The following is a 72,089-nucleotide window of genomic DNA, read 5'->3' on the forward strand; positions in this document are numbered from 1 at the left end:
CTTTCCTACTTTAAGCAGAAACACTTGGTGTTTCATAAGCACAGTATGTTCAGTAAACATATGTTACCACTGCCATCAGCTATTGCCTCTGTGTTCTAAATGCTACCCTACCTGTGCTTCAGAGAGGGTACCAGTATTATGCAGAAACACACAACCATTCACCAGTACAGAAGGCATTTTTGAAGCACAATATGAATAATGTTGACACAGAGGCAACATCCCTTTTGTCAAAAGAACACCTGTGCAGGCTGCTCTGTACATTGATTGCACTAAAGCACAGTCATCAGCCACAAGTTACATCACCACCCAACTCCTACACTCCTCACCGGCAGGAAACAGGATCTGCTTTCATTGACTGCATTAACATATACATCACAGTCAGTATCAATCCCTGCAGTTTTCTTCAGTATGTGCTTCATACCTCCCACTCCAAGTTGCTGCTATAGATGAAAGCGTCATCTTAATGACTTGCTTTACAGGATAGCAAATTTTCTCATCAACATGCACCTCCACTCCCATTGAGTCTGCACCGGTTGTAAAATAACTGGGCCCTTGGAAGCACCTCAGAACTAATTGTTAATCTCTGCTCTACCTGCACATATAAATACAGGTCAATTGTGTATTCTGCACCATGGGTTGTGGGGAAAACAGAGAGGGGAAAAAGGAAGGAAAACAGGGTGAAAGAATAACAGTCTTTATAATTAACAGGGAGTCGAATGCTATCACCCTCTTTGCAGTCTCTCAGTGGTGAGAAATAAACATCCCTCAACCAAGTATGAGTTTAGATGCTCTCTGGCTGCATTTCATGTCAAGATAGCAACATATTCTTGAGCACAGCTCGCTGTGATAAATAGTATGGCTGCAGCAAAGCCATTCTCTGCACAATAACTAATTTGAGAGACTCCACTTTCATCCAGATAAGAAGCTTTGCTGTGCAGCATATGAATGATTTATATAACTTGCTTGCTCTTAGTTTGACTACCAAAAAAAGAGGCTCGAAAATCAGACTAGAAATTAAATGTCTGTTGAACATTACACATGCACTTTGAGTAGGTATTCCAATGACTATATAGGTTGAGTGATAAATAAGGTATTTAGATGGATGCTCTATAGCATTAGAAATAAAAGAAATCAAAATAACTCATATGTCCCAGCAAGCTGCTCCAATGTTCTCCAAATGAATTAATGACAACATTTCTTTCCCACACTATTCCCATAAACCCTTAATTTTCCCAGAGACAACATTCTTTCATCGTCTTGATCCACAGCTCTCTTAGACAAAGAATTCCGAAGATCCACTTGTTTTTGTATGAAGCAGTTGTACCTCACTTTTGTCCCCGCTCCCTCATCCTGAGACAATGATCCCCATTTCTAAACTCCAGTTCAGGGAAAATCCTTTTTTCTTAAGATCTTTATTAGTCACATGTACATCGAAACACACATCTTTCACGATCTACAAGTTCAAATTTCAATCTAATCATCCCTTGCTCTTCAAAACACCAGATGACAAATTCCCATTCATTCAATCCCTCCCGATTGGGATCTATCCCAGGAATTGATTTGAAGAATATTTGTTACATAGAACATAGAACAGTACAGCACAGAAACAGGCCCTTCAGCCCACAATGTTTTGCCAAGCTAATTAAGCTAGTAATTAAATGCCTAACTAAACTAATCCCTTCTGCCTACACAATAAAGATAAGTTATTTATTTATTAGTCACATGTACATCAAAACACAGAGTGAAATACATCTTTTTGCGCAAATGAGAATGTTCTGGGTGCAGCCTGCAAGTGTCACCAGGCCTCCGGCTCCAACGTAGCATGCCCACAGCTCCTAACCTGTATATCTTTGGAATGTGGGAGGAAACCGGAGCACCCGGAGGAAACCCACGCAGACACAGGGAGAACATACAAACTCCTTACAGACAACGATGAAAATTGAACCCAGGTCGCTGGCACTGTAATAGCGTTACACTGACCACGACACTATCGTGCCGCCAATGTCCATATTCCTCCATTCTCTGCACAGACATGCTTATCTAAATTTTTAAATTTTTTTTTAAATTTTAAATTTTATTTGCAGCGTGGTAACAGTCCCTTCTGGCCCGACAAGTCCGTGTCGCCCATTTTAAACCCAAATTAACCTATTCATATGTCTTTGGAATGTGGGAGGAAACCGGAGCACCCGGAGGAAACTCACGCAGACATGGGAGAACGTACAAACTCCTTACAGACAGCAACGGGAATCGAACCCCGATCGCTGGCGCTGTAATAGCGTTGCGCTAACCGCTATGCTACCGTGCCGCCAAAATTCTGCATAAAAGGAAAGATTAAGAGCCTCTTAAATGCCTCGACCATATCTGCCTCCGCCACCACCCCTGGTGGCCCATTCCAGGCACCCACACACTCTCTGTGTAAAAAAACTTGCCCTGCATATCTCCTTCGAACTTACCCCTCTCACCTTAAACGACTCCCCTCTGGTATTAGGTATTTAGATCCTTGGAAAAAGATACTAGCTGCTTACACTATCTATGCCTCTCATAATTTTATAAACCTCCATCAGGTTTGTTGTATATATTATTGTATATATTTGGAATAGTTATTTTGTTTGGTAAGGGGAACTAAACTGTGCAATGCACTTCAGAAATAATCTTACCAAAGGCCAACTATAATAATAAATTATGCACTCTTGCCTTGCATGTGATCGATGGTTGTTCTAGGGTGAAGTGATACGCAAAAGTCAAAATTGGGAGTTCAGGCAATGACTACTGTAAATAGGATCACAAGAGGTGCAACTGGTAAAGTATCTGCCTCACGGCTCAAATCCTGATCTTGGGTGCCGTCTGTATGGAGTTTGCACGTTCTCCCTGTGACAAGGTGGGTTTCCCACAAGTGCTCTGGTTTCTTCTCACATCCTTAAGATGTGCAGGTGTATATGTTCATTAGAGTCATAGTCATAACGTCATATAGCATGGTAACAGGCCCTTCAGCCCAACTCGTCCATGCCAACCTAGATGTCTACCTGAGCTAGTCCCATTTGCCTGCATTTGGCTGATATCCCTATTCACATAGCTCCAAGAGACTGTAGATGCTGGAATCCGGAGCAACACACAAAGCGATGGAGGAACTCAGCAGGTCAGGCAGCATCTGTGGAGGGAAATGGACAGTTGGTACTTTGGGCCGGAACCCTTCACCTGACCTGCGTCTATCCATGTACCTGTCCGTATATCTCTTAAACGTTGTAATTGTTTCCACCAATTGTACAATGTAATTGGCTAGAGTAAATTGTCCCTAGTGTAAGTGATTGTTAGAATCTGGAGAAGTTCATAGGAATTTGGTAAGAATAAAATGGGATCACTGTAAATGGGTGTTTGATGAAAGTCCTGTTCCCATGCCTCCGTAACTCAATGACTCTATAAGCTATAAGCTAAAGTTGCTGGAACTTTACAGCACTGTTTTGAAAATGAAGAGGATTTTGCTGACTCACAGTGCTGACCATTTTATTCTAATGTCACGATTTGGTTATTTACCTCATTTACGACAAGACAACAGCCAGCAAATTTTAAAATTACTGCATCAGCTGTAAATTCTTTTGGTTATTAAAAATCCTGCATTATACAAGTTCTTTTACAGAAGAACAGAATCACAAAATGAAGGTGAACTGATGGAGGAAATTCTGGTCGATTGTCTGGCATTTTAAAAAGATCAGCACCTCTTCTATTATGTTCTTATAAAGCTGCAAATATTCCTCATTCATGAATACATCCAATTCTTCGCATCAGGGTCAGAAACCTTGTCTCTGATTCTGTGTACATAATTGTAACTCTGTATTGTATTCCAAAGCTTCAGCCTGTCTTTCATTCAGTTATTAATTAATTCACAGGATATGGACAACACTTGCAAGACCAGAATTTAATTTCCATCGCTATTTGACAACAGGGCTATTTCAGGGAGCAATTTGGAATCGACCGTGAAGAGGACATAAGGGGGTGGGCTACAGAGGGATATAGGTAGGTTAAGCAAATGGGTAAAGACCTAATAAATGGAAAAAAAAATGACAGAACTGTAGGGGGGCTGATATCCTTGTGGGAAGGTTTGCTAGTGCTGTTCGAGGGGGTTTAAACCAGAGATGCGGGGGGGTGGGAACCAGAGTGACAGGGCAGGAAGTGGAGTGGCTGCGCAGTAAGTAGATATACGGCATACGAGTAAAGACAGAATTCGACAGGTTGATGAGCATGGTGGGACTAATGTTCTGAGCTGCATCTGTTTCAATGCGAGGAGTATTGTAGGAAAGGCAGATGAACTTAAGCATGGATCGGCACGTAGAATTGTGATGTTGTAGCCATTAGTGAGACTTGGTTGCAGCAGGGCCAGGACTGGCAGCTCAATGTTCCAGGGTTCCGATGTTTTAGACATAATAGAGGGGGAGGTATTAAAGGGGGAGGGGTGGCATTACTCATCAGGAAAAATGGCACAGCAGTGCTCAGAGAGGACATACTGGAGGGCTCGACTACTGAGGCAATATGTGTGGAACTGAGGAATAAAAAAGGGACGACCACGTTAATTATTAGAGATCTCCCAATAGTCAGCGGGATTTAAAGGAACAAGTTTGTAGAGAGATGCAAGAAAAATAAGGTTGTGATAGCAGGTGATTTTAATTTTCCTCATATTGGCTGGGACTCCCATACTGTAAAGGGATTGGATGAGATAAAGTTTGTCAAATTGTTCAGGAAAGTTTCCTTCATCAATATGTAGAGGTCCCAACTAGAGAGAGCACGATACTGGATCTCTTCTTAGGGAACAAGACAGGGCAGGTGACAAATGTGCGTAGGGGAACACTTTGGATCTAGTGATCATAATTCCATTAGTTTTAAGATAATTATGGAGAAGGATAGGACTGGTCCTCGGGTTGAGATTTTAAACCGGAGTAAGGCCAATTTTGATGACAATTTTGATGGCGTGGATTGGCATAGGCTGTTTTCCGATAAAGAGATGCTTGGTAAGTGGGAGGCTTTCAAAAGTGAAATATTGAGAGTACAGAATCTGTAAGTTCCTGTTAGAATAAAAGGCAAGGCTAACAGGTTTAGGGAACTTTGGTTATCGAGGGATATTGAGGCCCTGGTAAAGAAAAAGAAAGTGGCACATATCAGATATAGGCAGTTCGGATCAAATGAAGGGCTTGAGGAGTATAAGAGATGCAAGAGAACACTTAAGAGAGAAATCAAGGGGGCAAAAAGAGGACATGAGGTTGTTCTGCCAGACAAGGTGAAAGAGAATCCAAAGGGCTTCTGTCGCAATATTCAGAACCAAAGGGTAGCAAGGGACAAAATTTGAATATTAGCATGGTCATTAGAAGAGGTGTTGACTGTCTTGAGGGGAATTAAAGTGGAAAAATCCTCAGGGCCTGACAAGGTGTCCCCTCCGACCTTGTGGGAGGCAAGTGCAGAAATTGCAAGGGAGCTGGCAGAGATATTTCAAACGTCCTTAGCCATGTGTGAGGTCCTTTGCCAGAGGACAGGAGGATAGCTAATGTCATTCCGTTGTTCAAGAGAGACTCTTAGAACAAGCTTGGAAATTACAGGGCCTGATTAAGGATAGTCAATGTGGCTTTGTGCATGTTAGGTCATGTCTAACCAATCTTATAGAGTTCTTCAAGGTTATCATGAAGGTTGATGCGGGAAAGGCAGTGGACGTTGTCTGCATGGACGTTAGCAAGGCATTTGACAAAGTACCACGTGGGAGGCTGGTCTAGAAGGTTAGGTCGCTTGGCATTCAGATGATGTAGTCAATTGGATTCAACACTGGCTAAGCAAGAGAAGCCAGAGAGTGGTAGTAGATAGTTGTCTCTCTGACTGGAGGCCTGTGACTAGTGGTGTGCTGCAGTGATCAGTGCTGGGTTCATTGTTGTTTATCATCTATATTAATGATTGAGATGATAATGTGGTAAACTGGATCAGCAAATTTGCAGATGACACCAAGACTGGGGGCGTAGTGGACAGCGAGGAAGGCTATCAAAGCTTGCAAAGTGATCTGGACCAGCTGGGAAAATGGGCTGAACAATGGCAGATGGAATTTAATGCAGACAAGCTTGAGGTGTTGCACTTCAGGAGGACAAACCAGGGTAGGACATACACGGTGAATGGTAGGGCTCTATTTGTGCATGAGAACATAGGAACCTGGGAATACAGATCCATAATTCCTTGAAGGTGCCGTCACAGGTAGATAGCGTTGAAAAGTGAGCTTTTGGCACATTGGCCTTCATAAATCAGAACATTCAGTACAGGAGTTGGGACGTTATGTTGAAGATGTACAAGACATTGGTGAGGCCAAATTTAGAGAATTATATGCAATTCTGGTAGCCTACCTGCAGGAAAGATATTAATAAGCTGGAAAGAGTGCAGAGAAAATTTACAAGGATGTTGCCAGAACTTGAGGGCCTGAGTTATGGAAAAGTTGAACAGGTTAGGAATAGGAAGTAATGGCATGCAAACCCTGCCACAGCTGTTGTGTTTCTGATTGTGTCTCTAACTTCACACGGGGTTGCCTTGTTGTTCTCATGATGGCCTTCTGTAGGTAGTACCCGGTCTTCTTGCAGGATCCTGGATCGCCAGTCTTGAATGCCACAGATCTAGCCTTCAGCAGACTGTGAATCTCTTGGTTCATACAGGCCTTCTGGTTTGGAAAAACTCAGTTATATCAGTTATATAGGTTTCAGGGAAAATTAGTAGGGGAATGGGATTGCTCTGTGAGCCAGCGTAGACTTCTTGGGCCAAATGGCCTCCATCAAAGTCTGTGACTATCTACCCTTTCTATGCCCCCCATAATTTTATAAACCTCTCGAAGTTCACCCCTCAGCCTCCTTCACCCCAGGGAAAGCAGTTCCAGCCCATTCAATCTGGTGAATCGATGAACAAGAGGATTTTGACATAGGCACCAAAAATGTAGTTGCTGAAAGGAAAGGGGGAGTTCTGGAAATGTCTAACAGGTCAGCCAGCACCTGTGGAGAGAGAAAAACTGAACTGTTTTGTTACAGATGGACGATACATCAGAACCTTCCACTTCAAACACAAACAGAGAAAATGAACCATCTGAAATTGCTGAATTTGATACTCAGTCTGCAACATGCCCAGGCAGGTGAGGTGGCTTTCCTCAAGATTAAATGCTGGAGCAGTGCAAGAGGCCAGAGACAGGAAAATCAGGATGGGATTGGAATGGAGAATTAAAGTGACAGGTAACTGAAAGCTTAGGTTCATCCTTGTGAACAAAACGGAGGTGGTCGACAAAGCAGCCACCGAATCTGTGTTTGTTTTCCAGTGTAGAGGAGATGACGTTGCAAGCACTGATTAAATACATTGGGAGACGTACCAATGTATTTCTGCTTCATTTCAAAAGACTACTTGATGGTGGAAAGGAACAAGGTAAAAGAACCTACCAATGGGAACAGGAGTTGGAGGAGCAGCCCGGGAGAGTTGCAAAGGGAACAGTCCTGTCACCTGGTTGTTGTGTTGCTTGCCAAATGATCTGATGATTAGGAGCTCAAAGACCACCAGGACTGCTGTTGAATTTAGGGATGCGGTCACGTAGGAAATCCAGCTCATTCATGACGTCCGAGGTACAACGCCCAGGCACTGGCGTTTGGAATAAGCTGACCCATGCAGTACAACTGTCAGGCAATCTTCTTCGGAGGCACTGACTAGTGAGAAGACAATCTGGGCCAATATATTCAAAATATTTCACTCTGCTCCAAAGAAGGGATAGGTGACAACATTTAGTCATGAAGTCATGTAGTATAAAATACGCCCTTAGCCCATCATGTCCATGCCAACCATTTAGTAGCTACCCATACTGATCCAGTTAACCAACGCTTAGTCATAGAGTCATACAGCACAGAAACAGGCCCTTCGTTCCAAATGGTCCATATCGACCAAGTGCCCATCCAAGCTAGTCCCGTTTGCCTGTGTTTGACCCATATCCCTCTAAACCTTTCCTATCCAAGTACCTGTCCAACTGTCTTTTAAAAGTTGTTATTATACCAGCCTCAACCACTTCCACTGGCACCTCATTCCACATATATACCACCTTCTCTGTACAGAAGTTGCCCCTCAAGTTCCTATTAAATCTTTCCTCTCTCGCCTTAAACCTATGCCCTCTCGTTCTTGATTCCCCAACCCTGGGAAAAAGACTGAGTGCATTCACCCTATCTATGGCCTTCATGATTTTATACACCTCTAGAAGATCAGCTCTGTCTCTCACACTCCAAGGATCTTTCTACCACCTTGATGTACTTCTGTATGGCATGATCTGCCTGGATGGCATGCAGACTAAAGTTTTTCATTGTATCTCAGTACACGTGACAATAATAAACCAATACTCCAAAGCCTCATCTATAATCCCACTCAGAGCTCAACACCTTCCTGAAATATGTGGTGCCCAGCATTGGACAGAATACACCAGCTGGAGCACAAACAGTGATATATCAATGTTAACCATAACTCCATGCCTCTCTTCATAAAGTCAAGTATCCTATACATATTGTAAATTGCATTCACAGCTTGACTCACCAACTTCAAAGAGTTATGCACATCCCACTTAAAATTGTATCATTTTTCTTCCTCCTGCAGTGTAGTTCCTGGCAATGTTGTTGTATGGTTTCTCATACTTACTAAATGAAGTCATCTCATCACTTACGCATTGTAAACCTCACTGCATTGAGTCAAAACAGCCCATCAGTTTTCTGTCATTGCTGCCTATTAATTTTGAGCTCTCTAAACTAATCTAATTTCCCTAACCTTTTCCAGCATTCTTTTGAATTTCATCCTTTTCCTATATTTATCCTTTTACCTTCTGAGTGAAGTCATTGGTGCAAGACATACTCAGTGCCACTCCCATGCTGAAGCAATAATTTAGCCATAGGTGCAGGGAGATCCTGGGTGCATGTGCAAACAGGTCTCCTGGTGTTCGAGTGCATAATCCAGCGTACGCACCACATTTGCAGTGGTGAACTCTGGTTAGGCTGCATTTAGAGTATTGCGTGCAATTCTGGTCACCTCATTGTAGGAAGGATGTCGAGGCTTTAGAGAGGGTGCAGAGGAGGTTTACTAGGATGCTGCCTGGATTAGAGGGCATGTGCGATCAGGAGAGGCTGGACAAACTTGGGCTCTTTTCTCTGGAGCGGTGGAGGCTGAGGGGGGATCTGTTGGAAGTGTATAAAATTATGAGGGGCATAGATAGGGTGGACAAGCAATTTTTTTTTTCCATTATTGAGCGATCCAATACCAGAGGGCATGCATTTAAGGTGAGAAGGGGTAGGTTCAGAAGAGACGTGAGGGGTAAGTTTTTTACTCAGAGAGTGGTGGATGCCTAGAATGTGTTGCCTGATAGGGTGGTGGAGGCAAATTCATTGGGGGCTTTTAAGTGGGACTTGGATGGGCACATGAAAGAGAGGAAAATGGAGGGATATGGGCATTCTGTAGGTGGGAGGGAATAGTTATGTTGGCGCAACATTGTGGGCCGAAGGGCCTGTTCTGTGCTGTACTGTTCTATGTTCTATGTTCTATGTTCTATGTTCTATGTTCTATGTTCTATGTTCTATGTTCTATGGTGGATTGGGGACAGGTCTACAGGATCTTCAGGCCGTTATCTCATACAGTCATATGGCACTGAAACAGGCCCTTCGGCCCACCACATTCATGCCAACCCTTTCTGCCCATCTATACGAATCCCATTTACCTGCAGCATGGGTGTGTCATCAATAGGTTCAGTTGAAAGCATTCTTGCCTTTAAATTGGAGTTCACGGGCGCAAATTGCATTGCAGAGGTAAATATAAAGTTCAGATTGGTCGCCACAGTAATGAGATGGTCTTGTACCACTATAATTTGCCTGCCACATTGTCAATATTACACCAGTGACTACAATCCTACCGCCAAAACAAGTTTAAGGCAGACGTCATCTCCCTGGGCATACACTCATCTCTGGAGCATCTGGACAGTAAGGACACCTGTGTTAGACTGCTGTTTATTGACTACAGCTCCCCTTCAAAACTATAATTTCAAACAAAGCTCATCACCAAACTCCGAGACCTGGGACTCAACACCTCCCCCTGCAACTGGATGCTTGACATCCTGAACAACAGACCGCAATCAGGAAGGATAGGCAGCAATACCTCCAGCACGATTATTCTCAACGTTGGTGCCCCACAAGGCTGCATCCACAGTCCCCTACTCTACTCCCTATATACTCATGACTGAGTGGCCAAATTCTGCTCCAACTCCATCTACAAGTTTGCAGATGATACCACCGTAGTAGGCCATACCTCAAATAATGAGGACTCAGAGTACAGGAAGGAGATAGAGAGCTTAAAGTGACATGGTATCATGACAACAACCGCAATGTCAGCAAAACAAAAGAGCTGGTCATTGACTTCAGGAAGTGGGGCAGTGTGCATACTCCTGTTTACATCAACAGTTCTCAGGTCAAGAGGGTTAAGAGCTTTTAGTTCCTGGGGGTGAACATCACCAATAGCCTGTTCTGGTCCAACCACGTAGACACCATGGTAAAGAAAGCACACCAACATCTCTACTTCCTCAGGAGGCTAAAGAAATTTGGCATGTGTCCTTTGACCAGCACCAATTTTTATTGATGGACCATATAAAGTATCCTATCCAGATGCATCATGGCTTGGTATGGCAACTGCTCTGCCTGAGATCACAAAAAAAATAAGGAGAGTTGTGGACATAGGTCAGCTCTTCACGGAAACCAGCCTCCCTTCCATTGCCTCAATAAAGCATCCAACATAATCAAAGGACCCACCCACCCCAGGCATTCTCTCTTCTCCCCCCTCCCATCAGGCAGAAGATACAAAAGCCTGAAAGCACGTACCACTAGGCTCAAGGACAGCTTCAATCCTGCTGCTATAAGACTATTGAATGTTCCCCTAGTACGATAAGATCAATTCTTGACCTCACAATCTACCTCATTATGACCTTTCACCTTATTGTCTGCCTGCACTGCACTTTCTCTGTAACTATAACTCTTTATTCTACACTGTGTTATTGTTTTCCCTTGTCCTACCTCAATGTACTGATGTGATGAAATGATCTGTATAGACGGCATGCAAAACAAAGTTTTCCCTGTACCTCGGTACATGTGACAATAATAAACCAATTTACCAATTTGATTGCCTGGCCAGAATTTCGAAACAATCTGCAATCCTCTTAAAAGCTCCTTGCAATTTAGTGGCATCATCCTTATTAAATTCCCACCATCAACACGCTACAGGATACCGTTGATCAGAAAGTTAAACGGACCTGTCTTATAAATTTTTGCCTATGAGAGTAGGTCAAAGGCGAGCTATTCACCAGTGTGTGACTCATCTCCTTACTCCTGAAAGCCTTCTTTGGAGGTTCAGGGCACAAATCAGGAGCAGGATGAATTCTTTCTATTGTCTGGATAATTGCAGATTAGAATCCCATAAACAATCCAGGCCAAGGCAATCAATCTACCTCACCAAACATTAATGCTTTCCACTGCTAATGATGCAGTGTGTATCACCCACAAAATGCAGTGTGGTTACTTACCTAGGCTACTCTAGCAACACCTCCCGCACCCATGACCCCCACCACCAAGGAGGACAGTGACAGGGGTGTTGTGTGAAATCGTTCTTTGCTGTCTTAAGGATCAAGGACTCTGAACACGAGCTTTGTAGACCAAAACTAGTTTAATCACAAAGGCAAACGCGGGACAGAATGGATGGGAACAGACACACGCTCACTCACGCACAGGATACCATGAACACGAGAGCGAAATCGCAACTGGGGTAAAATAAACACACACACACACACACACACACAGAGATACAAACACACAATAACAATGTACAGCTTCAGGATATAACACTTCAATGCCTGTCCCACACTAGCATTGGCCCTTAATGCTCCCTGATTCTGAGTGAAACGCTCCCTGACCATGTGGTGATGCACTCTTACCAATGATCTCTGCAGCATTGTCTCACTACTCCTGGGGTCATCAAAAGAGGGAGAGCTAGGGGATGCAGCCCTTTTTATAGTGCTAGGAGACTGGGTGGAGCCTCACCTTGATGGACAGTGGTATCACTTCGGATCAGAGGAGCAATGCTGTCCTCCGGTCAGCGGGGGTCAGTGTCATTACTGTCACGTGACAGCCATGTGGATTTCTCACAACAAGGCGACACCTGCAAATTCTCTTCGAACCGCACCCCATCGTGACTTGGAATTGCGTCACTATTCCGTTGTCATCGCTGGATCCTGGAAATACTCTCCCTGACAGCTTTATGGAAGCACCTTCACCCGTGAGTCCAAGAAGTCCAAGGTGGTGAGCTGCCTTCTTCAGCAGTCCAAGAAGGCAGTTCACCACCACATTCTCAAGGGTAGTTAGGGATGGGCAGCAAACTCTGTCCTCGCCAATGATTTCAAATTCCCATTAATACCTAAAATTATTCAAAGGTGATATATCTCCAACAATTAACAGAGAGAAAAGATATGTTTTGTTTTGCCAAAGAAAAGTGATAAAATGCTTTACTGCCAATGACCATTTTGCATTTTCATGATTCCCCGGATCATCCTAAACCATTTCCGAGCCAATGAAGTACCTTAGAAACAGAAGCAACAAACAATCTGCTGGAGGAGCTCAGCCCAATCCCTTTCCTCCCGCAGATGCTGCTCGACCCACTGAGTTCCTCCAGCAGATTGTTTGTTGCTCCAGATTTCAGCCTCTGCAGTCTCTTGCATCTCCTATCCTTGAAGCAGGATTGTGATTGTAATGTAGGAAATTCAACAGCGACTGCAGGTACAGCAAGATCCCACACATCAAAAACAAAAACTTTTCATTTAGATGTGGTTTGAAGGTAATGATTACCCTTTTTTATTTTGTCATATAAGTTATCTATAACATATGTTAATTTAAGTTTATGTAAGTCATGTTTGTAATGTACAATGTTGCTGCTATTAAAAGCTAATTTTCATGGTATTTGTACCCCAGGGAAGGATGTGGGAGCTTTAGAGAGGGTGCAGAGGAGATTTACCAGGATGCTGCCTGGATCGGAGAACATGTCTTATGAGGATTGGTTGAGTGAGCTAGGGATTTTCTCTTTGGAGAGAAGGAGGATGAGAGGTGATTTGATAGAGGTGTACAAGATGATAAGAGGCATAGATCGAGTGGACAGTCAGAGACTTTTTCCCAGGGCGACAATGGCTAACACGAGGGGACATAATTTTAAGGCGATTGGAGGAAGGTATAAGGGGGATGTCGGGGTAAATTTTTCACACAAAGACTAGTGGGTGCGTGGAATGCACTGCCAGCAGAGGTTGTGGGGGCAGATACATTAGGGACACTTAAAAGACCCTTTGATAGGCACATGGATGATAGAAAAATGGAGGGCTATGTGGGAGGGAAGGGTTAGATAGATCTTGGAGCAGAATAAAATGTCGGCACAATATTGTGGGCCAAAGGGCCTGTACTGTGGTGTAATGTTCTATGATCTCTGTATGCCCATGATGTTAAGTATAAACTTGGACTACCCCATACACCAGCCACAACCATAGCACTGCACATTACTCCAGTTATAATTGTTCTCTAACTCTAAATTCCGTGACTCCAAAGATCACTGCTAATGTTTTGTTTTAAATCTGCCTGCACTGTACTTTCCCTGTAACTGTAACACTTTATTCTGCATTCTGTTATTGTCTTCCCTTGTACTACCTCAATACACTGATGTGATGAAATGATCTGTATGGATGAGATGCAAAACAAAGTTTTTCCCTGTACCTCGGTACATGTGACAATAATAAACCAATTAATCATTTTTTTGCTAAATGGTCACTCGCTTTCACCGTGGGAGTGTAGCTGGAACTGCAACACAAGTTCCCAATCTGGGATAACAAAAATGAAGAAATACATGGTCAGAAAGATGCTTGACTCCTATCACAAAACAAACTTATGATCCACCAGCTTCATGTTTTGGTGTGAGAAAAATATATTATCTTTTAAATGGGGTCATGTGGAGTAAAATCTTCACAAATGCTTGTTTAACATCACATCTGAATTGGCAGGACCTCTGAGAGTGCAGCACTGCCTCAATCAAAGGCTTATTTCTCAAGGCGTGAACTGACAATCTTGCATCTTGGAGCCAGGAGTGCTATCCATTGACCCAAGCCTGGGTCTTAAGAGTTCTACTCATAAGAAGCCTTGTCAGCCTTAAGCCTGTGGAACTGATTGCATGATATACCACTGATTGAATTCTTAATCGCACTGACTTAAAAAGCACAGTTCACTGCCAATATGACATTGTACTGCAGTGCCTTTCTCTGCTTCTCCATCAATAAAGAACATTTTTCTTCTGTTTTCAATTTACTCTGGTGCTGCGAGTCATTCTCACCTGCCCGTTTATCCCAAGGCTTCTTCCATTGGTCCCACATGACCAGCAGATTATGGTCTGGAGTTAGACTTCCCTTTTGTTTATCAGTCCTGACTTCTTGAGTGGAATTGGCAATAGACAATTGAAGGCCCATGACTAGCCCCCCAAAACATCTTTTAGAATCCTTTACAATGGAAAGCTGCAACATAATTTCCAAGGTGATAGTGTTGTACTGGCATTGCTCTTCCCCCATCTGAAGGTTGCAAATTGGTAAATTGGTTTATTATTGTCACATGTACCGAGGTACAATGAAAAACTTTGTTTTGTATACCAGCCATACAATTCATTTCACCACGTCAGTGCACTGAGGTAGTACAATGAAAAACAATAACAGAATGCAGAATAAAGTGTTACAGTTACAGAGAAAGCGCAGTGCAGGCAGACAATAAGGTGCAAGGCCATAAGGTGGAAGATTGTGAGGTCAAGACTCTGTCTTATTGTACCATCTGATTGTTCAAAAGTCTTATAACTGTGGGAAAAGATAAGATAAAATATCTTTATTAGTCACATGTACATCAAAAGACACAGTGAAATGCACTTTTTTGCGTAGAGTGTTCTGGGGGCAGCCCGCAAGTGACGCCACGTTTCCGGTGCCAACATAGCATGCCCACAATTTCCTGAACTGTATGTCTTTGGAATGTGGGAGGAAACCAGAGCGCCCAGAGGAAACCCACGCAGACATGGGGAGAACGTACAAACTCCTTACAGACAGCGGCCAGAATTGAACCCAGGTCGCTGGCACTGTAAGCTAACTGCCACACTGCCGTGCTTGCCTTGAGCCTGGTGGCACGTACTTTCAGGCTTTTGTATCTTCTGCCCAATGGGAGGAGGGAGAAGAGAGAATTTCCGAGGTGGGAGGGGTCTCTAATTATGTTGACTGCTTTACCAAGGCAGCAAGAAGTGTAGACAGAGTCCATGGAGGGGAGGCTGGTTTCCGTGATATGCTGAGCTGTGTCCACAACTGTCTGCAGTTTCTTGTGGTCCCGGGCAGAGCAGTTGCCACACCAAGCCGTGATGCATCCAGATAGGATGCTTTCTATGATGCATCAATAAAAATTGGTGAGGGTCAAAGGGGACATGCCAAATTTCTTTAGTTGTACATTCTCACTCGAGAAACTTCATTGCAGAAGTCTGTACAAATACTCCAGTGCAGCGTGAAGGGAGCGCTGAACTCTCACAAGTGCCATCTTCTGAACCAATCGTCTCTTTCATATCCACTTCCCGGTGGTACTGCCACGTTCTCCAATCCTTCATCTGATCTCTCTCATTATTGTCACTTCAACATTTCTTTTTGTGCTTCCACAGTTTGCACTACTTTGCAGCATTTCATTGTTTTTGCCCTCACTGTAGTATTTACTGTTGTATTTATCATTACCATGTACACTGTTTACTCTGTGAGCTTCACGTGAGCAAGGAATTTCATTGCACCCTGGTGTATCTGACAATAAACTGAACTAAAACTAACTGTCTTTTGAATGACATGTTAAAACAGGCCAGTTCGATCTCCACAACTGGGCATATTATCCCTCATGCCACTATTTGGAAAGGCAAGGGAATTTTTTTCCATGTTCTGACCATTGTTTATCACTCAGGCACCATCACAAAAATAGAACATAGAACAGTACAGCACAGAACAGGCCCTTCGGCCCACAATGTTGTGACGATATAGCTAATCTCTCTTATCTACAGAATGCCCGTATCCCTCTATTTTCCTCTCATTCATGTGCCCATCCAAGCCTCTCTTAAAAGCCCCCAATGAATTTGCCTCCACCACCCCGTCAGGCAACACAGTCCAGGCATCCACCACTCTCTCAGTAAAAAACGTACCCCTCACATCTGTTCTGAACCTACCCCCTCTCACCTTAAATGCAGGTCCTCTGGTATAGGATCTCTCAATAATAGGAAAAAGATATTGCTTGTCCACCCTATCTATGCTCCTCATCATTTTATACACTTCCAGCAGATGACCCCTCAGCCTCTGCCACTCCAGAGAAAAGAGCCCAAGTTTGTCCAGCCTCTCCTGATAGCACATGCCCTCTAATCCAGGCAGCATCCTGGTAAACCTCCTCTGCACCCTCTCTAAAGCCTCGACATCCTTCCTATAGTGAGGTGACCAGAAATGCACGCAATACTCTAAATGCGGCCTAACCAGAGTTCTATAGAGACCAGAGTTCTGGTCTTTTATCACCAGACTGTTTGCTGGGCCTTTCTTTTCATAAGACTATTAGTTCTTTATTTAAAATGTAGTGGTGAATGCATTTCAACAGAATTCCACTCCCTGATGTATCCAAAAGCCATTTTATAAATCCAAGTTATTTCCTTATACTTGTCAGGTTCAGAAAAAATCTAGAAATAGACTAACTGTTGAATGAAAGGAGAGTATTAGGAGTAGGATTAGGGTTAGGGCTAGTTGCAAGGAAGAGGTTGGGAACAAGTCCTGAAAAGTGTGAAATGTAGATCCAATCCACAATGACCTACTGGCCCCTGCCTCACCCCTCCGCTTTGTCTCCTTATACTGGCTATCTTCCCTCTGCACTTTCAGTTCTGTTACAGGATCTCGACCCAAAACGTAACCCCCACACAGATGCTGTTCCACCTGCTTGAGTTCATCCAGCAGATTCTGTTTTTGCCCAGATTCCGGCATGGACATCCAATGAGTCCATGCCTACCATGGTGCCCACCCAGCGAGTCCCAATTTCCTACATTCATCCCAGATCTCTCTAAGCCCTGCCCCTATGTACCTATCCAAGTGCTTCCTAAATGATACTATTGTACCTGCCTCAACCACTTCCTCTGGCAGCTTGTTCCATAGACTCACCACCCTTTACGTAAAAAAGTTGCCCCTCAAGTTCCATTTAAATCTTTTCCCTCTCACCCTAAATCTATGTCTACCTTCTAGTTTTGGACTCTCCTACCCTGGGGAAAAGACTGTTACCATCCACCTTATCTGTGCCTCTCATAATTTTAAACATTTCTATAAGGTCGTCCTTCATTCTCCTACGTTCCAAAGAATATAGACCTAGCCTGGCCAACCTCTCCCTGTAACTCAGGCCTTCTGATCCTGGCAACATCCTGGTAACTTTTCTTCACTTTTTCCAGTTTAACCACATCTTTCCTACAACAGGGTGACTAAAGCTGTACATAGTACTCCAAGTGCGGCCTCACCAACGATTTATACAACTGCAACATAATGTCCTATCTCCTACACTTGGTGCCCTGACTGATGAAGGCCAGTGTGCTAAACACATTTCAAAGTGTCTTTTTTAGAAAGACACATTTCAGAGTGTCTTGAACTTTGAAAGTGTTCAAGACACTTTTTGTGTCTCTGACAGAAGGTCCTATTGTTTTGTAAAACTTTCTTGGCTTTGATAGTTTTCACAAAGCCCAACTTCAAGATCAAGTAGTTCACCAACCAGCCTGTGTTCACCTCAAGCAACAATCATTTGATTTATTTGAATGCTTCAATAACTTCAATAAAAACAATTCCCTTGTTCTACAGATCTCTGGTGTAGCTCCCAGCTCCCACTTGATTGCACATGGCTTGGTAGGGTAGAGCATAGGCAAAGAGGGGGAGGGACTCTGCTGGGGTAGTAGGTGTTGTTAAGAACATAATCACACTAATTTTTCTTGAACCAAAGTTCCTTTTGATTAGCGTCATGATGACATTTTTCACTTGACCACTTGTGTTCAACTCTCAGAGGCAAATTTGGATCAAAAAGACTATTCCTTTTCTATATGTGTACGCTCTGGGGTAGTGTCTGCAGTTGCTCATTTCAGCAAGAAACTGGCTGAGCAATGTGTCAAGCTGAGGTGTGTGGATACCCCTGTAACACTTGCTTCTCAAACAATCCTTTAACTACTCCTGATGGCTCCGTTTGAAGCTGGATAACATGAAAGTATGAGAGTGTGTTTGATTCTATTTCATTACTTGAAGTCTGCAAAAGGGGCAGATCAAAACATTGCCAGAAACAAGCTCGATGAGGAAGCGATTCAGATCTTAGCTCTGGGATGTCAGTAATTGTACATGAACCCTTGGAATGTTTCACTTCAATCCACTCTGAGTAATTATTGATCAGCTGCAGGACACACATTCCCTTTCTCAGAGAAGTCTACATTCATTCCCTGAAAAGGTCCAGTAGTTCATGAACATGACTACAAAGGAGTTTTTGGTGGCTTGTTACTACACTGTTGGCAAATACTCTATTTTATTACAATGATCCACTATCCAAAGAGAGCTCATAATTACCTTCATACTGACCACTTCAGTGTCTTTGGTGTGGAATATGGTAACTTCTGTCAAATAGCAGAGAGAGGGCAGCCACAGTAGTGTAGCGGTTAGTGTGAAATTTACAGCGCCGGCAACCAGGGTTCAATTCCGGCCGTTGTCCGTAAGGAGTTTGTACGTTCTCCCCGTGTCTGCATGAGTTTCCTCCGGGTGCTCTGGTTTCCTCCCACATTCCAAAGACGTACGGGTTAGGAAGCTGTGGGCGTGCTATGTTGGTGCCGGAAGCGTGGCGACACTTGCAGGCTGCCCCCAGAACCCTCAATGCAAAAGATTCATTTCACCGTGTGTTTCGATGAACATGTCACTAATAAAGATATCTCATCTCAAAATCACTCAATGACTTCTCCTGATCACCCCTATCTACAAGACAGCCATCTGCCTTCAGATACCAAGTGCTCCAAAGAAGAAAAATCAAGTTCAAGCTTATTGTCACAGGTGTATATATGCACACAGTATAGGTGCAATGAAAATTAGCTTTTAGTAGCAGCACAGTGCATTACAAGCATGACAAATCTAAGTCAGCAAAAACCTTAAATTAACATAAATTATTTTAAAACATTGTTTGTCACCACAGTTGTGGCTGCAGATTTCAGTTGGAAGAGGTAAGCATGGGAATATTTTAGAATTCCCTTGAGAGCTGGCTGCCCAATATTGCCACTCTTTGGCACCAAACATACTGCACATGCTGGAAATCTGAAATAAAAACACACCCTTCATGAGATCGGGCCTTTGATCTTGAATATTAACTCTGCTCCTCTTTCTACAAATGCCAAGTGTTCACAATATTTTCTGTTTTTATCTGCACTTTTTTTATTTCCATTTACTGTTGAGTTCACTGCCTCTTCTCTTCCAGGAATGCCCCCTTTGCTCTCTGGAAGGAACCTGTTTTTCCTCAGTGTTTTCTGAATGAGGGTCTTTGACCTGAGCCATTAACTCTTGTTTCCCTCTCCACAGGTGCTGCCTGACTTGCCGAGTATTCCCAGCATGTCCTGTTTTTATCCCTATTTTCTAAATTTCCTTCCCAAAGTAATTCATAGAAACATAGAAACATAGAAAACCTACAGCACATACAGGCCCTTCCGCCCACAAAACTTGCCGAACATGTCCCTACCTTAGAAATTACTAGGCTTACCCATAGCCCTCTATTTTTCTCAGCTCCATGTACCTATCCAAAAGTCTCTTAAAAGACCCTATCGTATCCGCCTCCACCACCGTTGCCGGCAGCCCATTCCACGCACTCACCGCTCCCTGAGTAAAAAACTTACCCCTGACATTTCCTCTGTACCTACACCCCAGCACCTTAAACCTCTTGTGGCAACCATTTCAGCCCTAGGAAAAAGCCTCTGACTATCTACCCGATCAATGCATCTCATCATCTTATCCACCTCTATGAGGTCACCTCTTATCCTCCGTTGCTCCAAGGAGAAAAGGCCGAGTTCACTCAACCTGTTTTCATAAGGCATGCTCCCCAATCCAGGCAACATCCTTGTAAATCTCCCCTGCGCCCTCTCTTTGGCTTCCACATCCTTCCTGTAGTGAGGCGACCAGAACTGAGCACAGTACTGCAAGTGGGGTCTGACCAGGTTCCAATATAGCTGCAACATTCAGCTCTCTATCTCTCTTTCCTCCTTTAAGAGGTACTTCAAAACTTAACTCTAGAACCAAGTATTTGCTTACTCAGCCTTATGTCTCCCTGGATGAGTCTGTGTCGATTTTTGTCGAGTGGATGTGCTATAAATCCTTGGAGTGCTTTGCTATGTTCAAAGTGCCTAATCAATAGAAGTTGACATGTGCTGTTTTTGATACCGAAGTGGTGTTGCAAGCCAGATATCGTAGACTTAAGGGATTTAAGAGATAAAAGATTAGTGCTGAGAAGTGATGTCGAGGTAAAAGGTCAGCTATGATCATGTAGAATGGTGGAGGAGCCACGATGGTGTTCAATGAAGAGAGTGTATGTCTCTGGATGCAACTAGGATAGACTCAATATCTTATTACAACCTTTACATAAACAATATATAAACTCAACCTTTTAAAACAGTTCTTAGAGTCATAGAGTCATAGAGTCATACAGCACGGAAACAGGCCCTTCAGCCCAACTGTTCCCATTTGTCCACATTTGACCCACATCCCTCCAAACCTTTCCTGTCCATGTACCTGCGCAAATGTCTTTTAAACTTTGTAATTGGACCTGCCTCAACCACTTCCTCTGGCAGCTCGTTCCAAATAATCAAAGACTTCACCCACCCGGGATGTTCTTTCTTCTCTCCTCTTCCATCGGGTAGAAGATACAGGAGCCTGAGGGCACGTACCACCAGACTTAAGGATAGCTTCTACCCCACTGTGATAAGACTGTTGACTTCAGGAAAAGGGGCATGTTCTCTGTAGCTGTGACACTTTACTCTGTACTGTTATTGTTTTTACCTGTACTACATCAATGCACTCTGTACTAACCCAATGTAACTGCACTGTGTAATGAATTGACCTGTACGATCGGTTTGTCAGACAAACTTTTCACTGTACCTCGGTACAAGTAGCAATAGTAAACCAATACCAATACCAATACCAGATACAGACCATCCTCTGGGTGAAAAAGTTGCCCCTCAAGTTCCCATTATCTCTCCTCTCTCACCTTAAACCTATGCCCTCTAGTTCTTGATTCCCCAACTCTGGGATAAATACTGTATGCATTCACCCTAGCTATGCCCCTCATGATATTATACATCTCTATAAGGTCACCTCTGGAAAGGTCATAGCAATTGATGCATGCCCCTCGTTGTTCTTGAGAAGGTAGAAGTGGCTGCCATCTTCACAGATCCACACTGTCATACTGTATAGAACCAGGCTCTTTGGCCCATCAAGTCTATACTGATCATCAGGTACCCATTTACAATAATACTTCACTGATCCTATTTTATTCTCCCCACATCCTGATTAACTCCCCTCAGGTTCTACCATTCATACTCCAGGGGCAATTTACAGCAGCCAATTGATCTACCAACCTTCAGGTCTTTGCAATGTGGGAGCCCCACATGGTTACTGGGAGAATGTGCAAACTCCACACAGAAAACTCTGGAGTTAAGATAAAGTGGTTGGGTGAAAACCTGGCAAATGGAGTTTAACGTTGTGAAGTGTGAGGTCATGCTCTTTGATAAGAGGAATCAAAAGGTGGATTATTATCTAAATGGAGAGAGACTGCAATTGAGTGAAGATCAGGGGGATCTAGGTATTTTAGTGCATGAATTACTAAAGGTTAGCAGCAGGTCCAACAAGTAGCCTCACTGGTCACCTCACCATAGGAAGGATATCAAGGTATTAGAGGGGGTGCAGAGGAGGTTTACTTGAATGCTTCCTAGATTAGAAGGCATGTGCTATCAGGAGAGGCTGGGCAAACTTAGGCTTTTTTCTCTGGAGTGGAGGAGGCTGAGAGGTGATCTGTTGGAAGTGTATAAAATTATGAGAGGCATAGGTAGGGTGGACAAGCAATATCTTTTTCCCATTATTGAGCGATCAAGTACCAGAGGGCATGCATTTAAGGTGAGAGGGGGTAGGTTCAGAACAGACGTGAGGCGTATGCTTTTTACTGAGAGAGTGGTGGATGCCTGAAATGCCTTACCTGATAGGGTAGTGGAGGTACACTCATTGGGGACTTTTAAGAGGGGCTTGGATAGGCACATGAATGAAAGGAAAATTGAGGGATATGGGCATTCTGTAGGTAGGAGGGAATAGCTATGTCGGCACAACATTGTGGGCCAAAGGGCCTGTTCTGTGCTGTACTGTTCTACGTCCTATGTTCTATGAAAGGAAACAGCATATTGACCTTTATTGTGAAGAAGTTGGCGTTTAAGAATAGGGAGGTTTTGTTGCAGTTGTACAGGGTGTTGGCGAGGCCACACCTAGAATACTGTACACAGTTTAGGTCTCCTCACCTTAAAAAGGATTTAGTAACATTGGAGGTGGTCCGAAGGAGATTCCCCAGGCTAATCCTGGGATGAGAGTGTTATTGTATCAAGAGAGGCTGGACAGCTTGGCTCTGTATTACTTGGTGTTTAGAAGAATGAGGGGTGACTTATTCAAACATATAAGACCCTAAGGGGGCTTGACAGGGCAGATGTTGAGATGTTGTGATGGCAAAGTCACAGACAAGGGGCATAGCTACAAAAATGAGTAGCCAGTCATTTAAAACTGAGGTACGTAGAGATTTTTTATTCTCAGATGGGATTAAATCCCTGGAACAAAAAAGAACAGAACACTCAGCCGGTCAAGCAGGATCTGTGGAGGCAAAAGGTGTGAGTCAACATTTTGGCTCAAGACCCCGCATCAGGACTGAGAGGAAGAAGGATTGCCAGTATATGGCAGTACTGGGTGGGACAGAAGCTGGTGTGTGATAGGTGGAACCTTACGGGGAGCGGATGATGGGTGCAGGGAGAGCTGAACAAGAGGAAAAGAAGATTAAGTGCAGAGGCAAGTCTGTGTGGGGGTGTGGGTTACCTGAAATTGGAAAATTCAACGTTCATACCATTGGGTTGTAAGCTACCCAAGTGGCATATGAGATGTTGTTCTTCCAGTTTGGGTTTGGCCTCTGTGTAGCAATAGAGAAGGTGGAAGACACCCGGGTCGGTGTGGGAATGAGAAGGAGAGTTAAAACGACATGCAGTTGGAAACTCAAGGTGGATGTTGGGGTCAGAGTGCAGGTGCTCTGCAGAACGTTCGCCCAGTCCACATCTGGTTTCACCAGTCTAGAGGAGGTCACGTCCTGAGCACCGAATGCTGTAAACCGGGTTGGAAGAGGAGCATGTGAACCTCTGCCTCATTTGGATGGGCTGCTTAGCTCCCGGGATGGTGGTGAGGGAGGAGGTGAAGGGGCAGGTGTTACACCTCCTCTGGTTGCAGGGGAAAGTACCAGGGTGGACGAGGTTACCTCCAGAATGTGTGAGCTCCGCAGAGAAAGCACCAGAGTTAGGGTCAAGCGACTGTGTGAAAACCCAGCAAACTGAGTTTAATGTAGGGAAGCAGACCAAGCAGTCATGTGACTGGCTGCGGGATCTCGTTGGAGCTGCAGAAATGGCAGAGGATGATGTGTTGGATGCGGAGGCTGGTGGGTGGAGAGGTGAGGACCAAGGGGACTCTGTTGCTGTTCCGTCCGGAGAGACGTGGGATGAGAACAGACGTGGAAAATGGAGGAAATGCATGTGAGGGTTCCGTCATCTGTGGCAGAGGGGAAGCCATGTTTCCAGAAGAAAGAAAGTATTTCAGAACAAGCAGGACATTTCTGGAATTCTCTGCCACCGAGGGTGGAGAAGGCCAGATCATTATATATACTTAGGATGGAGATAGATAAATATTTGGAAGATTGAGGGATTGAGGGTCATGGGGAACTGGCACAGAAGAGGTGGGGGAGGTTTGAGGGGCCGAGTGGCCTACTCCAGCTCCTATTTTCTTGTCATCACAAGAAGATGCTGGAATCTGGAGCAACAAACAGTCTGCTGGAGAAACTCAGTGGGTTGAGCAGTATCTGTGAGGGGAAAGGAATTGTCGATGTTTCAGGTCGAAACCCTGCATCAGGACTGGGGGTGGAGAGGGGAGATGGCCGGTATAAAGAGGAGAAGGGGAGGGGCGAGAAAGGAGTCTGAGGTGATTGGCGGACTGGGAGGGGTGTGAGATAACGGACGGGTTAGTAGATGTGGGAGTTGGTGGGTTTATAGTAAATATCAGTGGATAGTTCGTCTTTTGAGATGGAAACAGGGAGAGAAGTGTCAGAAATAGTCCATGTGAATTTGAGAGTAGCTGTGGGAGCTCACTTCCCCTACCTGTCACTACCTGCCCATCACCTCATGCCCCTCTTCAGTCCACCAATCGCCTTAGGACTCCAGTCTCGCCACTCCCCTTCCCCTCTTTATACCGGTCATCTCCCCTCTCCCATCTCAGTCCTGATGCAGGGTCTCAGCCCGAAACGTTGACAATTCCTTTCCTCCCACAGATGCTGCTCGACCCGCTGAATTCCTCCAGCAGGTTGCTTGTTGCTCCTGTTTTCTTCTGACCTTGTGACGCTATTCTCTGGCATTGTGAGGCAGCTGCTGTACCACTGTGCTGTGTATAACCCTCTGACTCTGAGAGGACTATGCTCATTTGCTGCACTCTAACATCTGGGTCACAGGGGTTTGTGCCCCATTCCAAACACCTGAGCACTAAACTCTAGTCTGATTATTGCAATGCTAAGGTAATGCTTGCATTAACAGATATGCTGCCTTTCAAGCATTGAACAAGGCCCTGGCTACTCTTTCAGATTGATGAAGGAAATCTCTCACGAGATTAAGCCAAAGAATTTATGGAACTTTATTCCTCTCTCAATGGGTCTATATCTGATCATTAACACATCACTGATTGTGAGAGCTTACCGTATGCAAATTGGTTGTCAAAATTTCTACATTATTGGAGGAGTTGTGAATAGTGTAGAAAACTATCGAGGAGACAGTGTGATATAGATCAGTTGAAGATGTGGGCAGAGAAATGGCAGATGGAGTTTAACCGGGATAAATGTGAGGTTTTGCACCTTGGTCGGACTAATGTCGAGAGGCAGTACACTCTTCAGGGCAAGACACTTAACAGTATTGAAGAGTCGAGAGACCTTGGGGTGCAAATTCATGGCTCACTGAAAGTGGTTACACAGGTAGATAGGGTGGTTAAGAAGTCTTATGGAATGTTTGCTTTCATGAATTGAGGTATTGAGTGCAGAAGTTATGATGCGTCTGTATAGCACTCTGGTTTGGCTGCATTTAGAGTATTGTGTGCAGTTCTGGTCACCTCACTATAGGAAGGATGTCGAGGCTTTAGAGAGGGTGCAGAGGAGGTTTACTAGGATGCTGCCTGGATTAGAGGGCATGTGCTATCAGGAGAGGCTGGACAAACTTAGGGTCTTTTGTCTAGAGCGGCGGAGGCTGAGGGGTGATCTGTTGGAAGTGTATAAAATTATGAGGGGCATAGATAGGGTGGGCAAGCAATATCTTTTTCCCATTACTGAGCGATCCAATACAAGATGGCATGCATTTAAGGTGAGAGGGGGTCGGTTCAGAACAGATATGAGGGGTACATTTTTTACTGAGAGAGTGGTGGATGCCTGGATTGTGTTGTCTGATGGGGTGGTGGAGGCAAATTCATTGGGGGATTTTAAGAGGGGCTTGGATGGGCACATGAATGAGAGGAAAATGGAGGCATATGGGCACTGTGTAGGTAAGAGGGAATAGCTATGTCAGCACAACATTGTGGGCTGAAGGGCCTGTTCTGTGCTGTACTGCTCCATGTTCTATGTTCTATTAGGATCGTAGTTACACTTTGAAAAGCAGTTAAGTGGGTGCGTGACACTTTAGGACATTTTGAGGTCTGGATTACTCTTTATAGTGGCAAGTATTTTTTTTGAGCTGTGTGTCAGTGCAGTTGTTCCGCTGGCGCTGTTGAATTGGAGTTTAGACCCAGTGATGATGAAAGAACATCAATATATTTTGTGATCCAGTCCAGATGAAGGGTCTTGACCCGAAATGTCAACAGTCCATTTCCCTCTATAGATGCTGCCTGACCTGCTGAGCTCCTCCAGATGTTTGTGTTCTGCTCCAGATTCCAGCATCTGCAGTCTCTTGTGTCAGCGATGTATTTTGTGCAGTGATAGAGGCATACAGCACAGAAACTGGCCCTTCAGCTCACCAACTCCACACCAGCCACTGGGAGAAACAAAGGACTGCAGATGCTGGAATCTAGATGAAAAACACAATGATGCTGGAAGAACTCAGCAGGCCAGGCAGCATCCATGGAGAAAAGCCTGAAGAAGGGTCCTGACCGAAACGTTGACTGCCTGCTTTTCTCCACGGATGCTGCCTGACCTGCTGAGTTCCTCCAACATCATCGTGTTTTTCACTAACCACTAGGAACCCGTTTACACTAGTCCTGCACTGATGTAACTTTATGTCCTGTCTCGTCCCATTCAACTTTTCCCCGATTCTATCATTCATCCAAGTCAGGAAGTCTTGAAGGGGAACCTGTAGGTCGTGGTGGTCCCATGCAGCCGTTGCCCTTGTCCTGCTCTGGACAATGTTTATTCATTGTTCCAAGGATGACACCCTTCCTCAAGCAAAAAACAAACCGCTTGTGGAACTCAATGGCTCGAGCAGCATCTGTGGAGGCAAAGAGATGTTCAACATTTCAGGTCGAAACCCTACATTCGGACTGAGGAAAGGTCTCGACACCAAACGTTGATTGTCCATTTCCCCACCACACCCCTCCCGCCACCCCCCCCACAGCTGCTCCTCAACCCACTGAGTTCCTCCAGCAGCTTTTCTTTTGCTGCACTATATAGCACCTACAGTCTCCCCAACACACTTCCTTTTCCAGTCCACACACATAGAACATAGAACATTACAGCACAGTACAGGCCCTTCAGCCCACGATGTTGTGCTGACATTGGTTTATTTTTGTCACATGTACCGAGGTACAGGGAAAAACTTTGTTTTGCATGTGATCCGTACAGATCATTTCATCACATCAGTGCGTTGAGGTAGTACAAGGGAAAACAATAACAGAATGCAGAATAAAGTGTTACAGCTACAGGGAAAGTACAGTGCAGGCAGATTTAAGACAAAACGTTAGCAGTAATCTTTGGAGTCACTGAATTTAGATTTAAAGGAGAACAACTATAATTGAAGTAATGTGCAGTGCTATGGTTATGGCTGGTGTATGGGGTAGTCCAAGTTTATACTTATCATCATGGGCATACGGAGAACATAGAACATTACAACACAGTACAGGCCCTTCGGCCCACAATGTTGTGTCAACATTTTATTCTGCTCTAAGATCTGTCTAACCCTTCCCTCCTATATAGCCCTCCATTTTTCTATCATCTATGTGCCTATCAAAGGGTCTGTTAAATGTCCCTAATGTATCTGCCTCCACAACCTCTGCCAGCAGTGCGTTCCATGCACCCACCACTCTCTGTGTAAAAATATTACTTCTGACATCCCCCTTATACCTTCCTCTAATCACCTTAATCATGTAAGCTATTGTTGCCCTGGGGAAAAGTCTCTGACTGTCCACTCGATCTATGTCTCTTATCATCTTGTACACCTCTATCAAGTCCCCTCTCATCCTCCTTCTCTCCAAAGAGAAAAGCCCCAGCTCACTCAACCGATAAAGAGGAATAGTTTGGCAGATTGGGAAGAATGGTCTCTGTGTACACTGAAATGATGTCCAATGACAAATATATCTCCTTCTTAAGCAGTGTCTTTGGACAGAGGGGAGCTTGCTTCCACTTGAGTTCTGTGGGTTCTGAGGTGCCACTGTTAAATTCTTCCACAGAAGGGGCAGAAGATACCTGAGCACCAGTTGGTGAGGTGGTGCACTCCTTCTGCCAATTACACTGGGCTTTGTGTGTGCTTCCAACATGAGGCCTTGATGTTGTCAGTGCCATTGTGAGTGCTCCTTCTCCAGTTTTAACAGCACTGGGCCAGCGAGTCCCAGGAGTCAGAGGGATTGTGGCACTTTTTCAAGAATGCTTTCAGACGACCCTTGAACTTTTTCACCTCCCATATCCTTCCTCTGGGTAGGGCTACTCTACGGGACTGATGGGGAGTAGTTCCTTCTTCATTACCTCCACTCCAGAACTAAGGTCACCCTGTCCTCAGTACAGAGATGATGTATATGTTGCAAACAGCAAACTGCTGGAGGAACTCAGCAGGTCAGGCAGCATCTGTAGAGGGAAATGGACAGTCGACATTTCAATCAAGACCCTTCATCTGGACTGCATTTACAGTCTCTTGTGTATGTTTCTGTGCATTTGGAGGTTGAGTTCCAGGTCAGCACTGAAGCACATAATGGATTGGGCCTTGCACCCAACATCTGCAAAACTATGACCTTCTGCCAACCTGCCTCTGCTACATAGAAATATGTTACAGCCACTTATTCAGGCAGCTCTGGTGATTCTCATGTTATGTGGAAGTTGAAAGTTCTTGGTCAATCTCGAAGTTCAAGTTTATTGTCATGGGCAATACCATGAAAATTAGAGTTTTGCAGCAGCAGCACAGTGCATTACATTTTTACCCTGTACTACCTCAATGCACTGTGTAATGAACTGACCTGTACGATCAGTATGCAAGACAAGTTTTTCACTGTACCTCGGTACAAGTGACAATAATAAACCAATACCAATACCTTACTTATATAGTTCTAAGAGAATGGCTGGATGGTGAGACTGAAGACTTCTAGCTAGCAACTCCCACACATCTCACACTACTAACTGAAATGGCACAAACGTTCAGGGAATAAGACCTGACAAAAAGACTTATGGGAGACTACAGGGCAGGCACGGTAGTGTAGCAGTTAACATAACGCTATTACAGTGCCAGCAACCCGGGTTCAATTCCAGCTGCTGTCTGTAAGGATTTTGTATGTTCTCCCTGTGTCTGCGTGGGTTTCCTCCGGGTGCTCTGGTTTCCTCCCACATTCCAAAGACGTAAGGGTTAGGAAGTTGTGGGCATGCTATGTTGGCGCCAGAAGCGTGGCGACACTTGTGGGCTGCCCCCAGAACATTCTACACAAAACTGCACTTCGCTGTGTGTTTCGACGTACATGTGACTAATAAAGATACCTTATCTTAGTTCTTCATATCCATTCTCTGTCCCATCAGCAGAAATCTCGTGTGATATATTTGAGGATACTGAGGAGATCTCCCCTTCCTTTCATCGAAATACCATCCCCGATCAACACATGGCGGTGTTGGAAGTAGTGCTGAACAGTGTGCAGTGAATCTATACATTCTAGGCAAAATTGTAAGGGTCTTCTAATTTTTATCACCAGGCAGTGATATAAATTGCTTGCGTACTGGTCTGATACAATCCTTGTCAGGAAAAAGCCTGAACTAATGTCTTGGAGGACTGATTTATACTGAATTTCAGTAGCAAAGTTCACCATTAGTGGGTTATAAACATTGCACATTTAACACTGCAGTAAATGATGAATTTGAGTGAGTGTTTAGTACGTGTTTGGCTAAAGACTGGTGTGCAGGTGCTTCAAGGAACTAGGAAGGCAGGAGTGTTATTGTTGATTGTTAGAGAAACTGAATGTGAAAGTAGGGACCACAGCTAGAGTATTGTGTACAGAGTTAGCCTTCTTATTTCAGGAAGGGCGTTGATGTACTGGAAACAGTTGAGAGAAGGTTAAGTAAACTGATTCCTGAAATGGATGGGTTGTCTAGTCAGTAAAGGTTGGACAGGCTCGGCTCGTATCCACTGGCATTTAGAATGAGAGGGGACTTGACTGAAACATATAAGATCCTGAGGGGTCCTGACAAGGCGGATGTGGAGAGCATACTTCCTCTTGTGGGGGAATCTAGAACTTAGGGGGTCAGTATTTAAAAATACAGGGTTGCTCACTTAAGGCATTTTTTTTATTTCAGAGGATTGTGTCATTGGAACTTTCTTGCTTAAATGATGGTGTCTTTAAATATTTTTAAAGCAAACAAATGGATTCTTGATAATCAAGGAGGTGTAAGTTTACTGGTGGGTGATTAGGAAGGGATACCAGAGGTCACAATCAAAGCTCGGCTCAGGGTGCTAAGATTGGACCCAAAAGACTGCTGAAGAACAAGAATAAGAACAAGAACAAGTACATTCTATATTCAAATTCAGACTCAGGTTAGTTTATTGTCATATACACCAGGGTGCAATGAAATTCCTTGCTTGCATGAAGCTCACAGAGTGAACAGTACACATAGTAATAATAAATACAACAAAAAATACAGCAATGAGGACAAAAACAATGGAATGGTGCAAAGTACAGTCGTGGAAACTGAGGTAGTGCAAAAAGAAATGTTAAAGTGGCATTGACGGAAGAGGTAGAATGAATGGTTCGGGAATGTGGCAGAAGGGGATGTGGAAGAGGTGATTGGTTCAGAAGTCTAACAGCAGTGGAGAGAAGCTGTTCTAGAGTCTGGACGTCCAGGTTTTCAAACGCCTTTATCTTCTCCTAGAAGGTAGAAGAGAGAGAAGGGAATGGCCAAGGTGTCAGGCATCCTTGATGAAACTATTAGCTTTCCTGATGCAATGCACCGTGAAGATGGACTGAACGGAAGGAAGGGACCAGCCTGTGATGGACTGGGCTGTGCTTACCTCTCTCTGCAGGTTCTGACAGAATGGTAGCTACACCAGACTGAGATGCAACCTGTCAGGATACTTTCTATAGTGTATCTGTAGAAGTTCGAGAGAATTTTTGTGGACAAGCAGAATCTTCTCAGACGCCTAAGCTCTTTGATTCATTTTTATGGTTCTTTGATATATTGGTACAGCAGCTAAAATTGGGATGAAGTTATGACAGGATATTTCTAAATATAACTTGCCTGGTAATTTTCTAAACTCCTTCCATTACAAAAGTACACTGACACTGCAGCATAACAAGCAGAGAGTTTAGCACCGAGTTCCAACACTGTGTTGACAAGGTAGTTATTAACGCAATGCTTCTTTACCAAATGAATGTGTTAACTCCTTCTAGTATTCACATAATCAATGTCATGGACTTGTGGCTAAGTTAAGTCATTATGTCAAAAATCAATAACAAAAATGCTAATTTATGATAATATGTTCAGACCTAATCAGTCGTGACACCTCAAGTGCCTGATAGCTACGCCCTCCCTGAATCTTGTGATTGAACACCTAGAAATCGTTTTGCAAGTCATTCCTTCCAAGGGGTGATAAATTGCTGTCTTGAGCTTAATTTTGGGAAATCACTCAAAATAAAAATTAACCATTGACGCCCAGTTCATTAACAAAGTAATTTTCTGAAAGCATTTGCATACACACTTTTTTATATCGCCAGCTGTTTCTATGCATTTTGCTGCCTTAAATGCAGTTTTTTTAAATGGAAACTCTAGTTGCTAAGGTTAATTCTTGATCTGTTTAAAGCAGTCAGCGATGTCTTACGGTTCTCCTCTCCACACCTGATATGCGGATTATATCCAGCATTTTCTGCATTTGAACTTTAATTACTTTTACACACATTTCACATGTACCTGAAAAGCAAAAAAAAACTGCAGATGCTGGATATTCTGAAGTAAAAGCAAGTAGTTAGCTGGTCAGGCAGCAGTTGTTGAGAATAGAGTTCATACAGTGGGAAAAATAAGTTGCTGGAGGAACTCAGTGGGTCAGGCAACACCTGTGGAGACAAAGAGATAATCAGCATTTCAGGTCGAGATCCTACATCAGTCTTGACGCAGGGTCTTAACCAGAAATGTCAACTGTCCCTTTCCCTCCACAGGTGCTGCCTGACCTACTAAGTTCCTCCAACAGCTTGTTTTTTGCTCCAGGTTCCAACATCTTCAGCCTCTTGTGTCCTCATATGTTATACAGGAGATCCTTCACCAGAAGCAGAAAAATTAGAAAGCAGACACATTTGAGGTTACAGTGAAGGGAGAGGGGTGGAGGCCTCTTTGACAGTATGGAGACCAAGAGACACTGAATGACCTAAGAGAGAGGTTGGTAAGTGTTTATTACTTGCAACTGATCTGTCAGGAGAATGCGTAAATAGAGAGAGGTGAAGTAAAACAGAGGAATCAAATGAAGAGTGAAATTAATGTCTGAAAATTCGAAATAAAAGAAAATCCTGTAAATAGTCAACAGGCCAAGCAGCTGCCTTGGAAAAATTTAATTCTTCATCCCACTCCCTCTGATCTTTCCATCCTATCATAGACGTTCCCTTTCGCTTTTTGCTCCATCATCCCCTTCTCCGCAAGTTTAGATATTTGATTGTATAGTGGGTATGTGGAACGAGCTGCCAGAGCAGGTGGTAAGGACGAGCAGGTAGATGGATAGGAAAGATGTAGAGGGATATGGGCCAAACGCAGGCAAGTGAGATGAGCAACTTGACCAGCATGGACAAGTTGGGCTGAAGGGTCTGCTTCCATGACTCAATTTTCTGTTTCTGACAAAATTTCTCTGACCTGAAACCTTAAACCCATCTCCCTGTCCACAGATGCTGCCTGACCTGCTGAGTATTTCCAGTACTTTCTGTTTTTATTTCACTTCTATGGACTGTTTGGAACTTTTTTTCTCCTTGTGTAATGAATCGTGTTTGGCACAGACATTGTGGGCTGAAGGGCTTGCTCCTGTGCTGTACCGTTTGATGTTCTACATTCTATGAATGTAGTAGACAGGAACAAAACTCTGGTGTAGCTTTCTGGATTGAAGTCACCAGTTCCTTCAGAAACATCGGCCTTAAGCTGCTGAAACCTCATTGGGTGGTGTCACACATCGGTTGTCCTGGTGTTAGCCCATAGCTGCTCAAACCTTTCACGTCCACATGGTGCCTAAGTTGTTGCTGCCATCACTACAAGGTAAAGCCAATGGTAAGTGGTGACTAGGACATAGAACATAGAACATAGAACACTAGAGCACAATACAGGCTCTTTGGTCCACAATGTTGTGCTGACATTTTATCCTGCTCTAATATCTATCTAACCCTTCCCTCCCACATAGCCCTCCATTTCTCTATCATTCATGTGTCTCTTAAATGTCCCTGCCTCCTCCGCCACCCCTGGCAGCTCATTCCAGGCACCCTCCTCTCTCTGTGGAAAAAACTTACCCTTGACATCCCCCTTATACCTTCCACCAATCACCTTAAAATTATGTCCCCTCATGTTCGCCATTTTCGCCCTGGGAAAAAGTCTCTGACTGTCCACTCGATCCATGCCTCTTATCATCTTGTACACCTCTATCAAGTCACCTCTCATCCTCCTTCTCTCCAAAGAGAAAAGCCCCAGCTCATTCAACCTATCCTCATAGGACATGCTTTCCAATCCAGGCAGCATCCTGGTAAATCTCCTCCGCACCCTCTCTGAAGTTTCCACATCCTTCCTATAATGAGGCGACCACAGAACTGAACACAATAGGACACAGGACGTATGAAGTAAGATCTGACCCACGTTTGGTTCTGGTGGCTTTCTGACAGCTTGTGTTGTCCAAAGGCATTTTCACTGCTTCCAAATGTCTCCAACCATCAAAATAACTTGCAAACAATTGACGCAAATAAGAATATATTAATAACTAATTAATAAAAAAGTCTACTCCCTGTATATCTTATTTCTGTTAATTAACATAAGCCATAAATCTACTTTAAAATGAAGAAAAGTAAACATTGCACTGAACTAAACAGCTTGATAAGGAAGGCTGGTGACCCCATTTAAGGGAATAGACCTGTGTCAAATACACCAGTATAACACTAAGCATATCCATCCACAGTGGCACAGCCTGTGGAGTTGCTGCCTTCAGTTTTTATAGATGCACCATAGAAAGTATCCTTTCCAAATGCATCACGGCTTGATACGGCAACTTCTCGGCCTGAGACCACAAGTAGCTGCAGAGGGTTGTGGACACAGCTCAGCACATCACGGAAACCAACCTGCAGTCCGTGTACTCTGTCTACATTTCTCGTTGCTTCAGTAAAGCAGCTAACACAATCAAAGACCCCATCCACCCTGGACATTTTCTATTCTCCCCCCTCCCATCGGGCAGAAGATACAAAAGAATGAAAGTACGTACCACCAGGGTCAAGGACTGCTTCTATCCCATTGTTATAAGACTATTGAACGGTCTGCTAGTACAATAAGATGGACTCTTAACCTTGTCGTGGCCCTTGCACTTTATTGTCTACCTGGACTGCACTTTCTCAGCAACTGTAACACTATATTCTGCATTCTGTTATTGCTTTTCCCTTGTTCTACCTCGATGTACTGATGTGATGAAATGATCTGTGTGGATGACATGCAAAACAAAGTTTTTCACTGTTCCCCGGTACATGTGACAATAATAAAACAATTTACCAATTTGCCTCACGGATCCAGTGACTCAGCTTCGATCCTGACTGTCTAAGTGGAGTTTGCAATTCTCCCTGTGATCACATGGGTTTCCTGTGGGTGTTTCAGTTTCCTCCCACATTCCAAAAATTGTTGGTAGGTGAATTGACTGGTATAAATTGCCTTTTGTGTGCAGGTGAGAGGGAGAATCTCGTGGGGGAAGTTCATGAGAATGTAGTGAGAATTAAATGGATTTGGTATTGGTATTGGTTTATTATTGTCACTTGTACCAAGGTACAGTGAAAAACTTGTCTTACAAACTGATCTTACAGGTCAATTCATTACACAGTGCGGTTACTTCAAGTTAGTACAGAGAGCATTGATGTAGTACAGGTAAAAAAATAACAGTACAGAGTAAAGTGTCACAGCTACAGAGAAAGTGCAGTTCAATAAGGTGCAAGGTCACAACAAGGTAGGTTGTGAAGTCATGAGGTCATAGGTCATTGTCCATCTCATTGTATAAGGGAACTGTTCAATGGTCTTATCACAGTGGGGTAGAAGCTGTCCTGAAGTCTGGTGGAACGTGCCCTCAGGCTCCTGTATCTTCTACCCGATGGAAGAGTAGAGAAGAGAGATTGTCCCGGGTGGGTGGGGTCTTTGATTATGCTGGCTGCTTCACCAAGACAACGAGAGGTAAAGACAGAGTCCAAGGAGGGGAGACTGGTGTCCCTGATGTGCTGGGCTGTGACCACAACTCTCTGCAGTTTCTTGTGGTCTAGGGCAGAGCAGCTGCCATACCAAGCCATGATACATCCTGATAGAATGCTTTCTGTGGTGCATCGGTAAAAGTTGGTGAGAGTCAAAAGGGACAAACCAAATTTCTTTAGCCTCCTGAGGAAGTAGAGGTGCTGGTGAGCTTTCTTGGCCATGGCATCCACGTGGTTTGTCCAGGACTGGTTGTTGGTGATGTTCACTCCCAGGAACTTGAAGCTGTCAACCCTCTCGACCTCAGCACCATTGATGTAGACAGGTGTATGTACACTGCCTCCTTTCCTGAAGTTCCTGAAATTTGTGTAGGATTAGCGTAAAAGAAAGGGTTCTTGATGGTTGGTATGGACTCAGTAGGCTATAGGTTGCTTCCTTCCTATTTCTCTCTTTGACTTTAAGAGACTTGACTCAGCAAGTCATGGAAAGCCTTGGACTCATTGGTGAAAGATCAGATACACATGGATCTGCAGGGAGTAGATATAGAAGTATGGGAATGTGTTGCTGCATGCAGCACAGTGAGTCAGCGGAGTCTCCTGGCCCAGTAAGTCTCTAGTACCCATGCAAGCACAGCGAAGCGTGGATGTCCAAGGCTCATTGAGTAAGACTTGATGCTGCATCTTAATGGCAGTAAGCATGGATCGTGGAGAGCCACCTTGCAGTATTTCTCCATCAATAAGCTGAGGAATATTCACTCAGATATGTGCTTGTCCCGACTTGTAGTTTTGGAGTCCACATTGGCTTTGCTAGTGGCTGGGTCAAAAGGCAATGGTTTTAAAATTATGTTACTTTTATTTTATTTTTTAACTAATTGTTTTCAAATATTTTAATTAATTTTATTGTTACTATCTATTTTAAATATGTAAGCATTTTTACTATTCATTTTGTTTTAGTTAGTTTCTACATTTGATCAGTAAGTTTGGGGATGACACGAAATTTGGAGGTGTTGATAATGGAGAAGGTTATTGTAGATTACAGGGGGGTCTTGATCAGTTAGGGAAGTGGGACGAGGACTGACAAATGGAGTTCACTACCGATAAGTGTGAGGTGATGAATTTCGGAAAGTCAAACCAGCATTGGACTTATACTAGGAATGGTAAGGGACTAGAAAGTGTAATGGAACAGCGGGACCCTGGAGCTCAGAGTTTGTTAAAAGTGGCATCACAGGTAGACAGGGAGGTGGAAAAAGGCCTTTAGCACACTAGCCTTCATCAGTCAAGGTGCTGAGTATAGGAGATGGGACATTATGTTGCAGTTGTATAAGTCATTGGTGAGGCCGCACTTAGAGTTCTGTGTACAGTTTTGGTCACTCAGTTATAGGAAAGATGTGGTTAAACTGGAAAGAGTGCAGAGAAGATTTATGAGGATGTTTCTAGGACTAGAGGCCCCGAGTTACAGGGAGGGGTTGGCCACACTAGGTCTTCATTCCTTGGAACATAGGGGAATGAGGGGTGACCTTACAGAAATGTTTAAAATTATGAGAGGCATAGATAAGGTGGATGGTAATAGTCTTTTCCCCAGGGTAGGGGAGACCAAAACTAGGGGGCATAAATTTTGGGTGAGAAGGGAAAGATTTATATTTAAAGAGGGGCAACTTTTTCGCCCAGAGGGTGGTGAGTATATGGAACGAGCTGCCAGAGGAAGTGGTTGAGACAGGTACAATAGTATCATTTAAGAAGCACTTGGATATGTAGATGGAGGGAGGGGGCTTAGGGGGATATGGGCTGAACACAGGAAATTGGGACTAGCTGGGTGGGCACCGTAGTCGACGTGGACTGGTTGGGCCGAAGGGCCTGTATCCGTGCTGTATTGCTCGATGAATCTATGTTAGACATATCAGTTATTAGAACATATGGCAAAGGACAAAGCTCTGCCTCTCTAGCTTTTCTTCCTTTCAGGTCCATTTGGGGGCAGAGCCTCCTCTGTTCCCCATGAGGGCCCCTACTGTCACTCAGGCCATGTCGCTGGACTTATTGCAATGATTTAAGGAAGATGCCTTACTACAATAATAAATTGTTGCAGGAAATTGGTAGGGAAGTTAAGAGCAAAACAGTGTAATATATGTATGAGTTTAATGGAGATTAAGAGGTCTAAAGTGTTGCCACTCAATGTTTAGTTGTTTTTCATTGCTTTAGTTTGTTTAGAACGTAGTAATCAATCACTCATTGGATCTCTATTTTAAAGAAATGCTTGAACTGCAGAGATTGTGGGGAAACAGATTTATGGTTCAGCACATTTTTGAATAGTAGGCATTCTTACAAGAATTGTGAGTGTGATGCCTCATTAAAGCCCTGATTCTGTGTTGTTTTAACTCTCTGTATATGCATGATTTGTTTAAAGTTACAAAACCAGTCCGAACGAAAGAGCAAGCCAACAGCAGAGAAACAAGACTGCAAACAATGGAAAGGTTTGCCGTTCAACCCCACCTCGCTTTTCATGTGGGAATCCACTCCATTCCCATCTCCTATCTCATCTCCCACCCAGAGTGGGATTCAGAGGAGGTACTGGTGCGAGCTCTCTCGACCACAGTCGGGGGGAAGCCACGATTAGAAAAAAAATTGGACATCTCAGATGTCCTGGAGAGGAAAGCCTCATAATGGGAGCAGTTACGACAGAGCAATTGAGAAAAAAGGATCACGTCCTTGCAATATACAGGGTGGGAGGAGCTGTAATCGAGGCAGCTCTGGGTGTCAGTGGGTTTGTAGAAGATGTCAGTGGATAAGGAAATTCCTGAGATGGAGATGGAAAGATCGAGGAAGGAGGGAGAGGTATCAGAGATAGGATCAAGGAAGGAGAGAGAGGTGCCAGACATAGGAAAATGTGGCCTCCTCTGTAATGGTGAAACCAAGTGCAGATTGGCTGATTGCAAAGCACCAGTGCTCAGTGCACAAGAATGACCCTGGGCTTTCAGTTGTCTATCTCTTTCATTTATCATTTCACTCCCACACTGACCTTCCTACCTGTGGCTTCCTGCGCTGTTACAATGAAGCCCAACACTTGAGGAGCAACATTTCATCTTCTAACTGGACAGGTTGCATCCTGCAGGGCTTCTCTAACTTTAGATGACTTACTCTTTCGACCTGTCAGTCTCAGAAGTGAACATTTTTCACCTGCCATGATTTTGGCTTTCTTTTTCTTTTTACATATATCATCATGGGACTAGCTTAGATGAGAATCTTGGTCAGCATGGATCAGTTGGGCCAAAGGGCCTGTTTCTGTACTCTTATGATTCTATGACTGTATGATTCAAGATGGTGCAAGACACATAACCTTTTTGCTGAATTTTCTCTGTTTTCAGAGATGATCAACTGGAGGCAAACTATTTTGTGAGCTGTTGCTGGTATGCACAGTTGGATGTGAGGGTGCACAACTATTAAGCAAAGTTTAGCAAACAATGATGAACAACTGCTTGAGTGCATCAACTGGCTGCATAGCAACACAATCAGTGTGTGTCTCAGGGGTACCTTGTCAATAAAACAGTCTAAGAGCAATAAATCTTAACTGTCACTTTTCTAGGCCCTGTGAAAGTAGACATGTCTCCATTATTTAATCAACTCTGCAATCAAGCTTTGATTTAATTTATGTTTCCAAGAAGCACTACTCCTAAATTGACAGATATTGGGTTCCTTAAGCTCTTAACCTCTCTGGTAATTCAATGTGGTAAGATCCCACGTGGAAATACATGGAGTTATCTATACTGAAGAGGTTCATTTGATCGTCAGGTCCAGTCGGACAATATCATCTGTGTGAGCCTTTCCCCATTCCATCATCACAAGAATACTGCAGCAATAACAGAGACATGTGAAACTAAGGACAGGGATGGTCAAAAATATTCCTTGATGTGTTGTTCCTGAAAGATAGGGAAGGGAAGATGGAACAGTAGAAATATGATCAAAAAGAGCTATTGACAGAGTGAGCCTGCTCTGCCATTTCATAGCATCTTCTCCCTCAGCACCTCTAGATGAGCACTTGAATCACCAAGGCATAGTGACTTCCAGACAGACCAACTGCTGGTAAATCAGATTAGTATAGATAGATTCAGCCCATGATTGGCCTAGCCATGATGGGCTGAATGGCCTGTTTATGTGCTATATGTCTCAAGGATGCTAGATCATTTTCTTGCCCTATCTTTATATCCCTTGGTTCCTTGAATATGAACGACTTTATCATTCTCAGTTTTGAACGAAATCAGTGACTGAGCCTCCAAGTCCCGCAAGATAGAGAAATGCAAAGACTCACCACCACCTGCGTAAAGAGATTCTTCCTAACTTCAGTCCAAAATGGCCTTCCCTTTATCTTGAGATCATAACCCCCAGTTCTAGACTCCTCAGACAGGGGAAACCCTGTCTACCGTGTCAGTACCTATAAGAATATGGTAGAGTGCAATGAGGTTACTTCTAATTCCTCTAAACTCCAGAATATAGAGGTTTAGCCTCATACGAAAGACTCCTCAACCCAAGAACTATCTGGTGAATCTCTGATTCATTCCCTTTATAGTAAATATATCCTTTCTTTTGGAGTGTTGTATACAATACTCTAAATGTGATCTTACTACAATCCCAAATAATGTTATTCCTACTGCATAGCTACATCAAAGGAAGCCATTTGATCCATCAAGTCTATGGCAGCTCTCAGGACAATCCCGTCAATTCCTTTCTCTACTCCTTCACACATGCCCCTTCACACCCCTCTGATTTTCCCACCCCTCACCCTTAGTAAGGGCAGTTAACAGTAGACAATCAACCAACTTGCATGTCTTTGGGACATGCAGGAACAGTAGTGTAGCAGTCAGCGTAATGTTATTACAGCACCAGGGACCTGGGTTCAATTCCCATTGCTGTCTGTAAAGAGTTTGTACATTCTCCCTGTGTCTGTGTGGGTTTCCCCCAGGTGCTCCGGTTTCCTCCCACATTCCAAAGATGTACAGGATAGGAAGTTGTGGGCATGCTACGTTGGCACCGGAAGCGTGGAGACACTTGTGGACTGCCCCCAGAACACTTTGCGCAAAGATGTATTTCACTGTGTGTTTCGATGTACATGTGACAGATAAAAGATATCTTATCTTACATGGAAGGAAAATGGAGCACCTGAGGGAAATCCTCAGGGAGAACGTACAGACTCCACACAACTGGCACCAGAAGTTAAGATTGAACCCAGGTTGCTGGAACTGTGAGACAGCTGAACTACTTGGCAAATTGGTAAATTGGTTGATTATTGTCACATGTAGCAAGGTACAGTGAAAAACTTTGTTTTGCATGCCATCCATACAGATCATTTCTTTACAACAGTGCATTGAGGTAGTACAAGGGAAAATGATAACAGCATGGAGAGTAAAGTGTTACAGTTACAGAGAAAGTGCAATGCAGGCAGACAATAAGGTGCAAGGTCATAACAAGATAGATTGTGAGGTAAATAGTCCTTCTTATTGTACAAGGGGACTATTCAATAGTCTTATAACAGTGGGATGGAAGCAGGATAGAAACTTGCAGTGCCACTGTGATGCCTCTTATTAAGATATCTTTATACTTGTATTCAAATCCCCTTGCAATAAAGGCCAGCATAGCACTTACAGCTCTGAGGGGCAGCGGTAATTTTGATTAAGGAGAATCTTGTAGTAGATGAATTGAGGGATGTCCTGGAATGATAAAGAACAGATTACACCACCGTAACTTTTCAATCAGTCACCAACTAATGGGAAACATATCAAGGAGAATATTTGGAGTAAAATTCCAATGATATGAAAAAACCATGGAATAGTGATAATGGGGGATCTTTATATGTTCCAATTTTACATAGAACAGTACAGCACAATACAGGCCTTTCGGCCCACAATGTTGTGCTGACCTTTAAACCTCACCTAAGACTATCTAACCCCTTCCACCCACATATCCCTCTATTTTAAATTCTTCCATATGCTCATGTAGTAATCTCTTGAATTTGACCAATGTACGTCCCTCCATCACCACCCCAGGCAGCACATTCCATGACCCAACCACTCTCTGGGTAAAAAACCTTCCTCTGATATCTCCCTTGAACTTCCCACCCATTACTTTAAAGCCATGCCCTCTTGTATTGAGCATCGGTGCCCTGGGAAAGAGGCGCTGGCTGTCCACTCTATCTATTCCTCTTAATATTTTGTACACCTGGGGATAGGGACTTAAATGGGGAAACGGGCAAAGAATGTAGAACATAGAACATAGAACACTACAGCACAGTACAGGCTCTTCGGCCCACAATGTTGTGCCAACATTTTATCCTGCTCTAAGATCTATCTAACCCTTCCCTCCCACATAGCCCTCGAAGCGGGAGGGAAGCAGGAGAAAATTCTGAAGTGTGTTCAGGAATATTGTTCTGGTTAATTGAAGAAGGCAGCACTGTTGCACTGTTTCTGGGAAATAAGCCAGGCCAAGTGGATTACCTATCAGTGAGAAGCATCTGGGGAATAGCAATCATAATATCATAAGGATTAGAATTGATTTGGAAAAGGATATAAACCATTCCAAAATCAATTGGAAAAGGGCCAGTTTGAATGGGATGAGAACAGATTAGGCCTGGGTAAATTGGAATTGAAATTACTAGACAAAAATATAACCATAACCTTTTAGACAAACATGTTTTAATTACGGGCTGAGTACTTTCCCATGAAGAATAACAGTTGGGAAATTGGAGCCAGAGAGAGAGTAAAACAGAGCAGGAAGGAAGAATAAGGGTCTGATGTCAGATAACGTAAATGAGAGCCAGGTTGATGACAGGATGTCATAGAGTCATAGAGTTATACAGCACGGAAACAGGTCCTTTGGCTCAACTGGGCCATGCCTTCCCAAGCAAGTCCCATTTTCCTGCGTTTGGCCCATATTTTTCCTATTCATGTACTTGTCGAAATATCTTTTGTCCATTTACCCATTTCATTGTAGCCATACAAAATGGGTAGAAATGTACCCATTTCAACCACTTCCTCTGGCAGTTCGTTCCACATACCCATCACCCTCTGTGTGGAAAAGCCCCCTTTAACTCTTTCCCCCCTCATTTTAAATCTATGCCCTCTAGTTTTAGACTCCCCTACCCTGGAAAAACAGCTGTGGCTATTTACCTTATCTACGCCCCTTGTATTCCAGAGGAGAAATAAAGCAAGGAATAAAAGAGGCAAAGAGAGAGCACAAGAAAAGGTTGACAGAAAAAAAAATCCAAATGCAAAAATATTCCATAGGCATGTGAACAGGAAAAGGGTTTTAAAGGGCAGAGATGGGTCCCAAAATAAATGTACTATGGAGGCAGAAGACATGACTGTGGTACTAAATTAGTATTTTACGTCAGTCTTCACCAAGGAAGTAGATGTGGCTGGAAATTCAGCAAAGGAAGACGCCAGTGAAATTCCGAATGGGGAAAAAGTTGATAAAGAGGAAAAATTAGAAATACTCATTGTACTTACAGTGCATCAATCACCGGGTTTAGAAGGAAAACATACTCAGTCACTGAGGGAAGGGTAGAAATTGCATAATCTTCCAAACATCTATCTATTCAGGAGTACTGGTAAACTGTCAATGATATACCCATATTCAAAAAAAGATTAACCACAAAGGTGAGGAAATCTGAAGAACCATAATGAAGGACCAAATCCGCAGTCACTTTAATGTGGAAATTGATTTGAGAAAGCCAGTATGCATTTGTTTAAGGAAAATTTTATCTACTTAACTTGACAGAGCTTTTTGATGAAATAACAGAGAGGGGTATATATTGATCTTTGTGTATGGACTTCAAAAGGGTGTTTGATAAAGTGGCAAGTAGGTTTGTCATCGAGACTGAATACCATGGAATAAACAAGCCCACAGAAACATGGAGAGAAAATAGGATAAGTCATGGGAGAAAGTAATGGTAGATCAATAGACTATAGATGCTGGAATCTGGAGCAACGAACAAATGCTGGAAGAACTCAACGGGTCAGGTAGCATCTGTGGAGGGAAATAGACAGTCAACATTTCGGGCCGAGTAGGAAAAAGAAATGAACAGTATGGGGTTGGGGGACTCTCAGGTGAGAGGCAATGGAAGGGAGATCTCCTGAAGTGCTGAGACCTGCGATGGTATTGGGTAGGAGATCGAAAAGGGCAGTACAGTGAGACAGAAATGGAGATAGAAATGGACCGTAACACAATGGAAAATTGGTTTTTGGACTAGAGGGGAGAGTATAGCGGCATTCCCCAAAGCTTATTGCAAGGACCATTTTCTTTTCTTAATGACTTGGACTTCACAGAGTCATAGAATCATAGACTGAGCTTGGGTGCACAAGGTATAATTTCCAAATTTTCAGATGACACAAAATTTGGAGGTGAAGAGAACTCTGAGGAGAATAGTAACAGACCTCACAGGCACATAGAATGGGCAGATAGGGGGCAAGTGAAACGTAATACTGAGAAATGCTGTGTTTCATTTCAGTAGAAGATTGAGAAGAACATAGAACATGTTGTGCCAACATAGCTATTCCCTCCTGCCTACTGAATGCCCACATCCCTCTATCTTCCTCTCATTCATGTGCCCATCCAAGCCCTTCTTGAAAGCCCCCAATGAATTTGCCTCCACCACCCTATCAGGCAACACATTCCAGGCATCCACCACTCTCTCAGTAAAAAACATACCCCTCACATCTCTTCTGAACCTACCCCCCTCACCTTAAATACATACCCCCTGGTATTGGATCGCTCAATAATGGGAAAAAGATATTGCTTGAAAGCCAATATCTTTGAAAGCCAAAAAGAAGAGCCAAGAAAAAGTTGAGAGCACATTTTTAACAGGGTGCGAGAACAGAAATATCTGAGAGGGGTGGTGTTTGTGCATCATTTGCTTGAAAGTGCGGGGCACTACCATCATTACCATCACAGAATCCCCCACTATCAATATCCTGTGCATTACCATCGACCAGAAAATGAAGTGGAGTAGTCATATTCATAATGTGGCTACAAGAGCAGGTCAGAGGCTAGGGATCCTGTGGTGAGTAACTCACCTCCTAACTCCCCAAAGCCTGTCCAGCATCTACAAGGCTCAAGTCAGAAGTGTGATGGAACACTCTCCACTTGCCTGGATGAGTGCAGCTCAACAACACTCAAGAAATTTCACAACATACGGGACATAACAACCCACTTGATAGGCACCCCATCCACAACTACTCACTCACTCCACCACCAACGCACTGTAGCAGCAGTTTGTACCATCTACAGGATGCACTGCAGCAACTCACCAAAACTATTGAGACATCACCTTCCAAACCCACCACCTCTACCAGCTAGAAGGACAAGGGCAGCAGAAGCCTGGGAAACACCTCCCCCTGGAAGTTGCCCTCCAAGCCACACGTCATCCTGACTTGGAAATATATCGTTGTTCCTTCACCCTTGCCTGATTAAAATCCTGGAACTCCTTCCCTAACACCATTGTGGGTGTACCCACACCTCAAGAAATGCAGAGGTTCAAGAAGGCAGCTCACCATCACCTCCTCATAAGCAACTAGGGACGGGCAATTAAATGCTGGCTCAGCCCGTGAAGTCTACATCCTTTGAGTGAATATAAAAAAGAGTTAAGAAATTGGTTATAAAAAGCCGATGGAATCCTGGCTTTATACATGGAGACATAGTGCACAAGAGCAGAGAAGTTCGAATAAAACACTGGTTCAGCTGCATATGGAGTGTTGCGTCCAGTTCTGGGTACAACACTTCAGAAAAGATGTAAAGATTTTCGAAATTTACTGAAATTTGTCAGCGATGAGGATTTGGTTACAGGGACAGACTCGAGAAGCTGGAATGGCTCTTCGTGGATTGTGAGGAGATCTGATAAAGGTGTTTAAAAGCATGAAGGGCATGGACAGAGTAAGTGAGAAGAAGCTGTTTTCATTAGCAGAGGAGTTAATAACTAGGAGACATTGAATGAGGTCTTGGAGCTATTGTCCAAGATTTGTAAAACAAATACTTACATTGTGGGATCCTGTCCAATTAAATGCTGACAAGGATTGCAGGGCAACATTCCAGGGATTTGGGGACTTGTTTCCGTAAAGGTAGTATATGTTTTCCTGGTGGTTTTGTTGCATAATCTGTCATCCCATGTACTTGTCTCTCTGTCAAGTTCAGCTTTTGGTGGATTCCTTTTCATTTCCTCTGTCTTGGTCTTGCTTCTGATGCTACAAGAACAGTTTAGCTCCTTTAGCCATAGAAACAAAAGCCCTTCAAACCTGTTTGATGAGATTATGGGTTGAATCTGAATCAGAATCAGGTTTATTATCACTGACTTATATGTTGCGAAATTTGTTGTTTTGCAGTAGCAGTACAGTGCAAAGACGTAAAAATTGCTATAAGTTACAAAATAAGTAGTGCAAAAGAAAGCAATAACAAAGTAGTGTTCATAGATTCATGAAACGTTCAGAAATCTGATGGCGGAGGGGAAGAAGTTGTTCCCATATCGTTGAATGTGGGTCTTCCGGCTCCTGTGTCTCCTCTCCAAATGGTGGTAATGAGAAGAGGGCATGTCCCAGATGGTGAGGGTCCTTAGTGATGGATGCCATCCTCTTGAAGCACCGCATTTTGAAGATGTTCTCGATGGTGGGGAGGAGTGTGCCTGTGATGGAACTGGCTGAGTCTACAACCCTCTGCAGCCTCCTGTATATTGGAGCCTCCATACCAGGCTGTGATGCAACCAGTCAGAATGCTCTCCACCGTACACCTATAGAAATTTGCAAGAGTCTTTGGTGACATACCAATCTCCTCAAACTCCTAATGAAGTAGAGCCACTGGCGTGCCTTCTTCATGATTGCATCAGTATGTTGGACCCAGGATAGATCCTCCAAGAAGTTGATATCCAGGAATGTGAAGCTGCTCACCCTTTCCACGGCTGACCCCTCAATAAGGACTGGTGTGTCTTCTCTGGACTTCCCCTTCCTGAAGTCCACAATCAATTCCTTGATCTTGCTGACATTGAGTGCAAAGTTGTTGTTGCAACACTACTCAACCAACTTATCTGTAATCTTTCCATAAACCCAGCCTTTCCTTCATTTCTTTGCTGGTTATAATATCTTAGAAGCAAATTTATCATATGATCCACTAATGAGTACCACTTGGTAATTGGCAATTGATTTATTATTGTCACATGTCTCAAGGTACAGTGAAAAACTTTGTTTTGCATGCCATCCATACAGATCCTTCTCCGTGGATTGTCACCTTGTCGTGGTGGAGAAGCTTGTGTGGTCCTGAGATCCCGAGAGCGATGCCGTCTGGAGCTATGCTACTGGTAGGGTCACCCATGGCAGTAAGGTCGATGGTGAGGTCCCTGACAAAGAACAATCCAACCAAGACCTCAACGGTGGAACAGGCGGACAAAGTTACTTCAAACTCAATGGCTGTGAAGGCGGATGAAGGCTGCAACAAATCCATCAGCTCCAATCGTCGTGGTGTCCATGCCATTGGAATCAGTTGGTTGATTTGTGAAGTATCATGTGCTTTTTGTAGTGCAACATCAAGTACACGTTAAACAAATACATGCACAGGCGTCTTCGCTCCATGGGCTACTTCCAGCCAAGGTTGGACTCATAAGCCACTTGAGAGCCCATAAATAGATCAACAGAACGAAGACCATCATCCTTGGCCTCAAGGGATAGCCACAACGATACAGATCATTTCATCACATTAGTGCATTGAGGTAGTACAAGGGAAAACAATAACAGAATGCAGAATGAAATGTTACAGTTACAGAGAAAGTGCAGTGCAGGCGGACAATAAGGTGCAAGGGCCATAATAAGGTAGATTGTGAGGTCAAGAGTCTATCTTGTCGTACAAGAGGTCCGTCCAATAGTCTTATAATAGTAGGATAGAAGCTGCTCTTGAGCCTAATCGTACATTATTTTAGGCTTACAAGTACTTGTGGAAGGGTTTTAAGATAAGATAAGATAAGACAAGATGTTTTTATTAGTCATCACATGTACATTGAAACAGACAGTGAAATACATCTTTGCATAGAGTGTTCTGGGGGCAGCCTGCAAGTGTCGCCACGCTTTTGGCGCCAACATAGCATGCCCACAACTTCCTAACCCGTATGTCTTTGGAATGTGGGAGGAAACCGGAGCACCCGGAGGAAACCCATGCAGACACGGGGAGAACGTACAAGCTCCTTACAGACAGCGGCCAGAATTGAACTCAGGTCGCTGGCGCTGTAATAACGTTATGCTAACCACTACACTACCATGCCTGCCCATTTCTAACACCTTTTGTGTCCAAAAGTGGTTCTTAACTTCAGTCCTTTAATGCCTGGCTCCATTTTTGTAGCCTCAGATTCCCAACTGGAGGAAATAGTTTCTCTCTCTGCAAACCCTATCAATTCTCCTTAATGTTTGCTGTAAAAACTCCTGAGCCTTGAGTTCCCCAACTAACAGAAACAGTTTCTCTCTGTTCTTCCTATCTGTTCTCCTTGATATTTTTATTTAATCAGTCCCAAAACTGCAGGGAATGCAGAGTTAGGTTGTGCAATCTCTCTTCATGACTTAATGATTAGAGTCCAGGAACAGGTATGGTAGCATAAAGATTGTTACTGGGCTAACTGCCAGGGTTCTGGAAGCATTGATCCAGCAAATATGAGCTCAAATCCCACCATGCCAACTGGGAAATATAAAGAAAAATTAATTGGAAATGAAAAGCTGGTCAGTCATTGCCAGCATGATACCACCAGACCGTTGTAGAAACCCACTGGGTTCTTTTAAGCAGAGAAACTTGCTCTCCGTACCTGCTCTGGTCTATATTCAGACCCACCTTTGTGGTGCAACAATCTGCTGGAGGAATTCAGAGGGTTGAGCAGCATCTGTGGGTGGATAATTGTCAAAGTTTAGGGTCGAAATTCTGCATCAAGACTGCCTGATTTTTTGTTGCTTCAGATTCCAAAATCTGCAGTCTGTTGTGCCTACACCACTGTGGTTGACACTTAAGTTTCTTCTCAGTTTGGGGTCAACTCAGTAAGGAAGATGCACCAGCATCTATACTTTCAGTGTTGTTGGCAGAATCTCAGATGGCGATGAGGAGGCATACAGGAGTGAGATAGATTGGCTGGTTGACTGGTGTCACAACAACAACCTTGCACTCAACGTCAGCAAGACCAAGGAATTGATTGTGGACTTCAGGAAGGGGAGGTCGGGAGAACACACAGCAGTCCTTATTGAGAGGTCAACGGTGGAAAGGGTGAGCAGCTTCAAGTTCCTGAGCATCAACATCTCAGAGGATTTATCTTGAGCCCAACACGTTGATGCAATCATGAAGAAGGCATGCCAGCAACTCTACTTCATTAGGAATTTGAGGAGAATCAATGTTTAAAGACTCTTGCAAATTTCTACAGATGTACGTTGGAGAGCATTCTGACTGGTTGTATCACTGCCTGGTATGGAGGCTCCAAAGTACAGAATCGAAAGAGGCTGCAGAGGGTTCTAGACTCAGCCAGCTCCATCACGGGCACAACCCTTCCTGCCATTGAGGACATCTTCAAGAGATGGTGCCTAAAGAAGGCAGCATTCATCGTTAAGGATCCTCACCATCTGGGACATGCCCTCTTCATGTTGCGACCGTCGGGGAGGAGGTACAGGAGCCTGAAGACCCACACTCAATGTTTCAGGAACAGTTTCAGGAACAGTCTCTTCCCCTCCACCATCAGATTTTTGAACGGCCCATGAACCAATGAAGACTACCTCATTATTCCTCTTTTGCATTATTTATTTATTTTTGTAATTTACAGTAATTTTTATGTCTTGCACTGCACTGCTGCTACAAAACAACAAATTTCATGACATGCATCAGTGATAATAAACCTGATTCTGATTCTGATTCTTAGAAGGTAAAGGAGGTTCAGTGTGTTACTGAACACTCTAATAAACATCCACAGATGTACGGTTGAAAGTATCCTGACTGGTTGCATCATGGTCTGGTACAGCAATTCAGATGCACAGGAACCTAAGAAGCTGCAGAGAGCAGTGGATTCAGCACAATACACCACAGGCACATCTTTCTTCACCATTAGAAGTATTTACATAAGGTGCTACCTCAAGGAGGCAATATCAATCAGAGATCTCCACTATCTGGACCATGCCATCTTCTCGCAGTTACCAGCAGGCAGGAGGTGCAGAAGCCTGAAGTCCCACACCACCAGGTTCAAGAACAACTACTTCCGTTCAACCGTTCCATTCTTGAACCAACCTGCACAACTCTAATCACTACCTCAGTAGAGCAACACCATGATTACTTTCAGTACTTTGCCCTACAATGGACTGTTTTTTTGTTCTGATTGTGTTCTTTCTTATATAACTTTTGTACAACCTATATATAATGTTTTCTTGTAAATGTTGTGTCTTTGTTCTAATTATGATTTTTTTCTTGTAAAAATAATGTGTAATTTACGTTTAATTTATGTTTTTCTTATGAATGCTGCTTATATGATGCTGTTTACCTGTGATGCTGCTGCAAGTCCCATTTGGATGCATCACGGCTTGGTACGGCAACTGCTCTGCCCAGGACTGCAAGAAACTGCAGAGAGTTGTGGACACAGCCCAGCACATCACGGACACCAGCCTCCCCTCCATGGACTCTGTCTTTCCCTCTTGCTGCCTTGGTGAAGCAGCCAGCATAATCAAAGACCCCACCCACCCGGGTCATTCTCTCTTCCCTCCTCTCCCATCAGGCATAAGATACAGGAGCCTACGGGCACATACCACCAGGATCGAGGACAGCTTCTATCCCACTGTGATAAGACTATTGAACGGGTTCCCTGATACGATGAGATGGACTCTTGACCTCACAATCTACCTTGTTTGACCTTGCACCTTATTGTCTACTACCTACAGTGCACTTTCCCGTAGCTGTGACACTTTACTCTGTATTCTGCTATTGTTTTTACCCTGTACAACTTCAATGCACTGTGTAATGAATTGATCTGTACGATCAGTATGCAAGACAAGTTTTTCACTGTACCTCGGTACAAGTGACAATAATAAACCAATACCAATACCAATACCAAATATGTTTCTCATTGCGCCTGTGCATGCATGTATCTGTGCAAATGACAATAAACTCGAATTTGACTGGTGATGGACAATAATGATTGAGGGAGAACGATGAGACAAGCATCGAGAGAGAGCTCTGCTCTTTTGAGGAAAATAGGTCAGCCAATTGGAACTCAGATGAGAATCGTGGTTCTTTCGTAATTCTCCACACTTGAAGGCTGTTAATGCTCATGCTTTGAGGTCCTTGATGTTCGCTGCTGATCAGAGGTTAGTACTCTCTCCTCTCTATCAGAAGCTTTAGGCTTCAAGTCACTTGAGAGCAAACATCCATCTGGTAATACTGAAGAAACTCTGAACCCCTAGAGGAACACTCTTATATTGGGAGGCTAACTGGAACCAATGAACATAAGGGAGTTGTCCCCCTGTGTCTTGTCCAATACTTTGGAACTGGAATTGGTTTAGAATTGGTTTATTATTGTCACATGTACTGAGGGAGAGCGAAAGACATTGTTTTGCATGTCATCCACACAGATCACATCATCACAACAGTGCATTGAGGTAGTGCAAGGGAAAACAATAACAGAATGCAGAATAAAGTGTTACAGTTACAGAGAAAGCACAGTGCAGGCAGACAATAAGGTGCAAGGCCATAATGATGTAGAGTGTGAGGTCGAGAGTCCATCTTTTCATACTAGGGGAACATTCAAGAGTCTCATAACAGCGGGATAGAAGCTGTCCTTGACCCCGGTGGTACATGCTTTCGGGCTTTTGAATCTTCCGCCGGATGCGAGGGGGGGGGGGAAGGAGAATGTCTGGGGTGGGTGGGGTCTTTGATTATGCTGGCTGCTTTACCGAGGCAGCGAGAAGTGTAGACAGAGTCGATGGAGGGGAGGCTGGTTTCCGTGGTACGCTGAGCTGTGTCCACATCTCTCTGCAGCTACTTGAGATCTCAGGCAGAGCAGTTGCTGTACCAAGCCGTGATGCATCCCATGGTGCATCTATAAAAATTAGTGAGGATCAAAAGGGGTGTGCCGTATCTCTTGCCCTCTCTCAACATCACTGAAAATATCTGGTAATTTTCATATTGCTGCTTGTGGGAGCTTGCTGTGCACACATTGGCTGCTGAATTACAGCCATGACCACACTTCAAAAATGTGACTCTGGCTTCAAAGCACTTTAGGAAGACAGGGAAGGTGCTAAATTAGTGCAAATCTTCCCACTCAAGACAAAGTATGATAGGTTTTTGGACTCAAGGGATTTGGAGATCAGGCAGGAAAGTGGTGTTGAGGCCAAAGGTCAGACATGATCTTGTTGAAAGGCTCGAGGGAAGGGAAAACTCACTCTGGCTCCTAGTTCCTATCATATGTTTTCCACTGAACCTGTTCCTGTGATTGATACTACCAGTAAGGTACAATGTCTCATGGAAGAGTTACTGACCAGAGATGACAGAAACAAAGCAAAGCAATCAGCTAATGGACTTCTGGCTTCTGAACCGATGAGAGAACAAGACCCAGAATGCACCAAAGATGACCTTTCATAACAAAATTCACTGAACAATTCTTATAACAAAAAAACACTGAATATTCAGCTGCACTCTCATACAATCATAACCACACAGACCAGACAGTAACTATCCAACACACCACGCTTGTTCCTCCTGAGAGGGTTCTTCTCAAGTCACCTGAGTGACTATGGTACTGTAGAACCATACCAGTGACTATGGTTCAGCCCACTGACTTCAAGCAGGGACAACAATCCTGGCAGTACTTCCCCATGACACTGCAGATTCTTATCTCTTGTGACTTTCCAACTTCTTCTTTGAAGGCACGATGGCAGAGTTAGGAGAGATGTTTCCTCACAGTCAACCCAGGTTCAACCCTGACTTTGGGTGTTGTCTATGTGGAGTTTGCACGTTCTCCCTGTGAATGTGTGGGTTTACGTTGGGTACTCTGGTTTCCTCCCACATCACAACAATGTATAGGGGTTGGGAGTAATGGGATTGGACTGAGAGCTGACATAGCTTCAGTGGACTGAATGGCCTCCTCTTAGGCAGTTAAGTTGCCCGTTGTGTGCAGGCAGGAGGCAGACTCTGAAGTTGGTGGGAATGTTTGCAGAATTGATAATTGGTTTATTATTGTCACATGTACCACGAGGCACCCAGACAGATCATTCCAAACATAAGTACATCAAGTAGTACAAAAGGAAAACAATAACAGAAGGTAGAATGACATGTTACAGTTACAGAGAAAGTGCGGTACAGGTAGACATATAAAGTGAAAGGGCTATGATGAGGTAGATTGAGAGATCAAAAGTTCATCTTTATTATAGAAGAGGTATTGGTATTGGTATTGGTTTATTATTGTCACTTGTACCGAGGTACAGTGAGAAACCTGTCTTGCATACTGATCGTACAGGTCAATTCATTACACAGTGCAGTTACATAGAGTTAGCACAGAGTGCATTGAGGTGCTCAGAGTGATTATGCCATGCATAATTACACTGAGGTAGTAAAAAGAAAACAGAATGCAGAATATCGTGTTATAGTTACAGAGAAAGTGCAGTGAAGGCAGACAGATAAAGTGCATGGGCCATAATGTAGTAGAGTCATGGAGTCATAGAGCATGATTTGGGAGATCAAGAATTCAAGACACTAGAGACTGCAGATACTGGAATCTACGTAGCAGCAGCTACGGAGGGAAATGGACAGTCTATGTTTCAGGTTGAGACCCTTCATCTGGACTCATAATATTGAGTTAACACTGTTAATAAATTAATATTAAGTCTGGAAGACTGCAACATGCCCAGATGGAAAATGAGGTGTTCCTCGAGCTTTGTTGTAACGACGTAGGAAGCCACAGAGAGGTCGGATAGGGAGTGAAGGTGGAAAATTAAAGGGACGGGCAACCAGAAGCTCCTAGGTAACTCCTACAGAATGAACACAATTCTGTCACTCCTACGGAATGAACACAATTCTTTACAAAGTGTCACCCAATCCGTGTTTAGTTTTCCCAATGGACAGAAGCCCACTTTGTAAACACTAAATGCAGTGCACTAGATTGGAAGAAGTGCAAGTGAATCACTGCCTTGCCTGGAAGGCCTGTTTGTGTCCCTGGATGGTGGGAAGGGAAGAAGTTGCTGTAATTAATCCCCTGCGCATTCCCCACAGTCCTGCACCCTTGACAATTGGTTTGATGGTTCATTTCTAATAAGAGAGGAAGAGAAACATCCTCCCATTATTCTGTTTTCCAGTGAAGTTCATTGTGAAAATATGTTGTTCTAAAGATGAATGTTCCCCCATACATTCTGGTAGTCTCTGCTCACTTATCTCACCCATTCCTTCTCGCAGTCCTGTAGCCTGCACCAATAATTCAGAATCAGTTTTGCACTTGAATGTATGAAAGACAAAGTAATGGATGTAAAATAAATAATAGAAGGCAAGAACAAAATAAAAGCATTAATGCAAATGTTGGGCATGAAATCGTGCATATAAATCACTTGAAGCTTGCTCTTGTGGCTTTTTTCCCATCATCTTAACCCATTGCTTTTTATAAATAATGCATTAAAATTTAAAGGTGAATGAACTTTGGTGTGTGTACTCTATTGCTGATGCTACCAAGCACACACATATTTGGGGACACATTACATAGATTCTCGGTATTACTAATGGGATTTTCAAATATGTGTGAATTAATAATCATTGCTTAGCATTATCAACAGAAGTGAATGGCAAAACAGAATATTTTATGCCTGGTAATCATTTTGTGTTGCAGTTTCTGTTTTAAGCATCATATAAAAAACCTTTGGTTTGAATTATGTTTATCTCAGCCAGGAGCTCTGTAGGAACCACCAGCTCTTTGACTCATACGGTCACATTGTCTGGAAATAAGTCCTTCAGAGCACAGAGTTCACACTGGCCATCAAACACACATATAAACTCATCCCATTTTATTCTTTCCATATTCCCAACAGCTTCCTCCAGATTCTACCACCCATTAACAACATGGGTAATTTGCAGTGGCCAATTACCCTACCAACCAGTACATCTTTGGGATGTGGGACAAAATTGGGAGCACCCAGAGGAAACCCACATGGTCACAGGGAGACCACACCAAGGTCAGGATTGATGTTGGATCATTGGAGCTGTGAGGTAGCAGCTCCACTATTCTCCCACATCCCAACAATGTGTGGGTTGGTGGGTTAATTGGACTCTATAAATTGGTCCTCGTTGAAGGTGAGTGAGAGAATCAAGAGGGGGGGAGGGGTTGGTGGTGGGGAATTGATGGGAATATGGGAATGTTACAGAGAAAAGCAATGGGGAATAGGATTGGTCTGGGATCCAGCGTGGACATTATGGACTAATATCTCCTCCTTCAGTGTCATAAGGAAATGTGGTTCAAGCACATTGGGACAATTGAGAGGAAAGGTTACTGAGAGTGTGGTGAGTGAAACTTTTCATGTAGTTAGAGAGTAATACAGCACAGAAACATGCCCTTCAGTCCAACTGCTCCATGCCAACCACAGCATCCTCCCTGCTATTCCCAGTTGCCTACATTCAGCCCAAAACCTTCCAAGCCCCTCCCCTCCATGTACCTATCCAAATGCCCCTTAAATGTTACAATTGTACCCACCTCGACCACTTCCTCTCATTCCATGTTACCTCTCAGGTCTCTTTTAAATCTCTCCCCTCTTATCCTGTGTCTGTGCCCTCTAGTTTTGGGCTCCCCAACCCTGGGGAAAAGACTATGACCATCCACTTTATCCATACCCCTCATGATTTTATGAACTTTTATGAAGTCACACCTCATTCCCCTGTGCTCCAAGGAATAACGATCCAGCGTGACCAACCTCTCCCTATAACTCAGGGCTCTAGTCCCGTTAGCATCCTTGTAAATCTCTTATGCACCCACTCCAACTTGACATTGTCTTTCCTGTAACAGGGTGACCAAAACTGTACTTGAAGTGCGGCCTCACCAATGACTTATATAACTGCAACATAATGTCCCTACTCCTAAGCTCAATGCCCTGACTGATGAAGGCCAGCATGATAAATGCCTTCTTCAACACCCTGTCTACTTGCATGGCCACTGTCAGCGAACTATGCATTTATGTTAGTTTAAAAAGTATTTTTTTGTTATTTTTGTGTGTTTATGCGTTTGTATTAATTTTTAACTTAGAAAGGACAATAATTTTAACATCCTAACATTACTTTACCTTTTTAACAAACATTCAATATCAGTGATGGTTTTGACAGGGGCCTGGGAAGTGTTGTAGAATAGAGGGATCTTGGGAGTTCAGGGACATGGTTCCCTGAAAGTAGAGTCACAAGTAGACAAGGTGGTAAAGAAGGCTTTGGGCATGCTGGCCTTCATCAGGCAGGACATTAAGTGTAGAAGTTTGATGTTGCAGTTGTATAAGATGCTGGTGAGGCCAAACTTGGAGTATTGTGTTCAGTTTTGGTCACCCTGCTATAGGAAGGATGTAATTAAACTGGAAAGAGTGTGGAAAGGATTTACGAGGATGTTGCCAGGACTTGAGGGACTGAGTTATAGAGAGAGGTTGGACAGGTTACGACTTTTTTCCTTATAGCATAAGAAACTGAGAGGTGATCTAATAGAGGTGTATAAAATCAGGGTGAATGCACTTAGTCGTTTGCCCAGGGTTGGGGAATCAAGAACTGGAGGGCATAAGTTTAAGGTGAGAGGGGAGAGAACATTTTTACACAGAGGGTGGTCGGTATATGGAATAGTCTGCTAGAGGAAGTGGTTGAGGCAGGTACGTTAACAACATTTAAAAGACACTTGGACAGGTACATGGATAGGAAAGGTTTAGAGGGATATGGGCCAAATACAGGCAAATGGAACATGCTTGGATGGGCACCTTGGTCGGCATGGACCAGTTGGGCTGAAGGGCCTGTTTCCATGCTGTATGGGCTCTATAACTCTTTGACAGCCAGTGAACCTTGGGTTGGGGCCCTACCTGCTGTTAAAGCCATTGTGTGAGTACAGCTGCCTACTCTGAAGTGACCCCTATGTTGCCCTGGGCCACGTTGAAATGGTGTGTGTCAGGCTCCAGTGAAAGACAATGCACTGGGACCCCTCTGAAGGAAAGAGTACTTTTTTGAACTTATGTGCGCTAAAACTTTGGTTAAATAAAACTTCTGTTGTCCAGCATGTTGGGGCATTGAGTGTGCAAGTTGGGAAGTCATTGTTGGATTCAACTGTATTAAGTAGCTTTTTAACGTGTATAGTGTTTAATACACCTCAAGTGGTTGCACAAGGAATGGCCGCTTCCTAGCTTATTGGTTCGTCCATCAGTTGAATACATGTTTTTTCATTGGTTGCTTTGGCCACAGGTATCTAATAGGTTTTCTGATTGGATTATTGTTAGCTAAGGAGTACCTCTTATCTCAGGTATAAAAGGTGTCATTTTTTGTTGATCACTCTCTTGCTCTCTTCCGTCCCACAACGCAGCTCATCTTTAGTTCCTTTGTCTTGGCTCATCTCCCAGTAGTAAAGCCAGTGCCACGTGCTCTGTGACTGTTTCTTTGTTTTAAACTTTTCCAATAAAACTTTGTGAAGCACCAAGTTGGTTTCAACTCATTCTTGGACTCCTGAGAGAACCTGCGGATTCAGAAATAACCGGATCCGACATCATGTTGCAGCTGTATAAAACTTTAATTAGGCCACATTTAAAGTATTACATGCAGTTCTGGTCACTACAGTGGAAGCTTTAGCAAGGGTGTAGAAATGGTTCACCAGGATATTACCTGGATTGGAAAGTATTAGCAAATAAGAAGAGGTTGGACAAATTTGGATTGTTTCTCTGGAGTGTCAGAGGCTGAGGGGTGACCTGCTGAAGTATATGAAATTATGAGAGACAAAGAGAGTCTTTTTTTCCAGGTTAGAAAGGTCAAATACTAGAGGGCATAGGTTTAAGGTGAGAGGGGGAAAAGTTTAAAGATTTATGAGGCAATTTCTTTTTACAGAGAGAATCATAGGTGGTTGGAATGTGTTGCCAGGGGAGGTGGTGGAAGCAGATATGATAGCAATGTTTCAGAGGCATTTAGACATGAATAGGCAGGGAATAGACAAAAATGGACCTGCTGCAGGAAGATGGCACTAGTTTAGATTGGCAACATGGTCAGCACAGACATGATGGACAGAAGGGCCTATTCCTGTAGTCCACTGTTCTGTGTTCTATGGACTGTACTCACTGGAGGGCACATAGATGGTAAATAAAGGGCCAGTCCTTTAAAATTGAGGTGCTCAGAAATTTCTTCTGTCAGAGGGTAGTGAGTCGCTAGAATTCTCTGCACCTGAAGTGTTAGGCGCCAGATCATTGGATATATTTAAGGCAGGGATAGATAAACTTTTGAAAGATTGAGGAATTGATTTCACAAGATCACAAGATCACAAGACAAGGGAGCAGAAGCAGGCCATTCGGCCCATCGAGTCTGCTCCAAGGAAAAGGGAAAAAGAAATGGGGAATGGGGAGAAAAAAAAACCTATTCTAATCCCAATTTCCAGCCTTATCCCCATATCCCTTGATACCCTGTCTATTTAGATATCTATCTATCTCCTCTTTGAATGCCCCCACTGATCTGGCCTCCACTGCTGTACGTGGCAAGGAGTTCCACAAGTTCACCACCCTCTGGCTAAAGAAATTTCTCCTCATCTCTGTTTTGAAACTGTACCCTCTAATTCTAAGATTGTGCCCTCTGGTCCTGGACTCACCCACCAAGGGAAACAGCCTAGCCACATCTACTCTGTCCTTTCCTATCAACATTTTAAATGTCGCTATGAGGTCCCCTCTCATTCTTCTGTACTCCAGTGAGTACAGTCCAAGAGCCGACAAACGCTCCTCATACGTAAGCCCTTTCATTCCTGGAATCATCCTCATAAATCTCCTCTGAACCCTCTCCAATGTCAGCACATCCTTCCTAAGATGTGGGGCCCAAAACTGCGCACAATATTCCAAATGAGGCCTCACTAGTGCCCCGTAGAGCCTCATCAACACTTCCTTACTTTTATACACTATACCTCTCGAAATGAATGCCAACATTGTATTCGCTTTCTTTACCACTGATCCGACCTGGTGATTAACCTTTAAGGTATCCTGCACAAGTACCCCCAAGTCCCTTTGTACTTCTGTACTTTGAATTTTCTCTCCTTCTAGATAATAATTTGCCTGCTTATTTCTGCCTCCAAAGTGTACAACTGCACATTTCTCAACATTGAATCTCATCTGCCATTTCCTTGCTCATTCTCCTAAACTGTCTAGGTCCCTCTGCAACCTTCCTATCTCCTCAATACTCTCTACTCCTCCACCTATCTTGGTGTCATCCGCAAACTTAGCCACGAAACCATTTATTCCATTATCCAAATCGTTGATGTACAAGGTAAAAAGGAGCGGTCCCAACACCGACCCCTGCGGCACACCACTAGTAACCAGTAACCAACCAGAACGAGATCCTTTTATTTCCACTCTTTGCTTCCTGCCAACCAGCCAATGCTCCACCCATTTTGTTATCCTACCCGTAATTCCAAGACCTCTCATCTTATTAAACAGTCTCTTGTGAGGCACCTTATCAAAGGCCTTTCGAAAGTCTAAATACTCAATGTCCACCGCCTCTCCCTTATCCACCCTACCTGTGATTTCTTCAAAAAGCTCCAGTAGGTTGGTCAGGCAGGATCTCCCCTTCACAAAACCATGTTGGCTAGGACCTATCTTGCCTTGCGCCTCTAGGTATTCCGTAACCCCATCCTTGAGGATAGATTCCAATAATTTTCCCACCACTGACGTCAGACTAATAGGTCTGTAATTTCCTTCATGCTGCCTCCCACCTTTCTTATACAACGGAACTACATTTGCGACCCTCCAGTCCTCCGGAACCACGCCGGAATCTATTGATTCCTGGAAAATTATCGCCAATGCCTCCGCTATCTCTAAAGCCACCTCCTTCAGAACCCAGGGATGCACCTCATCCGGTCCGGGAGACTTATCAGTCTTTAACCCATTTAGTTTTCCTAGCACCTTCTCCCTAGTAATCTTAACTGAACTCAGTTCCATTTTGTGAGACTCCTGACTAACCGGTACATTGCTGATGTCCTCCACGGTGAAGACCGATGCAAAATATTCATTCAATTCCACTGCCATCTCTCTATCGTCCATTACAATACCTCCTGCACCGTTATCAATTGGTCCTATATCAACCCGTGTCTCTTTTACTCCTTACGTATTTAAAAAAACTCTTAGTATCCTTTTGAATGTTATCCGCCAACTTCCTTTCATAATTCATCTTTTCTTTCCTAATGACCTTCTTAGTTTCTCTCTGCATGTTTTTAAAAGCTTCCCAGTCTTCTGTTTTCCCACTAATTTTTGCTTCTTTGTACGCCGCCCCTTTTGCTTTTATTTTAGCCTTCACCTCTCTCGTTATCCACATCTGTGCCTTTTTTCCATTCAAAACCTTTTTTCTTGGAATATATCTATCCTGAATTTTCCTCATTTCCTGTAGAAATTCCTTCCATTTCTCCTCTGCCGTCCCTCCAGCCAGCTTACTCTTCCAATCAATTTGGGCCAACTCTTCTCTCATACCATTGTAATTTCCTTTGTTCCACTGAAATATCGATACACCAGTTATCAGCTTCTCCTTCTCAAACTTGAAACTGAACTCAATCATATTGTGATCACTGGTTCCCAGTGGTTCCTTTACCTTTAGTTCCCTAATCACCTCCGGTTCATTACACAGCACCCAGTCCAAAACAGCCGATCCCCTGGTGGGCTCTTCAACAAGTTGCTCTAGAAAAACGTCCCTTAGACATTCCACAAACTCACTCACTTGAGTTCTACTGCCTTGCTGGATTTCCCAGTCCACCTTCATGTTAAAATCCCCCATAATTATCTTCACATTGTCACTCTGGCATGCTTTTTCTATCTCAAACTGCAACTTATCGTCCACTTCCTGACCGCTATTAGGGGGCCTATATATGACTGCTACTATTGTCCTTTTACCCTTGCTATTTCTTAGCTCCACCCATAAGGATTCCACCTCCTCTGACCCAATGTCCTTCCTTTCTATTGATTTTATATCACTACTAACCATCATGGCCACACATCCCCCTCTGCCTACCTGCCTAACCTTCCTATACACTGTGTACCCATTTCATATGATATAGATCCCTTTTCTATAACCTTTGAATTTAGAGGAGTGGAGTTGATGACATAATAATGCTCTTTGTTCATCGAGAAATATCAGTCCAGTTTTTTTTCTCTTTTGAAATTTTTTTTAGTTTGTTTCAATTTATTACTTATAATGTTTTTGATTTGGGGGTTTTCTTTTTTTATTATACAATAAATCTTTTTTCTTTCTCTTTTTGAATTTTTTTGTATTATATTTGCTTACTAAGAGACCGTGAGGTCTAGATTATATTTTTTATTCTTTATTATTATCTAAGTCATGATCGTCCTCCTGATCTCTTTGTATCACATGTATAATCATTGATGTTATATATATTAATCTGTATTCATTTGAAAATTAATAAAAACATTGAAAAAGATTGAGGAATTGAGAGTGATAGGGAACTGACACAGAAGAGGAGTTGAGGCCATCATAAATCAGCTGTGATCTTAAGAGACATGCAGGGCAACTCCTGCTCCAATTTTCTTATGTTCTTGTATGAATGTTTTCAGTTGTTTGTGAATATTTATGTGCATGGTTCAGTCTTTTAACTTTAAAACATAGAAAAATTTTAACATTCTAACATTATTTTCATTTTTAACATGTGCCAAATGATCTTGAATGTCGCAAACATTCAACAACAGTAATAGCTTTGACAGCCGGTCAACCAGGAGGCGGAGCCTCACCTGAGTGTTAAAGATATATAAGATAAGATAAGATTTCTTTATTAGTCACATGTACAACGAAACACAGTGAAATGCATCTTTTGCATAGAGTGTTTTGGGGGCAGCCCGCAAATGTCAACACGCTTCCGGCACCAACATAGCCTGCCCACAACTTTCTAACCTGTACGCCTCTGGAATGTGGGAGGAAACTGGAGCACTCGGAGGAAACCCACGCAGTCATGGGGAGAACATACAGACTCCTTACAGACAACGGCCGGAATTGAATCTGGGTCACCGGTGCTGTAATAGTGTTACGCTAACCACTACACTACTGTGCCTGTCCCTATTCTCCTTGGTCTATCCATCCTCCCCCCATGCTCTCTGCAACTTAAAGCTAACTAGATTTTTTCTCTTCACTAGTTCTGAGAAGGGAACTTTGGTTGAAGACATTAATTTTCCTTCTTTCCACAGACACTGACTGACCTACTGTGTTTCCTCTATTTCGAGTTCCTTTTTATTTCAGATTTTCAGCATCTGCATTACATTCTTAATTTTCACTTACTGATGAAAAGTCGCATGATTCACTGCATCTGCATCTTAATAATATATTTGCTACAATAACTAGAGACCACAATACTCTATTTCTCTGGAAAAAGGCTCTTCTGATTAAGTTTTTCTCTCTGGTGGAATCTTGATAATGGATTAAATTATCCTGTCACATCATAACTGCCAAAGTGAAAACCATTAAATTAAAGATAAGCTAAGTCTTCAAATTAAGTAAGGATTGGAATTTGAATTCTGTTAATAATCTGGATTTTTTTTAATGTCTGGTTATTAATAATGATGACCGCTAAACTACCTAATTGCCATAAAAGTCGATCTGGTTCATTATTGTGCTTCCCTGTAGATAAGGAGGCTGAGGTCTGACCTGATAGAAGTATATAAGGTTGTGAGAGGCATAGGTAGGTGGTCAAAAGTGTTTCCCCATGGTAGGGGTATCAAAACAAGAGAGCATAGGTGTAAAGTTTAAAGAAACTGAAACAAAAGATTAAACTGCTGGAGGAGCTCAATGGCTCAGGAGAGGGACATAGACAGTCGACGTTTGGGGTTGAGACCCTTCATCTGGAATCAAGGTGAGAGGAAGGAGTTTTAAAAGGGGTCTGATGGGTAAGTCTGTTTTTTTTTAATACAGAGAGTGGATGATATCTTCCAGAGAAGGTGGTGGAATCAGATACAATTACTATGTTTAAGAAGCATTTTGACAGACACTTAAATAAGCAAAGTATAGAAGAACACAAGAGTCTAGGATAGGTTGAGCGAGCTAGGGCTTTTCTCTTTGGAGAGAAGGAGGATGAGAGGTGACTTGATAGAGGTGTACAAGATGATAAGAGGCATAGATTGAGTGGACAGTCAGAGACTTTTTCCCAGGGCAAAAATGACTAACATGAGGGGACAGAATTTTAAGGTGATTGGAGGAAGGTATAAGGAGGGGATGTCAGAGGTAGGTTTTTTACACAGAGAGTGGTGGGTGTGTGGAACACACTGCCGGCAGAGGTTGTGGGGGCAGATACATTAGGGACATTTAAGATACTCTTAGATAGCCACATGAACGATAGAGAAATGGAGGGCTATGTAGGAGGGATGGGTTAGATAGATCTTAGAGCAGGATAAAATGTAGGTACAACATCATGGGCCGAAGGGCCTGTACTGTGCTGTAATGTTCTATGTTCTAATCTGGACAAATGGGATTAGTGTAAATGGGCAAAAAGGTTGTCCTAGTTGTGGTGGGCTGAAGAACTTGTTTCTGTGACTCTTTGACTCAATGGGAAGAAATCTGCCATTCTTACCTGCCCTGGCTTGTATGCGAGTCTAGACCCACAGCAATGTGGTTGATTTTCAGAGGCAAGTGCCCTCTGAAATGGCAGAACTAGCAAATTGCTCATTTCAAAAGGCAATTAAGGATGGGAAATAAATGCCTGTGACATCCAGATCTCAAAACTTGAAGAAGTAAGGAGAAAGGAAATGGCCAGGGAAAAATTAAACAATCTTTGATATAGTGTTCAAATTGACAGAAATGGAAAGAAATATGATTCCTGGTGAGCAGAAATCTGGAGTAAAATACATTAGCAGGATAATAGGAGATATGTACCTGCAAGATAGGGTAGTTTGTAACATAGATAGGGTCGAGAGTCAGAATCTTTCTCCCCAGGATGGGAATGTCAAATACTAGACGGCATAGCTTTAAGGTGAGAGGGGGAAAGTTTAAAGGAGATTTACAGGGCAAGTTTTTTAAAAAAAAAACAGTGTGGTGGGTGCCTGGAACCAGCTGCCAGGAGAATTGGTGGAAGCAGATACAATAGCAATGTTTAAGAGGCATTTAGACAGGCACATGAACAGGTATATAGACCATGTGCATGCAGATGGGGTCAGTTTGGATTGGCATCATGGTCAGTTCAGACAAGATGGGCTGAAGGGCCTGTTCCTGTGCTGTACCGTTCTAATTCATCCTTGTAGTACTAAATTTGCATAAAGATAGTTGTAGCTGCAGAATGGTCCCCACTTCTGACATTCCTTTGAAGTCAATGGAATCAAATTTCAAAAGCGGGGCACAATGGTAGGAAGTGGGGAGAAATTTCCACCACAACCTTACACTCAACCCCTTCCCACTCTGCACTGTCTATGGAGGTTGACATCAGTTCACTTGCCAGATATTGGCTCAAGTTACGTTTGGATGCAAAAGGTACTTCATAACTCATGCTCTTTGGTCCGGATACAACTGGGATATTGTGTCTATTTCTTGTCAACATTCATTAGGAAGGATGAGGGTGCAGTATAAACAATCCGAGAATGGTCCAGGGGATAAAAGACTTCAGCTGTAACGTTAGACTGGAGAAGCTGTGGAGTAAAGAAAGTTGAGAAGAGATGGAATAGAGGTGAACAAACTTGTGATGGGTTAGACAGGGTAGATAGAAGAAAGCTGTTCTCATTTGTGGGTAGCTCAGAAACAAGGGAATCAGATTCAGAATTTAGACAAAAGATACAAACAAGAAGATTGAAATTCATTCTTCTTTTGTACGCACCAGTAAAACTGTATGCGTGTTACACACTGCTTTGAACATTTGACTTCATTAACTTCAATGGAATTGAATTTCAGAATCAGTATTCAAAGTGCATACATTACTGCATTGTGCATTTAATGCATAGAACAAAGGAAGAATTTCTTCTGTCTTTGCTACCTTACCCGTTAAACAATGATTGATCAATGCTTTTGACTTTCCTCCAAGTTCTATAACCACCCATGGAATATTATTGCATCCATTCTATGCACCAATGACACAGGGTCTTGCATTAGTCACTGTTAATCATTATTCATCACTAATTAACCCAGATGTAAATGATGTTGAGCTGTCTTTCTAATATTTTATGTGAATTTTATAATCCAACATGATATAGATAACATATCCACAGGTAGTCATAATTTGTTGACGGTCGTGGCAACACCCTTAGCTTAGTGGAAGGGATTCTTGTCGATGCGTTAGAATCACTACTTCAAAACCATAGTATTGGAGATGCCTTTTTTCCACGATGACTATTAAATCAAGGTTTCTTTCTTCTCATGCACTCCTTTTCTAGGTAGCTGATGATGTCAATGTGGGACTTGCAGACTCTTCCACAGATGGGCCAAGCGGTGCCAAGGTGGCACAGACAGATGGGGAGGTGATATGTTCCTTCTGCCACTTACGCTGGTCTTCTGTGTGCTTCAGAAAATAGACTCGAGGTTACATACAAACAGATAAATTAGGTAAAGGAGTAGATTATTCAGTCCCTCAGTAACTATACCTTCACTCCATTCATCCAAGAGATCTGCATAAATTGTAAAAATCTGAGGCCCTGTGGCACACCACTTGTTGTCAAATAGGAAATAATTCCTATTATTATCCAGCAATCTTCTACCCATGCCAAGATGTTACTCCCTGCAACATGAGCTTTTATCTTCCATACTAACATTTGATGTGGCTTCTTATCAAATGCTTTCTGAAAGTACAGTCAATCTCCAATAATCCACCATCCAATGATGCAGAAATCCTGGAGACACAAGCTACTGCAGATGTTGGAATCTGGAGCTACAAACAATCTGCCGGAGAAACTCAGTGGGTCGAGCAGCATCTGTGGGAGGAAAGGAATTGTCATAGTCCTGATAGAGTCATAAAGGTACAGCACAGAACAGCCCTTCTGGCTCAACTCATCCATGCCAACTATGGTGCCCACCAAGCCAGTCCCATTTGCCTGCATTTGGCCCATAGACATCTAAGCCTCTCCATGTAGTTATCCAAATGTCTTTTAAATATTGTTATTGTATCTGCCTCAACTACTCGATTTTATAGAGGTGTATAAAATCATGAGAGGCATAAACTGGGTGAATGAACCCAGTCTTTTTCCCAGGAATGAGGAATCAAGAACTAGAGGGCATAGGTTTAAGATGAGAGGAGAAAGATTTAATAGGAATCTGAGAGTCAACGTTTTCACCCAGAGGGTGGTCAGTATATGGAATGAGCTGCCAGAGGAAGTGGTTGAGGCAGGTACATTAACAACAGTTGAAAGGTATTTGGACAGGAACATGGACAGGAAAGGTTTAGAGGGATATGGGCGAAACACGGGGAAATGGAACTAGCATAGATGGAAATCTTAGTTGGCATGGACCAGTTGGGCCGAAGGGCCTGTTTCCATGCTGTGTGTCTCTATGGCCTGGAAGTTTTGTCAGAAATCAGTCAATTGTCTTTCTTGTGAGCACATTTAGCGATTGCTGCAGATGTTCCATTTCAGGGCTGTTTCTGGTTTAAACACACTCATTCCATAAACAATCAGCTGTTCAGTATTAAGGGTTAAATGAGTGCCACGTATTAATCCACCCTGCATCAATAATGCCTTTTAATCTTTGGAAAAAGCCAAACTTGTTAAGTATTATTCTGCCTGTTTATTGAAAATTATGCAGAGATATCAACCTAATTTATGTCCCTGTGGAGATCAAAAATAATTTCAGTTTAACTTAGTTTTATCAGGAAGGACAGTACTTACTTTGAGAAAACTAATGGATTTTAAGTGGACGTTAATTATAAATTTTATGACCTGTAACAACCTTAACAATTTCATTGACTTCAAACTCGGTCTGACCTGCTTTCACTTATGTGTACTGTATCTTTAATCATGAGAGGTCTCTGTTCTACTCTCCAGATCAATGTTAGAATTGAAAGGAGAGAGGAGGCATGGAGGGGAGGAGGGGGTGTTGAATTTCTCTGGGAGGTTCTCAGTCCACCACAGTGTTGACAGACCTCTGAAAAATTTCAAGGCAAGCTCCGGGGAAAAGAAAAAGCGAGAAAATGTAATGTCTCTGCAGTGCTTCAAAGCATTTCAACAAACATCTCTGACAACCACACCCACAGTTCACAGCCAGATTCCATGATCAATAAGCAGAAGGCATGTTTCAATGGACTTGAAACAGACAAATACAATTCCTAATTGCCACAGGGAGGGAGAAAGAATTTCAACTTTCCACCAGTTATTCCCACATGGATTTCTTTTGTTGCACTTATTTGCAAAGAATGAAAAATAACAGACTTCGCAAGGAGCTGAACTAACAGGACACAAGGATAAATTCACCAGTCTTGTACCCCTGATGGGAAGCCAAGTTTCAAATACACAGATAAAGCTGACTCTATGATTTAAAAGCTGTTTCACAATGGAAGTCAATTTCAATGAAATTACTCCAGAGGCAACCAAGGTTGCAATAGTGAAAGAGTGGCTTGTTGAAAATCAATACACCCCCAAGCCCAGTTGAGATATCCACATGTTAATATACCTCTGTACTGGAGGAGATCCATCTAACAGCTATCTGGACAAGTTATAAGACAAGCCATATACCTAAAAGCCTTACATCTCTTATGTCAAGTCTCCAAGGTCTCACTATAGCCACTAGCGTTATTATTTTCCCTGTATCTGCAGTTTAAATGCACTGTTCCTGATTTTCCGTTGAGGACTTGTGACCACAAGATATGTTCGTCAAGGAGTCAGTGTAGAAATCGTTCTTTTACAAATTTCAAGCATTGATTCTCAATGGGAATGTGGCACCCATCACTTCTTCCTGATCTACAAGCAGAAATATGGCAAATGTTGGAGATTTGAAACAAACTAGATGACACTTGAATTAATCAGGAAGTCGGGAAGCATCTGTTGAGAGAGAAACAGAGCAAAGCTTTCACTGGAGCTGGGAAAAGTTAGAGGTAAAGTTAAATTTAGTTTGCAGTGAAAGTGGGAAGAAGCAGAGAAAACAAGTCTCAGCTTGATCTCTAACCCTAACCTTGACCTGGCATCCCCTTAGCCTGTGAAAGGTTGAAAGGCAGAGGGGTTATAGTGCAGGCTGAAGATGAAGGGGTGCCTGGAGGAGATGGAAAGACCAGGGGATGGATGAAGTCTGGAGGAAGGAAATAATCTGTGAATGCTGAAAAAGGCTGAAATGCCGAAGTATTTGAAAATTGTTGAACTCAATATTTCTGCATGTCTAACATATCACGGTCTGGTACGGCTATTCGAATGGGCAGGAATGCAAGAAGCTGCAGAGAGTAGTGGACTCTGCCCCAATACATCACGGGCACATCCCTCCCCACCGTCGGTGGTATCTACAGGAGGTGCTGCCTCAAGAAGGCAACATCCATCATCAAAGATCCCCACCATCCGGGCTATGCCATCTTCTCGCAACTACCATCGGGCAGGAGGTACAGAAGCCTGATGTCCCACACCACCAGGTTCAGGAACAGCTACTTCCCTTCAACCATTTGGTTCTTGAACGAACCTGCACAACCCTTATCATGACCTCAGTATAGCAATACTATGACCACTTTGTACAACAATAAACTTACTTTTTGTTCTAATTGTGTTCTTTCTTGTACCCTGTACTACCACAATGCACAATGCACTGACCTGTACAAACAGTATGCAAGACAAGTTTTTCACTGTACCTCAGTACGTGACAATAATAAACCAATACCAATAAAAATTGTGTATAATTTCTGTTTAATTTATGTTTATCTCATGGATGCTGCTTATCTGATGCTATGTGTCTGTGATGCTTCTGCAAGCAAGTTTTTCAATGCACCTGTGCAAACATGTACTTGTGCATACGACAATAACCTCGACTTTGACTTTGATGTCCCACTTACAAAGAAATCCTTGGCATATACAGGATAGAAACAACCCATTCATTTCAGACAGTCATTCACATTGCTCTCTAATCTACTCCAGTTCGTCCTCATTCAACTCCATGCTAAGCACGTCCTTCTCCCTCATCTATTTAAATAACTTCCCCTTTAATGCATCTCTACTATTTTCCACAATCGCTACTTCTCATTGCACTTCACATTTCCTCTGTTCCTTCAGTAAAAAGGTTTCATCTAAATTCTCTGCTGGTAGCTCACTACCCAATGTTCTTCATTCATTTCATGTTAAATTAAAATGTATTGGATTATGTGGTTTTCTCCAGGACTGCACTCTCAATGCAGTGATTTTATTTTGTATACATTTTCAGGATTTAGACGTCTGTACTAACTGCCCATCTCTAAATGTCCTTAAGAAAGTGATGGTGAGCTGCCTTCTAAAAGGCAGGCACGGTAATGTAGGGGTTAGCGTAATGTTTTTCGATGTACATGTGACTAATAAAGATATCTTATCTTATCTTAAAAGGGCTACAGCCCTTCTGATGAAAGTGCTCCAACAGTTCTGTTGGGCAGGGAGTTTCAGGAACTATATCCAACAATGGCGAAGGACTGGTGATACATTACCAAGTCAAGGTAGTGCGTGACTTGGACTCATACAGTCATAGAAACATACAGCACAGAAGCAGGCCCTTCAGCCCCACCGGTCCATGCTGACCAAGATTCTCATCTAAGCTAGTCCTATTTACCCACATTTGGCCCATATCCCTTTAAACCTTTCCTATACATGTAACCAAGTGACATTGAGGAGTACCTGCGATTGGTGGTGTTACCATGCACCTACAGCTATTTCCCTTCTTTGTGGTAGAGGTTATAGGTTCGGGAGTTGCTGTCAGAGTAACCCAGGTGAGCGAGCGCAGTGTATTTAGTAGATTTGTAGATGACACAACCTGCCAGATGCCACAGGCTAGGTGTGGAGGGAAAGAAGGTTTAGGATGATGGACAGGGTGTCAATCAAGCAGGCTGTTTTGTCCTGGATGCTGTCAAGCTTTTTGGATGTTGCACTCTTCCAGGCAAATGGAGATTATTCTATTATGCTCCTGATTTGTGCCTCATAGATGGTAGTTGGGGTGTCAGGAAGTGAGTCGCTTACCACAAGACAACCAGACTCTGCCCTGCTGTTGTATTTATGTGACTCATCCAAATAACTTTCTGGTCAGTGATGATCTCAGGACAAGGATGGTTGACAAGCTGGTGACTGTCATGTTGTTGGATGACAAGGTTAGGCAGGTAGGCTCTCTCATTGGAGATGGTCATTATCTGGCCTCTTTGTGGCACAGAAGTTATTTGCCACTTATCAGCCCATGTATGAATGTTACCTGAGTGTTGCTACATACAAGTATGGAGAGATTAATTTACAAAGGATAAGCTAGTAGCATTGAGCATTGTTCATTCATCAGAGAACATCTCCACCCCTGACCTTTCAGTGGAAGAGAGTCATTGATAACACAACTAAAGATGGTTGAGACTAGTACACTGCCCTGAGGGACTTTGGCAGTATCCTCTGGGGCAGAAAGATTGACCTCCAACAATCAAACCTGTCCCCAAAGTCAACATGTCCCCTTTGACCCTCACCAATTTTTAATCGATGCATCATAGAAAGCATCCAATCCAGATGCATCACAGCTTGGTACGGCAACTGCTCTGCCCATGACCACAAGAAACTGCAGAGAGTTGTGGACACAGCTCAGCACATAACGGAAACCAGCCTCCCTTCCATGGTCTCCATCTAGGTTTCTCGCTGCCTCGGTAACATGATCAAAGAGCCGACCCTGGACATTCTCCCTTCTTCAGCCTCCCATTGAGCAGAAGATACAAAAGCCTGAAAGTACGTACCACCAGGTTCAAGGACAGCTTCAATCCTCCTGTTATAAGACTATTGAACGGTCCCCTAGTACAATAAAATGGACTCAACCTCACAATTTGCCTTGTTATAACCTTGTTCCTTATTTTCTGCCTGCACTGCGCTTTCTCTGTAACTGTAACACTTTATTCTGCATTCTGTTATTGCTTCCCTTATACTACCTCAATGCACTGTTGCAATGAAATGATCTATATGGATGGCATGCAAAGCAAAGTTTTTCACTGTACTTCGGTACATGTGAGAAAAATAAATCAATTTACCAACTTACCAATTTACCTTCAAGCCCCAACCACTTCAGTGTTACCCCTGGATGCCGATCAATCTCTGGGTTACCAGGATTCCTTGTTGCCACATTCAAATGCTGCATTGTTGAAAAATGCAGCCGATCACTTTGCCACCGGAATTCTTACTCTTTGATCCATGTTTGGACCAAAGTCTGGAGCCAAAAGGTCCTAATGAAGCCCGACTTGGGAATTGGTGAGTAGGTTATTGGTGAGAAAGTGCCACTTGATTGACAACTTTCATCACTTTACTGATTGTCAGGAGTAAACTCATTAGGTGGTAATTAGCCGCATTGGGCTTTTCCTTCTTTTCGTTAACAAGACATACCTGGGCAATTTTCCCCATTCTGGGATAAATCACCAGTGTTGTAGTTGTGTTGGAACAGCTTGGCTCGAGGTGCATCTAATTCTGGAGCGCAAGTCTTCAATACGTAATCTGAGGTACTTTCTAGTCCCTAAACCTTGGGTGTACCCAATGCTCTCAGCAATTCCTTTGTATCACCGGGAGTGAATTGAACTTGTTGGAGACTGACATCTGTGATGGTGGGGGTCTCGGGGTGAAGTTGGAATGTATCATTTGGCACTTTTGGTTGAAAATAGTTGCAATTCCTTCAGCTTTTTATTTAGTTCTCACATACTTGTCCCCATGATCAAGAGATGTTCTTTGAGCTTCTTCCTCTTCTATTAACCACAGAGTCATCCAGCATGGAAATAGGGGATTAGGTCTACAACACACATGGCAACCAGAGAGCACCCATCGTATTAATCCTACCTTCCAACACTTGGCCCACAGCCTTCAGTGCCTTGGCATTTCATAGAACACTGCAGCACAGTACAGGTCCTTCAGCTCACGATGTTGTGCCGACATTTTATCCTGCTCTAAGATCTATCTAACCCTTCCTTCCCATGTAGCCCTCTATTTCTCTATCATTCATGTGTCTATCTAAGAGTGTCCTAAATGTCCCTGAAGTATCTGCCCCCACAACCTCAGCCGGCAGTGTGTTTCACACACCCACCACTCTGTGTAAAAAACTTACCTCTGACATCCCTCCTATACCTTCCTCCAATCACCTTAAAATTATGCCCTCTTGTGTTATCCATTTTTGCCCTGGGGAAAAGTCTCTGACTGTCCACTCGATCTATGCCTCTTATCATCTTGTACAGCTCTATCAAGTCACCTCTCATCCTCCTTCTCTCCAAAGAGAAAAGCCCTAGCTCACTCAACCTATCCTCATAAGACATGCTCTCCAATCCAGGCAGCATCCTGGTAAATCTCCTCTGTACCCTCTCCAAAGCTTCCACGTCCTTCCTATAATGAAGCAACCAGAACTGAAGATAATACTCCACGTGTGGTCTAACCAGAGTTCTATAGAGCTGCAACACTACCTCATGGCTCATGAATTCATTACCCTGACTAATGAAAGCCAACACACCATACACCTTCTTAACAACCCTATCAACCTGTGTGGCAACTTTGAGGGATCTATAGACATGAACCCCAAGATCCCACTG

Source organism: Pristis pectinata, chromosome 4 (assembly GCF_009764475.1).
Source record: "Pristis pectinata isolate sPriPec2 chromosome 4, sPriPec2.1.pri, whole genome shotgun sequence".
NCBI lineage: Eukaryota > Metazoa > Chordata > Chondrichthyes > Rhinopristiformes > Pristidae > Pristis > Pristis pectinata.